Source organism: Anomaloglossus baeobatrachus, chromosome 4 (assembly GCF_048569485.1).
Source record: "Anomaloglossus baeobatrachus isolate aAnoBae1 chromosome 4, aAnoBae1.hap1, whole genome shotgun sequence".
Classification (NCBI taxonomy): domain Eukaryota; kingdom Metazoa; phylum Chordata; class Amphibia; order Anura; family Aromobatidae; genus Anomaloglossus; species Anomaloglossus baeobatrachus.
Genome location: NC_134356.1, coordinates 618,355,183 through 618,427,271, shown reverse-complemented (window position 1 = coordinate 618,427,271; position 72,089 = coordinate 618,355,183). Strand labels below are relative to the sequence as shown.

The 72,089-nt window shown below is 49.8% G+C and overlaps 1 protein-coding gene across 1 annotated transcript; it reads right to left on the bottom strand.

Annotated features, from left to right (window-relative positions):
- Positions 1-15,948: 15,948 nt before the first annotated feature.
- On the bottom strand, positions 15,949-67,660 carry YKT6 (YKT6 vesicular SNARE protein). The gene is made up of 8 exons (XM_075342960.1): positions 67,541-67,660; positions 67,348-67,462; positions 51,287-51,369; positions 50,949-51,049; positions 47,524-47,628; positions 21,644-21,709; positions 19,530-19,631; positions 15,949-17,017 (listed from the first exon to the last, which is right to left on the bottom strand). The coding sequence occupies exons 2-8, from the start codon at positions 67,449-67,451 to the stop codon at positions 16,982-16,984; spliced, it is 597 nt and encodes a 198-aa protein (XP_075199075.1). The 5' UTR covers positions 67,452-67,462; positions 67,541-67,660; the 3' UTR covers positions 15,949-16,981.
- Between the last annotated feature and the right edge of the window lie 4,429 nt (positions 67,661-72,089).

Here is a 72,089-nt window from a genome sequence, read left to right as displayed (position 1 = left end):
CAAGCCACTCGGTGGGGCAGCACTTATTTAATGATTGAGCGATTGCTTGAACTGAAACCGTTTCTTATAGATATGGTGAACCCTCAGGAAACCCTAAATGAAGGTCAATGGACACAGGTGGCTGAATTGAAGGAATTGATTAATCACCCATTTACCATGACTAAAAAAATTACAAGGTGAGGATTTAACTCCTGGCATTTTCATGAGGGAGTGGAAGAACTTGCTATTTTGCCTGTCCCAAAGAGGAGGTTTAATCGCAGATGGCATTTCTGCTTCAATGAAACAGAGCGAGACACAGCTATTGGAAAATAAAATTCTTCTGGCAGCTGTTTATGTGGACCCAAGTCATCATATTCTGCTTGATGATCAACAGCTTACTAAAGGAAAAGAAACTCGACTGAGGTAGCAGTTAGGATGAGTGACCTACAGGACTGCTAGGCGCAAGAGGATTTGGGTCCTGACAGTGCTACTGCTGTCATATCTTCATTCTCATCAGATGAGAAGTTTAACTTTGACAAGTATTTGGATGACATGGAGCAGGCAAAGCGTTGCCGCAAGGAAAAAGATTTCACTCCGTCTCCTACAGCAGCAGATTGACCAGATTTCAGCAAAATTTTTCACTTGCTCTCAAAGAAATAGAAAAATTCAACCGTTCATCAAAACTGACTGTGCATGAGGCAAATCTTTTATATCCGGGAATTGTTAGAGATGTTGCCCATGTGGTTACGGCTTTGCCTCCAACCCAAGTTACTGTAGAGAGGTTGTTCTCCAGCCTTAAAATTATTAGGTCAGATTTGAGGTCATCTGCGAAAGAGGATCTGATGGAGGCAATTCTATTTCTTACAACAAATTCATAGACTGCACAAATGTTATTTACTATGTTTTTGTTGAAAATTGTTTTTTGCCACTTACATAGTGTATTACATAGTGTGTTTATATATATATATATATATATATATATATAGATATATATATATAACACATTACATAGTGTATTGCATATTTACAATTTATTACAGTTTTGTGTTCTAAAGTTGTATTCCAATAAAAATATTTTGTTCTATCTAAATATCTTGATTATTGTAACATAAAAATGATTAAATATCTGATGTTCACATTGTACTACAATACATTTTTCACTTAAATATAAGCAATATATGTGGGAGTTGGAGCCGGTGCAAGGGAAATTGAGGAGTCGGAGTCACAGGTTTGTCTTACCGACTCCACAGCCCTGCTGCTCGCAGTAGGGCAGAGCAATGTACGCATTCGCGAGCCGGCAATTTTTCTGCACAGGAGCGAGATTTTGCCCGGCGACGTGGATGACGCACGAGCCGTCATCAATGGCAATGATCAAGAAGGACGGCGATCAGCTAGGAGAGGAGGGACAGGAGCCGCAACCAAGGACGCCCATCAGACCAGACCAAAAGATTGACATACTGGGAGCGAGATTTTCAAAAGGTATTTGTGGGGTGTACGGGGAGGGGTCAGAGGACAACATGCACCTTTATAGAATGCAGCACAGGGGCTCCTGAAGGTGCTAGTTTTGGTTTATACCTCAAAAATGTGGTGATAGGTTCCCTTTCAGTTTTACATTTTCTCTAAAAGGTGCACAGGTGTCTGTGCAGGACATAAAAAAAATATCCAGGAATACATTACTAAAAACCTAGAATTCATAGTGTAATAAATTGGGTATACAGGAACCAATAAAGAACCCGTCCTTTTACATAAACCTACAGAAAAGCATAGTCTTGCTTCCTTAAAGGAACCTGTCACAAGTTTTTTGCCACCTAATCTGCAAGCAGCAGAATGTAGGGGCAAAGATTCTGATTCCTGTGTCCATTACTAGGCTGCTTAGTGTAGTTTTGAAAAAATCATTGATTAATCAGCAGTAGATTATCATTACAGGACTACTTGGAATGCAGCAGGTAATCCTCCATATTCATGAGCTGTGTATACAGTTGTGCTTAAGTTTACATACCCCGGTAAATTTTTTGCTTTCTTGGCCTTTTTTCAGAGAATATGATTGATAGCACAAAAAGAGAATTTTGTTTACTTACCGTAAATTCTTTTTCTTATAGTTCCGACATGGGAGACCCAGACCATGGGGTGTATAGCTTCTGCCTCCGGAGGACACACAAAGTACTACACTAAAAAGTGTAGCTCCTCCCTCCTAGCATATACACCCCCTGGATAACCAAATATAGCCAGTTTAGTGCAAAAGCTGAAGGAGGACATCCACCCACAAGTAGAGATAGAGCAAAACCCGGAACAACCGGAACCTCTGTCTACAACAACAGCCGGTGAAAACACCCGGAACAAGAAAACTGCCAACAGGCAACAGGGAGGGTGCTGGGTCTCCCATGTCGGAACTATAAGAAAAAGAATTTACGGTAAGTAAACAAAATTCTCTTTTTCTTCATCGTTCCTTATGGGAGACCCAGACCATGGGACGTCTCAAAGCAGTCCATGGGTGGGAATAAACAGAAAACTGAGAAGCAGGCGAAACCTAACTTCACAAATGGGCGACAGCCGCCTGAAGGATGCGTCTGCCCAAGCTCGCATCTGCCGAAGCATGAACATGCACTTGGTAGTGCTTCAAAAAGGTATGCAGACTGGACCAAGTGGCAGCCTGACAGACCTGCTGAGCCGTAGCCTGGTGCCTGAAAGCCCAAGAGGCACCAACAGCTATGGTCGAGTGTGCCTTGATCCCCGGCGGGGGAGGCACTTGAGTACACTGGTAGGCATCGGAAATGGCCGACCTAATCCAACGAGCTAGGGTCGGCTTAGAAGCCGAGAGGCCCTTACGCCACCAGTGGTCAGCACAAAAAGAGAGGTGCACCGCCTAAGAGCAGCGGTGCGAGACACATAGATCCGGAGCGCCCGCACCAGATCCAGAGTATGCAACGCTTTTTCAAAGCGATGAACAGGAGCCGGACAAAAGGAAGGCAGGGAAATATCCTGGTTAAGGTGGAAAGGAGATACCACCTTAGGAAGAAAGTCCGGAGTCGGACGGAGAACCACCTTGTCTTGATGAAAAACCAAAAAGGTTGACTCCGAAGAGAGCGCAGCCAAATCAGAGACTCTCCTGAGGGAAGTTATGGCCACTAGAAAGACCACTTTCTGTGAAAGACGAGACAAAGAAACCTCCCTAAGTGGCTCAAAAGGGGGTTTCTGCAAGGCCGTGAGGACCAGATTAAGGTCCCAGGGATCCAGAGGCCGCCGGTAAGGCGGAATGATGTGAGATGCACCCTGCATGAAGGTGCGCACCTGAGCCTGCCGGGCGATACGCCGCTGGAACAACACTGACAGAGCCGAGACCTGTCCCTTGAGGGAATTGAGGGATAGTCCTAGCTGCAGACCAGACTGCAGGAAGGACAGAAGGGTCGGCAGGGAAAAAGGCCAAGGAGCATGGCCGGAAGAGCGACACCAGGACAGGAAAATTCTCCAGGTCCTGTGATAAATCTTGGCTGAGGAAGACTTCCGAGCCCGAGTCATAGTGGAGATGACTTCAGGAGGGATACCAGAAGTCGTCAAGATCCAGGACTCAAGAACCACGCCGTCAATCTGAGAGCCGCAGAATTCTGGCGGAAAAACGGACCTTGTGAGAGAAGGTCTGGACGGTCCGGAAGATGCCACGGCACCTCTACGGACAGATGGAGCAGGTCTGGGTACCAAACTCGCCTGGGCCAGTCTGGAGCAGTGAGGATGACCCGTCGGCCCCCCATTCTGATCTTGCGCAGGACTCTGGGCAAGAGAGCTAGAGGGGGAAACACGTAAGACAGACGAAACTGGGACCAATCTTGAACCAGCGCGTCCGCTGCAAAGGCCTGAGGATCGTGGGAGCGAGCCACGTAAACCGGAACCTTGCTGTTGTGCCGGGATGCCATTAGATCCACTTCCGGAGTGCCCCACTTGCGGCAGATTGTCCGAAACACTGCCGGATGCAGAGCCCACTCGCCGCTGTCCACGGCTTGACGGCTGAGATAATCTGCCTCCCAGTTTTCCACGCCTGGGATGTGGACTGCGGATATGGTGGACTTGGAGTCCTCCGTCCACTGAAGGATGCGTTGAACCTCCAACATTGCCAGGCGGCTGTGTGTCCCGCCCTGGTGATTGATGTAGGCAACCGCTGTCGCGTTGTCTGACTGGACTCGAATGTGCTTGCCCGCCAAAAGGTGGTGAAAGGCTACGAGAGCTAGGAGCACAGCCCTGATTTCCAGCCCATTGATCGAGAGGGCTGATTCGGACGGAGTCCAAGTGCCCTGTGCTCGGTGGTGGAGATATACTGCTCCCCAGCCGGAAAGACTGGCATCCGTGGTGAGAATCACCCAGGACGGGGCCAGGAAAGAGCGTCCATGAGACAGAGAGAGAGGCCGAAGCCACCACTGAAGGGAGCCCCTAGTCTGTTGTGACAGAGCCACCAACCTGTGCAAGGAAGAGGTCCGCTTGTCCCAACAGCGGAGAATGTCCAGCTGTAGAGGACGCAGATGGAACTGGGCAAAGGGAACCGCTTCCATTGACGCCACCATCTGACCCAGCACCTGCATTAGGTGCCTGATGGAATGACGGCGGGGTCTCAACAGAGAGCGCACCGCCAGATGGAGAGACTGCTGTTTGACTAAGGGCAACTTCACAAGTGCCGACAGAGTCTCGAACTGCATCCCCAGGTACGTGAGACTCTGGGTCGGAGTCAGAGTGGATTTGGGCAGATTGACAATCCACCCGAATTGGGCTAGAGTGGCAAGAGTGAGCGAGACACTCCGCTGACAGTCTGCACTGGATGAAGCCTTGACTAGAAGGTCGTCCAGGTAAGGAATCACTGCCAACCCCTGGAGGTGCAGAACCGCAACCACTGCTGCCATGACCTTGGTGAATACTCGAGGGGCCGTGGCTAACCCGAAGGGGAGAGCCACGAACTGGAAATGTTCCTCTCCGATTGCAAAACGTAGCCAACGCTGGTGTGACACTGCGATTGGCACATGCAGATAGGCATCTCTGATGTCGATGGATGCCAGGAAGTCTCCTTGGGTCATTGAGGCAATGACTGATCGCAGAGACTCCATGCGAAAATGCCGCACCTGAACATGCTTGTTGAGAAGCTTGAGATCCAGGATGGGCCGGAAGGAACCGCCCTTTTTGGGGACTAGGAAGAGATTTGAGTAGAAACCTCTGAACCGTTCCCGGGCGGGAACCGGTACAATTACTCCGTTGGCCTGCAAGGATGCCACGGCCTGTGAGAAGGCGGCGGCCTTGGAGCAGGGGGGAGTTGACAGAAAAAATCTGTTTGGCGGGCTGGAAGAGAATTCTATCCTGTAGCCGTGGGGGATGATATCCCGCACCCACTGATCGGAGACGTGTTGAAACCACACGTCGCCAAAGTGGGAGAGCCTGCCACCGACCAAGGACGTTTCTGGCGCGGCCAGATAGTCAAGAGGATGCTGCCTTGGTGGCAGCAGCTCCAGCGGTCTTCTGGGGACGCGGCTTCGTGCGCCAGTTGGGCTTCTGGTCCTTGGCTGAGTTAGTGGACGAGGCCGAGGGCTTAGAGGACGACCAGTTGGAGGAACGAAAGGAACGAAACCTCGACTGGTTCCTGCCCTGGACAGGTTTCCTGGCTTTAGTCTGTGGCAAGGAAGTACTCTTCCCGCCAGTAGCCTCCTTAATAATCTCGTCCAATTGTTCACCGAACAGCCTGGACCCAGCAAATGGGAGCCCAGCAAGGTACTTCTTTGAAGAAGCGTCTGCCTTCCACTCTCAAAGCCACAAGTTCCTGCGGATAGCGAGGGAATTAGCCGAAGCCACCGCAGTGCGGTGAGAAGCCTCCAGCATGGCAGACATGGCGTAGGATGAAAAGGCCGAAGCCTGAGAAGTTAAGGCAACCATTTCAGGCATGGAGTCCCTGGTGAGGGAATGCATCTCCTCCAGAGAAGCAGAGATGGCCTTGAGAGCCCACACTGCTGCAAAAGATGGGGAGAACGAGGCCCCTGCCGCCTCATATACAGATTTGGCCAAAAGGTCAACCTGGCGGTCAGTGGGATCCTTAAGTGAGGTGCCGTCGGCCACTGATACAACTGTCTGGGCTGAGATTCTAGACACCGGAGGGTCTACCTTTGGAGAGTGAGCCCACTCCTTGACCACCTCAGGTGGAAAAGGAAAACGGTCATCAGAAGCACGCTTTGGGAAGCGTTTGTCAGGACAGGCCTTGGGCTTGGCCAAAGTGGCCTGAAAATTGGAGTGGTTAAAGAACACACTCCTTGTTCTCTTAGGCAAGGTAAACTGGTGCTTTTCTGCCAGAGAGGGTTGCTCCTCTGATACTGGCGGATTGAGGTCCAGTACAGAATTAATGGACGCAATCAAATCATTAACATCTGCTTCACCCTCGGTCAGATCAATGGGGCACATGGAGGTAGCGTCCGAGCCCCCTGTAAAGGCATCGTCCTCGTCCTGCGAGTCAGCTCTGGAATCAGAGCCACGGGACGAGGAAGGCGAGGGGACCCTGCATCTCCTTTTAGGAGGACGGAGTCTGGGAGCAGGTGAAGAATCCTCTGTGAGCTCTGCAGAGCGAGCCGTAGCAGCAGAGGCACCCTGAGAAGGGGGCTGATGCATGCTCAGCAGAGTCCGGGACAACTCTCCCATGGAGTCGGCAAAAGACTGGGAGATAGACTTGGAGAAGGATTCTACCCAAGCCGGGGGATCAGCCACCGGGGCCGGAGCAGCCTGAGGGACCACTGGGGAGACTCCAGGCTGAGGCACCATCATGTTAGAGCAGGCATCACAATGTGGATATGTGCTCGGTTCAGGCAGTACGAGCATACATGCAGTGCATATGGAGTACAGCCTTGCAGTCTTGCTCCTAGTGTGAGACATGCTGCTGAGGTGGGGGCTCTGAGCCAGAATGACCCCCAGAGAGTGTATAAGAAAGGTCCACAACCGGAGGTTGTGGCTTACCAGCCCGTTTGTGTGCCCTCCGGATCCCACAGCTCGGACCCCCAGACAGATTAGCAGAGATGCTGCAGCCAGCGCCTACCAGTCTGCAGAACGCTGAGAAAATGGCGCCGGAGCGAGTATAGGGGGCGGGGCCTAGTCAAAGAGCGGGATCCGGAGGGCCAAGGAGATATACAGGGGAGGGAAACATCTTCTCAGAGAGGAGTGTCCTCCCCTATGCCGAACGGCCGGTGGGCGGAGCCGCACTGTCCCTCTGCATGACTGACATGCAGGGGCAGTGAAAACGAAAGTAGGCCGCAGGCGAAGCCGGGGCCTAAATTTTTCAATGCGGCCGGCGAGCAGGCACCCTCGGCGCGGTTCTCAGGTGAAAACCAGAGAACCGGCCGGAAATCATAGCAAAGTTAAATAACACACTCTCCCCACAATAAAAGTACAAGGGACCCCCCAATAACGTCTCAAATACTTAGCTTATGAGACGCAGGGCCAGGTCCCTGAGGGATGAGTGCTCCGTCCGGCAGGATCCTGAGAGGGCTGCGGATGGAGACCGGTCTCCTGCAAGGCAGTGAGAACCGTGTTGGCTCCCACTTCAAGCCAGAGCCCGAGGGATGGTGAAGGAGCGCGGCATGTAAGGCTCCAGCCTTGTAAATCAACCTTAACAGCACCGCCGACACAGTGGGGTGAGAAGGGACATGCCGGGGGTCCAGACTTGGACCCGCTTTTCTTCAAACTCTTTAAAATCAAAAATCAGATGAGAATGCATGTGTGGATGTGTGCCTCCTGAACACAAAGCATTGAACTGGCTATATTTGGTTATCCAGGGGGTGTATATGCTAGGAGGGAGGAGCTACACTTTTTAGTGTAGTACTTTGTGTGTCCTCCGGAGGCAGAAGCTATGCACCCCATGGTCTGGGTCACCCATAAGGAACGATGAAGAAAATCTTTTTTCCACTGATGGTTAGTGGGTGGGTGAAGCCATTTATTGTCAAACTACTGTGTTTTCTCTTTTTAAATCATAATGATGGGCGGCACGGTGGCTCAGTGGTTAGTACTGCAGCCTTGCAGCGCTGGGGTCCTGGGTTCGAATCCCACCAAGGACAACATCTGCAAGGAGTTTGTATGTTCTCCCCATGTTCGCGTGGGTTTCCTCCCACACTCCAAAGACATACAGTTAGGGACTCTAGATTGTGAGCCCCAATGGGGACAGCGTTCCTGATGTATGTAAAGCGCTGCGGAATATGTTAGCGCTATATAAAAATAAAGATTTATAATGACAACTAAAATATCCAAATGACCTGATCAAAAGTTCACATACCCCAGTTCTTAATACCATGTATTGCCCCCTCTAAAATCAATGACAGCTTCAAGTCTTTTGTAGTAGTTGTGGATGAGGCTCTTTATTTTCTCACAAGGTAAAGCTGCCCATTCTTCTTGACAAAAAGCCTCCAGTTCCTGTAAATTCCTGGGCTTTCTTGCATGAACTGCACGCTTGAGTTCTCCCCAAAGTGGCTCAATGATATTGAGGTCAGGAGACTGAGATGGCCACTCCAGAACCTTCACTTTGTTCTGCTGTAGCCATTGACAGGTCGACTTGGCCTTGTGATTTGGATCGTTGTCATGTTGGAACATCCAAATACGTCCTATGCACAGCTTCCAGGCTGATAGTATCAGCAAATACTGGAGGCAAATTTGCACCCATGCTGCATTCATCTTTCCTTCAACTTTGACCAAGTTTCCTGTGCCTTAGTAGCTCACACATCCCCACATCATCAACAAACCACCTCCGTGCTTTACAGTAGATGGTGTTCCTTTCATCATAGGCCTTGTTGACACTTCTCCAAATGTAACCTTTATGGTTGTGGCCAAAAAGTTCAATTTTGGTCTCATCACTCCAAATTACCTTGTTCCAGAGGTTTGGAGACTTGTCTCTGTGCTGTTGGTATATTGTAAGTGAGATACTTTGTGGCATTTGCATAGTAACGGCTTTCTTCTGGCAACTCGACCATGCAGCCCATTTTTCTTTAAGTGCCTTATTGTGCATCTTGAATTAGCTACACCACCAGTTTTTAGTGAGGCCTGTATTTCAGCTGATGTTATTTGTGGGTTTTTCTTTGCATCCTGAACAATATTCCTAGCCGTTGTGGCCAAATTATTTTTGGTCTATCTGACCGTGATTTGGATTTCATAGAGCCCCTGATTTTCCCTTTTTTTTTAATCACAATTTGAACACTGCTGACTGGCATTATCAATTTCTTAGATATCGTTTTGTATCCCTTTCCTGTTTTATACAATTCAACTATCTTTTCCCATTGATCCATTGACAATTCTTTTGCTTTCACCATCATTGACAATCCAGAAACGTCAGTGGCTGGATGAAAGATGCAAGAGTCTGTCTGGTTCCCAGAAACTCGCTCAGCTTTTATGCACACACAGATTACAAGTAAACAGGTCACAGGTGAGGATGTTACCTTTATTAGCCATTCAAACCCATTTGTGTCAACTTCTGTGCATGTTATCAGGCCAAAATCACCAGGGTGTGTGAACTTTTGATCTGGGTCATTATGATTTAAAAAGAGAAAACACAGTAGTTTGACAATAAATGGCTTCACCCAACCACTAACCATGAGTGGGAAGAAGGGAATTTTGTTTACTTACCGTAAATTCCTTTTCTTCTAGCTCTAATTGGGAGACCCAGACAATTGGGTGTATAGGCTATGCCTCCGGAGGCCGCACAAAGTATTACACTCAAAAGTGTTAAGCCCCTCCCCTTCTGCCTATACACCCCCCATGCTCCCACGGGCTCCTCAGTTTTGGTGCAAAAGCAAGAAGGAGGAAAAAGAATTATAAACTGGTTTAAAGTAACTTCAATCCGAAGGAATATCGGAGAACTGAAACCATTCAACATGAACAACATGTGTACACAAAAAAACAGGGGCGGGTGCTGGGTCTCCCAATCAGAGCTAGAAGAAAAGGAATTTACGGTAAGTAAACAAAATTCCCTTCTTCTTTGTCGCTCTATTGGGAGACCCAGACAATTGGGACGTCCAAAAGCAGTCCCTGGGTGGGTAAAATAATACCTCGTAAGAGAGCCGTAAAACGGCCTCTTCCTACAGGTGGGCAACCGCCGCCTGAAGGACTCGTCTACCTAGGCTAGCATCCGCCGAAGCATAGGTATGCACCTGATAGTGCTTCGTGAAAGTGTGTAGGCTCGACCAGGTAGCCGCCTGACACACCTGCTGAGCCGTAGCCTGGTGCCTCAAAGCCCAGGACGCGCCCACGGCTCTGGTAGAATGGGCCTTCAGCCCTGAGGGAACCGGAAGCCCAGCCGAACGGTAAGCTTCGATAATTGGCTCCTTGATCCACCGAGCCAGGGTTGATTTGGAAGCCTGTGACCCTTTACGCTGGCCAGCGACAAGGACAAAGAGTGCATCCAAGCGGCGCAGGGGCGCCGTACGAGAAATGTAGAGTCTGAGTGCTCTCACCAGATCTAACAAGTGCAAATCCTTTTCACATTGGTGAACTGGATGAGGACAAAAAGAAGGTAAGGAGATATCCTGATTGAGATGAAAGGGGGATACCACCTTAGGGAGAAATTCCGGAACCGGACGCAGAACCACCTTGTCCTGGTGAAACACCAGGAAAGGGGATTTGCATGACAGCGCTGCTAGCTCAGACACTCTCCGAAGTGAAGTGACTGCTACTAGAAAAACCCCTTTCTGCGAAAGGCGTGAGAGAGAAATATCCCTCATTGGCTCGAATGGTGGTTTCTGAAGAACCGTCAGCACCCTGTTCAGATCCCAGGGTTCTAACGGCCGCTTGTAAGGAGGGACGATGTGACAAACCCCCTGCAGGAACGTGCGTACCTGTGGAAGTCTGGCTAGGCGCTTCTGGAAAAACACAGAGAGCGCTGAGACTTGTCCCTTAAGGGAGCCGAGCGACAAACCCTGTTCCAGTCCAGATTGAAGGAAGGACAGAAAAGTGGGAAAGGCAAAAGGCCAGGGAGAAATACCCTGAGCAGAGCACCACGACAGGAAAATTTTCCACGTCCTGTGGTAGATCTTGGCGGACGTTGGTTTCCTAGCTTGTCTCATAGTGGCAATGACGTCTTGAGATAACCCTGAAGACGCTAGGATCCAGGACTCAATGGCCACACAGTCAGGTTGAGAGCCGCAGAATTCAGATGGAAAAACGGCCCTTGAGATAGCAAGTCTGGTCGGTCTGGTAGTGCCCACGGTTGGCCGACCGTGAGATGCCACAGATCCGGGTACCACGACCGCCTCGGCCAGTCTGGAGCGACGAGGATGACGCGGCGGCAGTCGGCCCTGATCTTGCGTAACACTCTGGGCAACAGTGCCAGCGGAGGAAACACATAAGGGAGCTGAAACTGCGACCAATCCTGAACTAAGGCGTCTGCCGCCAGAGCTCTGGGATCTTGAGACCGTGCCATGAACGCCGGTACCTTGTTGTTGTGCCGGGACGCCATGAGGTCGACGTCCGGCACCCCCCAGCGGCAACAGATCTCCTGAAACACGTCCGGGTGAAGGGACCATTCCCCTGCGTCCATGCCCTGGCGACTGAGATAATCTGCTTCCCAGTTTTCCACGCCTGGAATGTGAACTGCGGAGATGGCGGAGGCCGTGGCTTCCACCCACAGCAGAATCCGCCGGACTTCCTGGAAGGCTTGCCGACTGCGTGTGCCGCCTTGGTGGTTGATGTATGCCACCGCTGTGGAATTGTCTGACTGAATTCTGATCTGCTTGCCTTCCAGCCACTGCTGGAACGCTTTCAGGGCAAGATACACTGCCCGTATTTCCAGAACATTGATCTGAAGCGAGGACTCTTGCTGGGTCCATGTACCCTGAGCCCTGTGGTGGAGAAAAACCGCTCCCCACCCTGACAGACTCGCGTCCGTCGTGACCACCTCCCAGGATGGGGGTAGGAAGGATTTCCCTTTCGATAATGAAGTGGGAAGAAGCCACCACCGAAGGGAAGCTTTGGTCGCCTGCGAGAGGGAGACGTTCCTGTCGAGGGACGTCGGCTTCCTGTCCCATTTGCGTAGGATGTCCCATTGAAGAGGACGCAGGTGAAACTGCGCGAAAGGAACTGCCTCCATTGCTGCCACCATCTTCCCCAGGAAGTGCATGAGGCGCCTCAAGGTGTGTGACCGACCTTGAAGGAGAGATTGTACCCCTGTCTGTAGTGACCGCTGCTTGATCAGCGGAAGCTTCACTATCGCTGAGAGGGTATGAAACTCCATGCCAAGGTATGTCAGCGATTGGGCCGGTGTCAGATTTGACTTTGGAAAATTGATGATCCACCCGAAGTAGCGTCGAGGCTGTGTTGGCATGCCTCTAGAGAGGGTGCCTTGATCAACAGATCGTCCAAGTACGGGATCACCGAGTGACCCTGAGAGTGGAGAACCGCTACGACAGTAGCCATAACCTTGGTGAAAACCCGTGGGGCTGTTGCCAGGCCGAACGGCAGTGCCACGAACTGCAGGTGTTCGTTCCCTATGGCGAAGCGCAAGAAGCGCTGGTGCTCTGGAGCAATTGGTACGTGGAGATAAGCATCTTTGATATCGATCGATGCAAGGAAATCTCCCTGGGACATTGAGGCGATGACGGAGCGGAGGGATTCCATCCGGAACCGCCTGGTCTTTACGTGTTTGTTGAGAAGTTTCAGGTCCAGGACAGGTCGGAAAGACCCGTCCTTCTTTGGGACCACAAACAAGTTGGAGTAAAAACCGTGGCCCTGTTGCTGAAGAGGAACAGGGACCAACACCCCTTCTGCCTTCAGAATGCCCAGCGCCTGCAGAAGAGCCTCGGCTCGCTCGGGAGGCGGGGATGACCTGAAGAATCGAGTCGGGGGACGAGAGGTGAACTCTATCTTGTAACCGTGAGACAGAATGTCTCTCACCCAACGGTCTTTTACCCGTGGCAGCCAGGTGTCGCAAAAGCGGGAGAGCCTGCCACCGACCGAGGATGCGGAGTGAGGATGCCGACAGTCATGAGGAAGCCGCTTTGGTAGCGGCACCTCCGGTGGTCTGTTTAGGACGTGACTTAGACCGCCATGCATCAGAGTTCCTTTGATCTTTCTGAGGCCTTTTGGACGAGGAGAATTGGGACCTGCCCGCGCCCCGAAAGGACCGAAACCTCGACTGCCCCTTCCTCTGTTGGGGTATGTTCGGTTTGGGCTGGGGTAAGGATGTATCCTTTCCCTTGGATTGTTTGATGATTTCATCCAAACGCTCGCCAAACAATCGTTCGCCAGAAATTGGCAAACTGGTTAAGCGCTTTTTGGAAACAGAATCTGCCTTCCATTCCCGTAGCCACAAGGCCCTGCGGAGTACCACCGAATTGGCGGCTGCAACCGCCGTACGGCTCGCAGAGTCCAGGACAGCATTAATAGCGTAAGACGCAAATGCCGACGTCTGAGTGGTTATGGACGCCACCTGTGGCGCGGACGTGCGTGTGGCTGCGTCAATTTGCGCTTGACCTGCTGAGATAGCTTGTAGCGCCCATACGGCTGCGAATGCTGGGGCAAAAGAAGCGCCGATAGCTTCATAGATGGATTTCAACCAGAGCTCCATCTGCCTGTCAGTGGCATCTTTGAGTGAAGCCCCATCTTCCACTGCAAGTATGGATCTAGCTGCCAGTCTGGAGATTGGAGGATCCACTTTGGGACACTGAGCCCAACCCTTGACCACGTCAGGGGGAAAGGGATAACGTGTATCCTTAAGGCGCTTAGAAAAACGCTTATCTGGACAAGCATGGTGATTCTGGACTGCCTCTATGAAATCAGAGTGGTCCAGAAACATACTCGGTGTACGCTTGGGAAACCTGAAACTGAATTTCTCCTGCTGGGAAGCCGACTCCTCCGCCGGAGGAGCTGAGGGAGAAATATCCAACATACGATTGATGGACGCAATAAGGTCGTTCACTATGGCGTCCCCGTCCGGAGTATCAAGATTGAGAGCGGCCTCAGGATCAGAATCCTGATCAGCTGTCTCCGCATCATCAACCAGCGATTCCCCTCGCTGAGACCCTGAACAATATGATGATGTCGAGGGAAATTCTAAGCGAGCTCGCTTAGTCGGTCTGGGGCTGGGGTCTGTGTCAGAACCCTCAGCTTGGGATCCATGAGATACCCCGGGAGGACATTGTTGGTCCAGCTGAGGTGGGCCAGGGAACAAAGAATCAACAGAGTCCCTGTGCTGAGATACCGGTCTGGACTGCAAGGCTTCCAGTATCTTAGCCATAGTCTCAGAGAGTTTTGCAAACTCCGGCCCTGTCACCTGAACAGTGTTAGCAGGTGGCTCCCCCTGGGCCCCCCCTAGCAGAGGCTCTGGCTGAGTAAGTGCCACAGGGGCCGAACAGTGCACACAATGAGGGTCAGTGGAACCTGCCGGTAGCGGGGTCGTACATGCGGCGCAGGCAACATAATAAGCCTGTGTTTTGGCACCCCTGCCTTTCGTGGGCGCCATGCTATTATCTTCCCTGAGCAACACAATAGGGTATATAGCCAGAAATCAACTGTGCACTATACAGTGTAAAATAAACATATAATGTTACACTACTGCACAATGGGGCTAGCACCACAGGTGCTGCTTACCACCCGCTTAAAGCGGTTGTGAGGCCACCAGAGTCCCTGCCTGGGTCTCCCAGATTTTTTCCCCCTCTGCAGCGTCCGAGGAGCTGACAGGAATGCGTCCTGAGGAGAGGAGGGAGCCGTGGGCGTGACCCAGAAAGAGCGGGAACTGGTGCCTGCACTGTGCACAGTGAGGGGAGTGGAGTATGCAAAGCATGCTCCAGCCCTCAGTGCTGCTCGTTCTGTGCAGCGTCCCGCCCTTACCCTGCCTGTCAGGGCTATGGGCGGGAGGAAAGGAAACTAGGCCGCAAAAAGCCGGGGACTCTAGTAATAAACGCGGCCGCCGTAAAAGCGCGGCCGGCGTGGAAGTCCCCGGCGCACTACAAGTCCCAGCCGCGCCGCAGTGTTTCCATGGCAGCGGCGGTCAGTGCGGCAGTCCCTATACATAAACACACTCAGCAACGCTGAGTGTGTAATGGCACATATTAACCCGGTCAGCGCCGCTGTCCCCGGTGCACTAGCACACCCAGCAAAGCTGGAGTGTTGCTGTGCGCGGTCCCCACGGGGACACAGAGTACCTCCAAGTAGCAGGGCCATGTCCCTGAACGATACCCGGCTCCTATCCAGCAGGCTCCACAGGAGTTGTGGATGAAGCACGGTCTCAGTGCCTGGAGACCGATAGGATCCCACTTCCACCAGAGCCCTGAGGGGGATGGGGAAGGAAAACAGCATGTGGGCTCCAGCCTCCGTACCCGCAATGGATACCTCAACCTTACAACACCACCGACAAGAGTGGGGTGAGAAGGGAGCATGCTGGGGGCCCTATATGGGCCCACTTTTCTTCCATCCGACATGGTCAGCAGCTGCTGCTGACCAATCTGTGGAGCTGTGCGTGTGTGTCTGACCTCCTTCGCACAAAGCAAAAAACTGAGGAGCCCGTGGGAGCACGGGGGGTGTATAGGCAGAAGGGGAGGGGCTTAACACTTTTGAGTGTAATACTTTGTGCGGCCTCCGGAGGCATAGCCTATACACCCAATTGTCTGGGTCTCCCAATAGAGCGACAAAGAAAAAAAAAGTGTGTGTGTGTGTGTGTGTGTTATCATTCATATTCTCTGAAAAAGGACAAGAAAGCAAAAAAATCTGCTAGGGTATGTAAACTTTTGAGCACAACTGTATGTGATATGTCTACTGCTGGCCACATCCAGTTTAGAAGTGGATGGCATTGCTTAATGCAATGGATTGAGTGAGAAGTATGCATATCAGCACCAGAGAATCCTGACAGTACACACTGTGCGCAATTCTGTGGTCACATTGACTGTGGACTTTTGAGCCAAAACATGGACAATTCCATTAAGTATAAACCTGAATGTATTGTTAAACCAGTGCTTCATCCCGAATGAAAAAAAAACAGATGAACAGAAATGCTGTCAAACATCTACAAATGTGTTTTATCATTATTTGTATTTGGTACAGAAAGGTTCGCCAATCTTTATTAAAATACAAGTTTTATCAGAAATAAATTTGAAAAAAAAAAATTCAATCACTGGAGATCAGAAACAAAAAAAAAAAAAATCAACCCAAAATAAAACACTGAAATACGTTAATAACTTATCTATACAGCATGAGAATTGAACCGTCCACACGATGAGGGTCCTCAGGGGAACTAGATCCATCGGTTGAAGATTTCTTTTTTTTTTTGGATAAGACAAGGTGGTGAGAGCAGTAAGATCTTCGGCATCGAGGACGTGACCGAGAAGTCATTTGTGGAGTGCAGGCTTTCGGATGGATGTGCAGAATTAGTCGCCGCATTTCATAATTTCACTTCAGAACGAGTTCTCCAGAAATTAAAAAAAAAAAAAATCCATCTGGCAAATACTACAAGGTTAACCACAGTTAAGACATGTCCGGGTTAATGGATGAAGAGGGGTTAAAATAACCTTTACACTAAACGAGTGCGCGAGTGTTAAAGGGAAGAAGCGGACTGACAGGGAACCCGTGTCCTGCCAGGGAGATTACATCAGTTAGTATAGCATCACTACATTACAGGTTACCAGCGAACTCACATCACTCTGCAGCATGGTGACGGGTCAGGACACAGGACGGGCGGCGATACGCAGCATCACCCTATAGATCACAGGAATGTTTGCACTGGAACAGAGAATGGTCAGCACAATCCCCCGGAGGAAGAAGGGGTGTCACTTCATACTGGGGGCCACAGAAAACGCATGACTTGAAGTAAAAAGTGAATGCACATTAATGTGAAAAAGAAAAGAAAAAAAAAGACCCTCCCTTCCCCCAATAAATGAGGGAAAAGGGAAAAAAAAATTGACCTGAGGACAGTAACCACCTATACTGCCCCCTGCTGGGGATGGGAAGGGCTGATTTGGTGCGCCAGCCCTGATATTTAGTGTTTGTTCATTGTCTTTCATCCAGTCTCAATCACTGTCATCACCTATCACATGATCCCGCAGCATGAATTCTGCTTCCGCGCCTAAAAAAGGGAGAGGGCAGAGGTTATAAAATGTCATTAAAATAAAAAGTAATCAATTCAATCAAATGCTAGAAAAACATTTTTTTTCTAATTTCAAGGACACCAAATGTCACACCATTTCTGATGCCATGGCACAACCGAAATCCTCCTTTTTGCAAGGCTTACTAAATTGGAATACCGATGTAAGAAGTGTGCTGACATCAGTGGAGAGAATGTGGAATAAATGTAAAGTTTCATCATCCTATCTCGTTTCTTTCTGGGTAAAGCCAAAGACTTATCAGCAGCTCCTCGAAGATCTTTATTGCTAAGGCAGAAGAGACAGCAGCACTCACCGAAATAGTAAAACTATTTCTTTTGTTCCATATTTCATTTAAACTTCATGACACTGAAGGTAGCGGGGGGGCAGAGGTGTGGACATTTGCCTTTTTTATCCACCCATTACAAATTTCTCCCCAGCTACCTTCAATGTCATGAAGTTTAAAGGGAATCTGTCAGCAGGTTTTTGCCAACTCATCTGAGAGCAGCGAGATCTAGTCAGGGACCCCGAGTTCAATGATGTATCACTTAGATTAGTGGATGCAGCCGTTCTGACAGTGACATATTTTAGATTTTGCATGTAGCAGAGCTGGGGGAGCTGTCCCTGCCCACACCAGGCTTTCAGTGTACATTTACATAGATAAGAGCTGCGAATCACAGAAGGTGTGGAGTCCACTAGAGCTCAGGTGCTGCTGAGACCCACTAATGATAAAGATAAGAGGCTTAAACTAACATTACAGGCAAACAAAAATAGACTGAGATAACAGAGACAGGGCTGAAATCTCTGTTTTAACACTTGCAGCATGATGTCTTCAGGTTACATTGACGAAATCTGCTGACAGAGTTCCTTTAAATGAAAAATGGAATAAAAAAAAACAACATTTTACTAATTTGGTGAGTGACGCTTTCTCTTCTGCCTTATTAGCTATTGTTTTTTTACGCTTTGGGGGCCTTTTAAGCTGAGCATCACTCACTAATCATCCATAGAGTCAGGCTATAGTTAGTGAGTTTGTTCACCAAGTTTCTGGGATTGTGCGGTTTTATTTTTTATTTTTCCTTTTGCACAGTTTTTTACGGTTAGCCCTTCTGAACTCCGGATGTAGCAGTATGACCTACAATATGTCAGTGCAGGTGTTTGAAGTGGGCTCAGGAGTGGACCCCGCTCCATACACATGGCCAGCTGAGCTGTTGGATGTCTCTGTAAATTTCTGATCACGAACTTTAAGTTTGCTGTTATCCCAGTGGTGCCCAATATCTACCCCAGACCCATAATGTGATTGCAGGTGTCCGACGGGTTACCATGTCAGCCGCCATCTTTGTAGGCCCAAGAAGCTCAGTCTGTGGCTGATCTTCACAGGATATTGTACATTTTACTTTGTGCAGTAATACTGAAATACTACAACATATAGCGAGGAGAAAAAAGTATTGCAGATTCAAGTGCCCTTGAGGGAAATGAAAAATAAAAAGAAAACAAAACAAAAAAAAAAAAAAAAAAAGAAGAAGAACTATACAAGTTTGACATCTCCATATGAAATAACTGTCCGGTTTCCTTCCAGATTGCAGAGGAATGTACAGTGGAACCTCGCTTAACGAGAATTTCGCTTAACAAGCAAAGCTTTCTGTAAATTTGCAACTCTGTTTACGAGAAAGCTTTGCTGTAAAAGCAAAATCCTCACCGCACACACTTCCGGTACCGTACATCCACCGCGTTCTGACCCGCACTTGCAGTCCACATAAACACACACACAAGCTTGCACAACACACACACACACACACACACACACACTATGCTCACCTTACCTTCCGTTGCATCGCCGGCCTCATGGTTCTTGTAGTTCACCGGTACATCGCGACGTCCTCGCGGCGAACTACAAGACCCAGGAGGCCAGCGATGGAGCAGAAGGTAAGGTGAGCATAATGTGTGTACCTTCAGTTCCATCGCCGGCCTCCTGGATCTTGTAGTTCGCCGCGCCATTCCAGGCTGTGCATCGGCAACCAGCGACGAAGCAGGAACTTCCCCTGTCAGATGCTACTCAAAGGCAGCACGCTGGCCAATCAGAGGCAAGCGGCTCCTGCCTTTGATGTTAGCGCTCTGGCAGCGGAAGTTCCTCCCTCGTCGTTATGGTAACCCGATACACAGCCCGTCCCGGAGAACAGCAAGTCCCAGGAGACCATCGATGGAATGGAAGGTAAGGTGAGCATAATATGTGTGCGTCCTTGTGTGTGTTTGTACGTGTGTGGAATGACACAATAGGGGACCAGGATGGGACACTGAACAAGTTGTGGAACGAATTATCTGCTTTGCAATGACTTCCTATGGGAAATCTTGCTTTGCTTAACGAGTAACTTGGTTTACAAGCACAGTCCCAGAACGGATTGTTCTCGTTAACCAAGGTTCCACTGTATTTTATGATCTTTTGAGAAGGAATTGTATGGCGTGAGTGAATGCCTGGCTTCTGCTCCGTGTGGTACTCACCGTTTTATAGAAGGCCTTCGACTGTGTTCCTAGCACTTCGGATTTACTGACCAGGTCGTCCAGTTTCTCTCCGCGCTGCAGTAAGGACTCCATGGTGTTATGCTGATAATGACCAGAGAAACATATAAGCAAACGCTGAAATAGTAACATGGTAATTCCCGGTGATGTGCTGCGTTCTCCATGTAGTAGGGTTATAGGTGTATTATTATCATCTACAGGCAGCCTAAAAGCTTTATGTGAAACTGCTTATAGTAAAGTGTTAAATTAATAGTCTCTTATTTTACTTATTGTTTTATCCAAATGGTCCCTTTCCATGGAACCCATTAAGCAATACGGATATCAAGGAGGGAAACGCTGTTAGGTCAAATGGACATTCAAAAAAAGTGGGGGCCCCTGGTGTGAGCCGGCAAGGAGAGAATGGCGTAGAAACAGCAACACTCACTCTCCGGTCATGTAAGATATGCAATACTACATGTCTGCTGCAGGGTGATGGAGCAGATACAAGCACCTTCCTTGAGGGGATCAAGAAGTTATCTATAAAAACCTCTAAAAGAGGAACCACCCAAAAAATTTCTCCACTCATTTTATGGGTGAGCAGCTGAATGAGATGGCGGCAAAATGTAGTGCAAGAAGATCCCCCTCAGTGGATGAGGAGAGGTAATGACTCGCTCATCCTGAGGTCACACAGCCGGACTAACACTCGGGCAAGTCACAGCCGGAAACAATCAGACTAGTGCACGAAAGTCCTAGTATTTTCTATCACTCCTATTAGCACTAGAAGTCCCAGAAATTTCGAGCCCTCCCCTGAAGTCCCGAAAGAGGGTCAAACGACATACAACTGAATAGAACTAACTAGAAACTAAATGGCTAAACTCAATGGAAAACAACAACCTCCTGTGGTGCGACAGTAATGGTCTTAATTACAGAACAAAAGACGGTGATTATAGGATGTTAGCTAAAATCCTTCAGGTCATTCGACCCGTCTCTGGGTTCCAAAGGTAGAAATGTGAAATGACCCCTCTCTGGGACTTCTAGTGTTAGGTCAGTGTGCTGTCTGCTGAGCAAATGGATAGCACATTCACCAAATATACACCCGCCTTAAAGGGGTTGTTTGGCATAAAGTGATAAATCTGCAGTCCCTCTGTGTCACCCTATGTGACTGCAGACTTTTATATCCTCCCAGGGTACACACTGTGCGCTACGAGGATTGCCAGTTTCTGAGCCAGGAAGGGCGATTACGTGATTGCAATTGTGTAGTATGTCTGTTCCTGGCCAAAACCCGACAAATGTATTGAGCGAGGCTGCACCCACTAGTCAGGTACTGGCCGGGAACAAGCATACTGCACAACTGCAGTCACGTGATCGCCCTTCCCGGCTCAGAAACCATCAAGCCGCACACGCACAGTGTGTGCCCTGGGAGGATATAAAAGTCTGCAGTCACAGAGTGACACACAGAGAGTGACTGCAGATTTTAGACCAGACAACCCCTTTAATGGGAACCTGTCGTATTGACTATATCGGTTTTGCAGACAAAACATTACAGAGCAGGAAGTGCTCATCAGACACACTGTGGGAAAAATGTCAGTAAATCTTGTATACAATGAATTAAATACGAGTCCCGGGGTGGCCAGTGACAGGGTGGGGGGAAAGGGGGCGGCCCCTGCCAGTGACAAGGGGGTGGGGGGAAAGAGGGCGGCCCCCGCCAGTGACAAGGGGGAGGGGGGACATCCGGCCCCCGCCAGCGACAAGGGGGTGGGGGGATCCGGCCCCCGCCAGTGATAAGGGGGTGGGGGGCTCCGGCCCCCGCCAGTGACAAGGGAGAAAGGGGGGGGGGGGGCATCCGGCCCCCGCCAGTGACAAGGGGGAAAGGGGGGGGGCATCCGGCCCCCGCCAGTGACAAGGGGGGGCCCCCGCCAGTGACAGCTGTCAATCACTGACTGCACCACCCACTGGACTCATGCATATAAACACTAAGGATTTCAATGAAAAAAATACAAGTCATCCTGCCCCTTTTCCCACAAGTGTCTCCTCCTCTAGACCGTGCGGTCCAAACATCGGACTGCAGGTACAGCGTGGCAGGTTCTCTTGAAGCTCAATAATTATTATTCACTCACCAGGATGATTTTGGTTTCGTCCAGTTCAGCTTGTACTTTGCTCATTGGATCAGCATCTCGAGGGTTCTGTGAATATAAATATAGATAAAACTTTCCACCGCATCCTCCATCTATTACAATGATGCATTCAATCAGCAGTCAATGTCAGGTAAGGGGACTGTGTGGTAAACAGAGTGCAGCTGAACAAAGATGGATGTGTACATAGTAATGTACTTATGGGATGGCCGTTATTCTTTACATAATATGGAGACGAGAGGAGAGTCTGCCATGTAGATCAGGTAAGGGCGTGCAAAACTGCTAACAAGACAAGTTGAGGTGCATGTGAGCCAACAATAGGGTACAGCCCATGTGTTTAAGGTTTGTACCAATTAAAGGGAGTCCACAGACCATACTGGTTGTCTAATAAAATGTTAGTTTGATACTGACAGAACATTAAGAAAATAGTAATATTTTCTGGCACACGACGTGAATAGTCGGCCGATAGCCACCAGAAAATTTAAATAATACGCTGAACTCTTCCCAATAACACGAAAAAAACCAAAACGTAGGTGAAACCAAGGCAGCAGCTGCATCTGCCCCCCGCGCTTCCTCTCCCTCCGGAGTACACACTGAGCCGGGGGTCAACATTGTTGAGGACAAGAATTGAGTATCCAAAAATACTTAATTCAGCCATTTCATAGACTCGGGTATATAGTTCAGTAGATGTAAACTAACGCACATATTTGTGAATGTTTTTGTTTCTTACTAACATGTATATATGTATATTACATATTCAGTGTATTTTCCTTAGACACAGCATATACTAAATATATATATATATATATATATATATATATATATATATATATATATATATATATATATATATATATATATAAACTTGAAGATGGCTGCCGCTTCCTGTTTTGCACATGGGACGATGGACAAAGAAATTCCTGGAGCCTGGACTGACCAATCCAAGGAGGATGTGCAGATCTCTCTACCTCGTGAAGCCCCGTCCTATGATACTTGATTGGACTAAAACTTTTGTTTACACCCCCTTATTGCTCGGTCTAGGTTTTTTTTTCAAATAATAAAGACCACTTGGTCAGTGCCAGTCATGGAGATAGCTATTACTGACTTGCTGTCCGTTATTATTTAATCTCACGTGCACACATGACATTTTAATATGAAACAGCAGTCAGATCCTGAGCGATCCTTTGAGTCTCATCATCGTCGTCATTTTAACCTTGACAACATTACTGCACTTTGTAAAGGTGTGATATTACACATCTGTAAATCTATTAGTGCACATCATCTGGAAGGAAAAAATACAAATCTGAAACTTGGCTATATTCACCCCCCCACTGCTCCAGAGCAGTCTCCGGCCTTACACTGCTGCATGTAACTGAATAGGATAACTGAAGTGAGCACTAATATATATATTATGAGTGCAAGCCAAAAAGAAGGGAATTTTGTTTACTTACCGTAAATTCCTTTTCTTCTAGCTCCAATTGGGAGACCCAGACAATTGGGTGTATAGCTTCTGCCTCCGGAGGCCACACAAAGTATTACACTTAAAAGTGTAACCCCTCCCCTTCTGCCTATACACCCCCCCGTGCATCACGGGCTCCTCAGTTTTGGTGCCAAAGCAGGAAGGAGGAAACATATAAATTGGTCTAAGGTAAATTCAATCCGAAGGATGTTCGGAGAACTGAAAACCATGAACCAAGAACAATTCAACATGAACAACATGTGTACACAAAAGAACAACAGCCCGAAGGGAACAGGGGCGGGTGCTGGGTCTCCCAATTGGAGCTAGAAGAAAAGGAATTTACGGTAAGTAAACAAAATTCCCTTCTTCTTTGTCGCTCCATTGGGAGACCCAGACAATTGGGACGTCCAAAAGCAGTCCCTGGGTGGGTAAAAGAATACCTCGGTAATAGAGCCGTAACACGGCCCCTTCCTACAGGTGGGCAATCGCCGCCTGAAGGACTCGCCTACCTAGGCTGGCAGGAGATAAGAGATGGAAAAGAAGGGAATTTTGTTTACTTACCGTAAATTCCTTTTCTTCTAGCTCTAATTGGGAGACCCAGACAATTGGGTGTATAGGCTATGCCTCCGGAGGCCGCACAAAGTATTACACTCAAAAGTGTTAAGCCCCTCCCCTTCTGCCTATACACCCCCCGTGCTCCCACGGGCTCCTCAGTTTTGGTGCAAAAGCAAGAAGGAGGAAAAAGAATTATAAACTGGTTAAAAGTAACTTCAATCCGAAGGAATATCGGAGAACTGAAACCATTCAACATGAACAACATGTGTACACAAAAAAACAGGGGCGGGCGCTGGGTCTCCCAATTAGAGCTAGAAGAAAAGGAATTTACGGTAAGTAAACAAAATTCCCTTCTTTGTCGCTCTATTGGGAGACCCAGACAATTGGGACGTCCAAAAGCAGTCCCTGGGTGGGTAAAATAATACCTCATAATAGAGCCGTAAAACGGCCTCTTCCTACAGGTGGGCAACCGCCGCCTGAAGGACTCGTCTACCTAGGCTGGCATCCGCCGAAGCATAGGTATGCACCTGATAGTGCTTCGTGAAAGTGTGCAGGCTCGACCAGGTAGCCGCCTGACACACCTGCTGAGCCGTAGCCTGGTGCCTCAAAGCCCAGGACGCGCCCACGGCTCTGGTAGAATGGGCCTTCAGCCCTGAGGGAACCGGAAGCCCAGCAGAACGGTAGGCTTCGATAATTGGCTCCTTGATCCACCGAGCCAGGGTTGATTTGGAAGCCTGTGACCCTTTACGCTGGCCAGCGACAAGGACAAAGAGTGCATCCGAGCGGCGCAGGGGCGCCGTACGAGAAATGTAGAGTCTGAGTGCTCTCACCCAATCTAACAAGTGCCAATCCTTTTCACATTGGTGAACTGGATGAGGATAAAAAGAAGGTAAGGAGATATCCTGATTAAGATGAAAGGAGGATACCACCTTAGGGAGAAAATCCGGAACCGGACGTAGAACCACCTTGTCCTGGTGAAACACCAGGAAAGGGGCTTTGCACGACAATGCTGCTAGCTCAGACACTCTCCGAAGAGAAGTGACTGCTACTAGAAAAACCACTTTCTGCGAAAGTCGTGAGAGGGAAATATCTCTCATTGGCTCGAATGGTGGTTTCTGAAGAACCATCAGAACCCTGTTTAGATCCCAGGGTTCTAACGGCCGCTTGTAAGGAGGAACGATGTGACGAACCCCCTGCAGGAACGTGCGTACCTGTGGAAGCCTGGCTAGGCGCTTCTGGAAAAACACAGAGAGCGCTGAGACTTGTCCCTTAAGGGAGCCGAGCGACAAACCCTTTTCCAGTCCAGATTGAAGGAAGGACAGAAAAGTGGTCAAGTCAAAAGGCCAGGGAGAAAAACCCTGAGCAGAGCACCACGACAGGAAAATTTTCCACGTCCTGTGGTAGATCTTGGCGGACGTTGGTTTCCTAGCCTGTCTCATAGTGGCAATGACGTCTTGAGATAACCCTGAAGACGCTAGGGTCCAGGACTCAATAGCCACACAGTCAGGTTGAGGGCCGCAGAATTCAGATGGAAAAAACGGCCCTCGAGATAGCAAGTCTGTTCGGTCTGGTAGTGTCCACGGTTGGCCGACCGTGAGATGCCACAGATCCGGGTACCACGACCTCCTTGGCCAGCCTGGAGCGACGAGGATGGCGCGGCGGCAGTCGGTCCTGATCTTGCGTAACACTCTGGGCAACAGTGCCAGCGGAGGAAACACATAAGGGAGCTGAAACTGCGACCATCCTGAACTAAGGCGTCTGCCGCCAGAGCTCTGGGATCTTGAGACCGTGCCATGAACATTGGTACCTTGTTGTTGTGCCGGGACGCCATGAGGTCGACGTCCGGCACCCCCCAGCAGCAACGGATCTCCTGAAACACGTCCGTGTGAAGGGACCATTCCCCTGCGTCCATGCCCTGGCAACTGAGATAATCTGCTTCCCAGTTTTCCACGCCTGGGATGTGAACTGCGGATATGGTGGATGCCGTGGCTTCCACCCACATCAAAATCCGCCGGACTTCCTGGAAGGCTTGCCGGCTGCGTGTGCCGCCTTGGTGGTTGATGTATGCCACCGCTGTGGAATTGTCCGACTGAATTCGGATCTCCTTGCCCTCCAGCCACTGCTGGAACGCTTTCTGGGCAAGATACACTGCCCGTATTTCCAGAACGTTGATCTGAAGCGAGGACTCTTGCTGGGTCCACGTACCCTGAGCCCTGTGGTGGGGAAAAAACCGCTCCCCACCCTGACAGACTCGCGTCCGTCGTGACTACTTCCCAGGATGGGGGTAGGAAGGATTTCCCCTTCGATAACGAAGTGGGAAGAAGCCACCACCGAAGGGAAGCTTTGGTCGCCTGAGAGAGGGAGACGGTCCTGTCGAGGGACGTCGGCTTCCTGTCCCATTTGCGTAGGATGTCCCATTGAAGGGGACGCAGGTGAAACTGCGCGAAAGTGACTGCCTCCATTGCTGCCACCATCTTCCCCAGGAAGTGCATGAGGCGCCTCAAGGGGTGTGACTGGCCTTGAAGGAGAGATTGTACCCCTTTCTGTAGTGCCTACTGCTTGAACAGCGGAAGCTTCACTATCGCTGAGAGGGTATGAAACTCCATGCCAAGATATGTCAGCGATTGGGCCGGTGTCAGATTTGACTTTGGAAAAATTGATGATCCACCCGACACCCTGGAGAGTCTCCAGGGAAGCGTCGAGGATGCGTTGGCATGCCTCTTGAGAGGGTGCCTTGATCAGCATCCAAGTACGGGATCACCGAGTGACCCTGCGAGTGTAGGAGCGCTACTACAGTAGCCATAACCTTGGTAAAAACCCGTGGGGCTGTTGCCAGGCCGAACGGCAGTGCCACGAATTGCAGGTGTTCGTTTCCTATGTCGAAGCGCAAGAAGCGCTGGGCTCTGGAGCAATCGGTACGTGGAGATAAGCATCTTTGATATCGATCGATGCAAGGAAATCTCCTTGGTACATTGAGGCGATGACGGAGCGGAGGGATTCCATCCTGAACCGTCTGGTTTTACATGTTTGTTGAGCAGTTTCAGGTCCAGGACCGGGCGGAAAGACCCGTCCTCCTTTGGGACCACAAACAAGATGGAGTAAAAACCGTGGCTCAGTTGCTGAAGAGGAACCGGGATCACCACTCCTTCTGCCTTCAGAGTGCACAGCGCCTGCAGAAGAGCCTCGGCTCGCTAGGGAGGCGGGAATGACCTGAAGAATCGAGTCGGGGGACGAGAGGTGAACTCAATCTTGTAACCGTGAGACAGAATGTCTCTCACCCAGCGGTCTTTTATTTGTGGCAGCCAGGTGTCGCAAAAGCGGGAGAGCCTGCCACCGACCGAGGATGCTACTAGAGGAGGTCGAAGTCATGAGGAAGCCGCTTTGTTAGCGGCGCCTCCGGTGGCCTTTTAAGGACGTGACTTAGACCGCCATGCATCAGAGTTCCTTTGTTCTTTCTGAGACCTTTTGGACGAGGAGAATTGGGACCTGCCCCGCCCTGAAAGGACCGAAACCTCGACTGCCCTCTCCTCTGTTGGGGTATGTCCTGTTTGGACTGGGGTAAGGATGTATCCTTTCCCTTGGATTGTGTGATGATTTCATCCAGACGCTCGCCAAACAGCCTGTCGCCAGAAATTGGCAAACTGGTTAAGCGCTTTTTTGGAAGCAAAATCTGCCTTCCATTCCCGTAGCCACAAGGTCCTGCGGAGTACTACCGAATTGGCGGCCGCGACCGCCGTACGGCTCGCAGAGTCCAGGACAGCAATAATAGCGTAAGACGCAATTGCCGAGGTCTGGGTGGTAATGGATGCCACTTGTGGCGCGGCCATGCATGCGGCTGCTTCAATTTGCGCTTGACCTGCTGAGATAGCTTGTAGCGCCCATACGGCTGCGAATGCTGGGGCAAAAGAAGCTCCGATAGCTTCATAGATGGATTTCAACCAGAGCTCCATCTGCCTGTCAGTGGCATCCTTGAGCGAGGCCCCCTCTTCCACTGCAAGTATGGATCTAGCCGCCAGTCTGGAGATTGGAGGATCCACTTTGGGACACTGAGTCCAACCTTTAACCACGTCAGGGGGAAAAGGATAACGTGTATCCTTAAGGCGCTTAGAAAACCGCTTATCTGGACAAGCATGGTGATTCTGGACTGCCTCTCTGAAATCAGAATGGTCCAGAAACATACTCGGTGTAAGAGAAGCTGACTCCTCCGCCGGAGGAGCTGAGGGAGAAATATCCAGCATTTGATCGATGGACGCAAAAATAACGTTCACTATGGCGTCCCCGTCTGGAGTATTAAGATTGAGAGCGCCCTCAGGATCAGAATCCTGATCAGCTGTCTCCGCTTCATCCACCAGAGATTCCCCCCGCTGAGACCCTGAACAATATGATGTCGAGGGAAATTCTAAGCGAGCCCGCTTAGTCGGTCTGGGGCTGGGGTCTAAGTCAGAACCCTCAGTCTGGGATGTATGAGATACCCCGGGAGGACATTGTTGGTCCAACTGAGGGGGGCCAGGGAACAATGATTCAACAGAGTCCCTTTGCTGAGATACCGGCCTGGACTGCAAGGCTTCTAGTATCTTAGTCATAGTCTCAGAGAGTTTTGCAAACTCCGTCCCCATCACTAGGACAGTGTCAACAGGTGGCTCCCCCTGGGCCCCTCTTAGCAGAGGCCCTGGCTGAAGAAGTGTCACAGGGCCGAACATTGCACACAATGAGGGTCAATGGAACCTGCCGGCAGCTGGGTCGTACAAGCGACGCAGGCAGCATAATAAGCCTGTGCTTTGGCACCCCTGCCTTTTGTGGCGCCATGCTATTGTTTTCCCTGAGTAACACACTAGGGTATATAGCCAGAATTAACTGTGCTCATACAGTGTAAAATATATACTATAAACAAATAATGTATCAATACACTACAGCACCATGGGGCTAGCACCACAGGTGCTGCTTACCATCCGCCTAAAGCGGTTATGAGGCCACCAGAGACCGTGTCTGGGTCTCCCAGGGTTAATCCCTCTCTGCAGCGTCGGAGGAGCTGACAGGAATGGCAGCAGGGCGTCCTGACGAGAGGAGGGAGCCGTGGGCGTGGCCGAGGTGCTCACACTGTGCACAGTGAGGGGGGTGGGGTATGGAAATCATACTCCAGCCCTCAGTGCTGCTCGTTCCGTGCAGCGTCCCGCCCTTCCCCTGCCTGTCAGGGCTGAGGGCGGGAGAAAGGGAAACTAGGCCGTAAGCAAGCCGGGGACTCGAGTATACGCGTGGCCGCCGTAAAAGCGCGGCCGACGCCGAAGTCCCCGGCGAACTACAAGTCCCAGCCGCGCCGCAGTTTCCCATGGCAGCGGCGGTTAGCGCGGTAGCCCCTACATATAAACACACTCAGCGACGCTGAGTGTGTAATGGCACAGTTTAACCCGGTCAGCGCCGCGGCCCGGTGCACTAGCACACCCAGCAAAGCTGAGGTGTTGCCGTGCGCGGTCCCCACAGGGATACAGAGTACCTTCACGTAGCAGGGCCATGTCCCTGAACTGTACCCGGCTCCTATCCAGCAGGCTCCACAGGAGTTGTGGATGAAGCACGGTCTCAGTGCCTGGAGACCGATAGGATCCCACTTCACCCAGAGCCCTGAGGGGGATGGGGAAGGAAAGCAGTATGTGGGCTCCAGCCTCCGTACCCGCAATGGATACCTCAACCTTAACAACACCGCCGACAAGAGTGGGGTGAGAAGGGAGCATGCTGGGGGCCCTATATGGGCCCACTTTTCTTCCAACCGACATAGTCAGCAGCTGCTGCTGACTAATCTGTGGAGCTGTGCTGTGCGTGTCTGACCTCCTTCGCACAAAGCAAAAAACTGAGGAGCCCGTGGGAGCACGGGGGGTGTATAGGCAGAAGGGGAGGGGCTTAACACTTGAGTGTAATACTTTGTGCGGCCTCCGGAGGCATAGCCTATACACCCAATTGTCTGGGTCTCCCAATAGAGCGACAAAGAAAACAATATTTTTCCATATGCTTGAGGCATTATACTATTATCTAAGTTTGATGTGCAGCCTTATCCTTGTATAGTATGTATTTTTTTGGCTTGCACTCATAATATATATATATATATATATATATATATATATATATATATATATATATATATATATATATATATATATATATATATATATATATATATATATATATATATATATATATATTAGTGCTCACTTCAGTTATCCTATTCAGTTATATGCAGTTTTTTTCTGAATGTGAACACAGCTCCGCCCCTTTCGGCCATGTTTTTTCCATCTCCTATATAAGAAAGTCCTTAGTTACCCCTCTCCACCCACAGCAGTTTTTAATTGCAATGAGATGACACACAGTTAGGGTCACAGAGCTAGGGACCCCAATATAGAGATATACCTTGACGAGGTTTTGGGGCTCAGTTACATTGATCAATGCGATTGCTAAATATCTCCTTTTTCCTAATATTCATGGCAGGTATGCAATTCATTATTCACATGTTCAAATTAGCAAGTGGCATTTTTCATTGTATTTTCCAATATTTTTCCATATGCTTGAGGCATTATACTATTATCTAAGTTTGATGTGCAGCCTTATCCTTATATATTACATTGCTGCATGCACTTGACCACTGCAGGTAATCATTAAGCCCTGTGGACGGGCCCCGACAACATCAGCATCAATTCCAAGCCCGGTGACTGGCCACAGACGTCATGTGCTGTAGTCGCAATGTCACTGCTGCAGCCGTCCTGAAAAAATGGTAGCAATGGTGGAGAGACAGCGCCACACCTGGGGAGGGTTAGGGGTTGTTTTTTGTTTTTACAGCTACAAGTCTATAAAAAAAAATAAATCTTTTTTTCTTTCAAAACCCTTTTAAAAAGGTTTTAGTTTAGATTACTCAAATACCCTACTGATATTGAATTATTGGGGGATCGGATGCCCACTCTTGTTTTCCAAAATTTTCTCCCCCATCAGCCAGGCCGGCCAGTCAATGGACGCAAAAGAGTGTCCATAGCATACTTTAATATATTTCACTTATATTTCTTCAAGGGTTGTAATCTAATCTTTCCACTTATAGTGGGTTAAAGCGAATCTAAATCACCAGGTTTTTCCCCTATAAGCTGCAGCCATCCCCAGTGAGCTCTTATATATAGTATTCTAGAATGCAGTATATAAGAGCTCAGGCCATGCTGTGTGTTGCGTAAAAAACACCATTTCTTCTACTCATCTGGGAAGCTGTCGGGTCCAATGGGCATCATTGATCTCGGGTCAGGGGCTTTCTCTATCCTGTGCAGTCACCATCCTCTTTCCCAGCTCCGTGTGAATGATGCATCCTACGTCATCCGCACAGTGTCCTCCATTGCTACTCCTACACATGCGCACTTATCTCTGCCCTACTGAGAGCATATCTAAGTACTGTAGTGCACATGTGCGGACGGTCTTTGACTTTTCCCCGTGTCTGTGCATTACAGTACTTTGCTCTGTCCTCAACGGGACAGAAAGATGTGCGTGTGTGCAGCAGCACAACGCCGGCCTGTGAGGAGGACGTAAGACGCGTCATCCACGCAAAGCAGGGAAGGAGGACGGCGATAGCATGAAGAGAGGAGGCACCGGACTGAGACCAGCAAAACCCATTGGACCCGACCGCACCACGAGTATAATAAAAGGTCTCTGGGCTCTTATATACAGTATTTTGGAATGCAGTATATAAGGGATCACTGGTGGGGGCTGCAGCTTACAGGGGACAAATCTGGTTACAGGTTCCCTTTGACCCACTACAAGTGGGAAGATTAGATTACAACCCTTGAAGTAAATGTATGTGAAATATATCGAAGTATATAACGGAAACACTCTTGGTTCCCTTGACTGGCCAGCCTGACTCACAGGGAGAACGTTTTGGAAGACAAAAGTGGGTTTCCTATCCCCCAATAATTCAATATCATTAGGGTATTTGCGTTTCAGTAATATATATGAAGCAGGGAAAGAGGATGGTGATCGCAAGCAGAGAAGAGGCAAAGGATCAAGACCAGCGACGCCCATCGGACCGGACCGCCCCGCAAGGGAGAATAATAAAAGGTGTTTACGTTATACAGCACAGCCTGGACTCATATACAGTATTCTGGAATACTGTATATAAGAGCTCACTAATGGTGGCCACAGCTTATAGGGGACAAATCTGGTGACAGGTTCCCTTTAAGGACTAAAAATGCAAGTCAATAAGGGGTTACAAGTCAGAAATGTGAAGATAATCGCTCTCACACTGCCCCTTATGAAGAGTGGAGAAGCGATTACACTAAACATTCCTCAGGCATCACGTGTCCGAGATCTCCCGCTCTGAGCTGACAGATTCATGTACGCCGGGTCTGCTGATCTTAGCTCGGACTGTGTGAAGCCAGCCTTAATGTGAATGTTCGATTACATAGTGCCGAAATGCATATGACACAAATGAGATTTGGGTGTGTAGAGAGCAAGTGAGAAAAAACAAGGATATAAAAGCATTCACCAAGATTTCCATTACATTTTAGTAATAGACTCCGCGTGATGTGACCCTGTGCAGCCGCAGCGCACTGCAAGCCTCAGTCTGTACGAGACAGAACGCAAAAATCCTCACCCGGATAGAATATAAGCTAATTAAATTGCTACAGAATATACATTTTCTTTTTTTTCTACTTTTTTTTTTTCCTTTTCGATTGCAGACATTTCATTTCCTGTGAATTATTTTGCAGGCCGCCATCTTGCCCGAGCTGCTGATAAAAGTATTCAGAGATACGATTTAGAGCCAAACATGGGAAGATTGAGGATGTTCCTTTGACCTCTGCACAGGTCACACTGCAATAGAGGTTTAGTGCAGAGAGGGGGCGGAGGGGATCTGTGACTTCACCTATTGTGAATGGTCAACCCTGGGCTGTCTACTGTATACAGAGGCATTATCTGCCATTGCAATCATTTGTGATGATGGTCCCAAGTGATTATGCCAGAAGGGAAGCACTTTGAAAAATCACACATTTTTTGTACAATGTTGATTTGTGCAAAAATATTGCAACTTCTGGTGTCTACATGCCCAAAGAAGGGAATTTTGTTTACTTACCGTAAATTCCTTTTCTTCTAGCTCCAATTGGGAGACCCAGACAGTGGGTGTATAGCTACTGCCTCTGGAGGCCGCACAAAGAACTACACTTAAAAGTGTAAGGCCCCTCCCCTTCTGGCTATACACCCTCCCGTAGGAGTACAGATTCCTCAGTTTTAGTACCAAAGCAAGAAGGAGGAAAGCCAATAACAGTTTCAAAAACAAATTCAATCCGATAACAAGATCGGAGAACTTAAGAAACAACATGAACAACATGTGCACCCGAAAAACGAAACCCTAAGAACAAATAGGGCGGGTGCTGGGTCTCCCAATTGGAGCTAGAAGAAAAGGAATTTACGGTAAGTAAACAAAATTCCCTTCTTTTTCGCTCCTAATTGGGAGACCCAGACAGTGGGACGTCCAAAAGCAGTCCCTGGGTGGGTAAAAAGATACCACATGAACGGGCTGTCAGACAGCCTCTTCCTACAGGTGGGCCACCGCCGCCTGAAGGACCTGTCTACCTAGGCTGGCATCTGCCGAAGCGTAGGTATGCACTTGATAGTGTTTGGTAAACGTGTGCAGACTCGACCAGGTAGCCGCCTGGCACACTTGCTGAGCCGTAGCCTGATGCCGCAATGCCCAGGACGCACCCACGGCTCTGGTAGAATGGGCCTTCAGTCCAGATGGAATCGGAAGCCCAGCAGAACGGTATGTGTGAAGAATTGGTTCCTTGATCCACCGCGCCAGGGTGGATTTGGAAGCTTGCGATCCCTTATGCTGACCAGCGACTAGGACAAAGAGCGCATCAGAACGGCGTAGAGCCGCCGTGCGAGAAATGTAAATCCTGAGTGCTCTCACCAGGTCCAACAGATGTAAACCCTTTTCAAATTGGTGAACTGGATGCGGACACAAAGATGGCAAAGTGATATCCTGATTGAGATGAAAGGAAGAAACCACCTTGGGAGAAAACTCTGGAATTGGACGCAGTACTACCTTGTCTTGGTGAAACACCAGGAAGGGAGATTTGCAAGATAACGCCGCTAGCTCGGACACTCTTCGAAGAGACGTGACCGCCACAAGAAAAACTACCTTTTGTGAAAGCCGAGAAAGGGGAACCTCTTTCAAAGGCTCGAAAGGCGGCTTCTGGAGAGCAATGAGAACCTTGTTCAGATCCCAGGGTTCCAATGGCCTTCTGTAAGGAGGAACGATATGACAAACTCCTTGGAGAAACGTGCGTACTTTAGAAAGCCGTGCCAAGCGCTTCTGAAAGAATACGGATAGCGCGGAGACTTGACCCTTAAGAGAGCTAAGCGACAAACCTTTTTCCAACCCAGACTGCAGGAAGGAAAGAAAAATTGGCAATGCAAATGGCCAGGGAGAAAACCCTTGAGCCAAGCACCACGCTAAGAATATCTTCCACGTTCTGTGATAGATCTTAGCTGAGGATGGTTTTCTAGCCTGTCTCATTGTGGCAACAACTTCATGAGATAAACCTGAGGCCGCTAGGATCCAGGACTCAATGGCCACACAGTCAGGTTCAGGGCCGCAGAATTCAGATGGAAAAACGGCCCTTGAGACAGCAAATCTGGACGGTCTGGTAGTGTCCACGGTTGGCCTACCGTGAGATGCCACAGATCCGGGTACCACGACCTTCTTGGCCAATCTGGAGCTACGAGTATGGCTCGATGGCAGTCGGACTTGATTTTCCGGAGAACTCTGGGTAACAATGCTAGAGGTGGGAACACATAGGGGAGTCGGAATTGCGACCAATCCTGAACCAAGGCGTCTGCCGCCAGTGCTCGGTGATCGTGAGACCGTGCCATGAAAACTGGGACCTTGTTGTTGTGCCGTGACGCCATCAGATCGACGTCCGGCGTCCCCCAGCGGCAACAGATCTGCTGAAACACGTCCGGGTGAAGGGACCATTCTCCTGCGTCCATGCCCTGGCGACTGAGAAAGTCTGCTTCCCAGTTTTCCACGCCTGGGATGTGAACTGCGGATATGGTGGACGCTCTGCTTTCCACCCACGTCAAAATCCGTTGGACTTCTTGAAAAGCTTGGCGACTGCGTGTTCCCCCTTGGTGGTTGATGTACGCCACCGCCGTGGAATTGTCCGACTGAATCCGAATCTGCTTGCCTTCCAGCCATTGTTGGAAGGCTCGCAGGGCAAGATAGATTGCTCTGATTTCCAGAACATTGATCTGCAGGGTGGACTCTTCCAGAGTCCACATCCCCTGAGCCCTGTGGTGGAGATACACCGCTCCCCACCCTGATAGGCTCGCATCCGTCGTGACCACTGCCCAGGACGGGGGAAGGAACGACTTTCCCTGTGACAATGAGGTGGGGAGAAGCCACCAACGCAGAGAGTCCTTGGCAGTCTGAGAGAGGGAGACAGTCCTGTCGAGGGACGTCGATTTCCCGTCCCATTGGCGTAGAATGTCCCATTGTAGAGGGCGCAGATGAAACTGCGCGAACGGGACTGCCTCCATTGCTGCTACCATCTTTCCTAGGAAATGCATGAGGCGCCTCAGTGAGTGCGACTGGCTCTGAAGGAGAGATTGCACTCCAGTCCGTAGCGAGCACTGCTTGTCCAGTGGAAGCTTCACTATCGCTGAGAGAGTATGAAACTCCATGCCAAGATAAGTCAGAGATTGGGTCGGGGTTAGATGAGACTTTGGAAAGTTGATAATCCACCCGAAACTCTGGAGAGTGTCTAGTGCCACCTTCAGACTGTGTTGGCATGCCTCTTGAGAGGGTGCCTTTATAAGCAGGTCGTCTAGATACGGGATGACCGAGTGACCCTGCGAGTGCAGAACAGCTACTACTGCTGCCATGACTTTGGTGAAGACCCGGGGGGCTGTTGCCAGACCGAAAGGTAACGCTACGAACTGCAGGTGTTCGTCGTGTATGACGAAGCGTAGGAAACGCTGATGCTCTGGTGCGATCGGCACGTGGAGATACGCATCTTTGATATCTATTGATGCTAGAAAATCTCCTTGAGACATTGAGGCTATGACGGAGCGTAGGGATTCCATCCGGAACCTCCTGACTTTTACGTGTCTGTTGAGCAACTTTAGATCCAGGACGGGCCGATACGATCCGTCCTTTTTTGGGACCACAAACAGATTGGAGTAAAAACCGTGACCTTGTTCCTGAAGAGGGACGGAGGTCACCACTCCTTCCGCCTTTAGAGCGGCCACCGCCTGCAACAGAGCATCGGCTCGGTCTGGTGGTGGAGAAGTTCTGAAGAAACGAGTTGGCGGACGAGAACTGAACTCTATCCTGTACCCGTGAGACAGAATATCCCTCACCCAACGGTCTTTGACGTGTGACAGCCAGATGTCGCCAAAGTGGGAAAGCCTCCCACCGACCGCGGGTGTGGGAATCGGAGACCGCAAGTCAGGAGGACGCCGTCTTGGCAACGGTTCCTCCGGCTGTCCTTTTTGGGCGTGACTGAGACCTCCAAGAATCTGAGCGTCTCTGGTCTTTTTGAGTCTTTTTTGACGAGGCGAATTGGGACTTGCCCGGTCCTCGAAAGGACCGATAACCAGACTGACCCTTCCTCTGTTGGGGTCTGTTTTGTCTGTGTTGCGGTAAGGATGAGTCCTTACCCTTGGAGTGTTTGATGATTTCATCCAAACGCTCTCCAAACAATCGGTCACGAGAAAAAGGCAAATTGGTTAAGCACTTCTTGGAATGAGAATCTGCTTTCCAATGTCTCAACCACAGGGCCCTACGCAAAACAACGGAGTTGGCTGACGCCACTGCCGTGCGGCTTGTAGCGTCAAGAACAGCATTAATCGCGTACGACGCGAATGCCGCCATTTGCGAGGTCAATGGTGCTACCTGCGGGGCAAATGCACGTGTGACGGAGTCAACTCGCGCAAGCCCGGCTGAGATAGCTTGGAGTGCCCATACGGCTGCAAAAGAAGGCGCTAATGACGCTCCAATCGCTTCATAGATGGATTTCAGCCAGAGCTCCATCTGCCTGTCAGTGGCATCTTTAAGTGCCGCTCCATCTTCAACTGCAACCAAGGATCTAGCTGCAAGCCTGGAAATTGGAGGATCCACTTTTGGACACTGGGTCCAACCCTTGACCACCTCAGGGGGAAAAGGATAGCGTGTATCTTTAAGCCGTTTAGGAAAACGCCTTTCAGGATAAGCGTGGGGTTTCTGGATTGCGTCTCTAAAGTCAGCGTGGTCCAGAAAAGTGCTTAAAGTACGCTTAGGGTATCTGAAATGGATTCTCTCGTGCTGCGAAGCTGACTCCTCCACAAGAGGAGCTGGTGGGGAAATATTTAACATCTTATTGATGTTAAATATAAGATCATTAACTATGGCGTCACCATCTGGTGTATCTAGATTGAGAGCGGTCCCAGGATCAGAATCCTGATCAGTTACGTCCGCCTCATCACCCATAGAGTCATCTCGCTGGGATCCTGACCATTGAGATGAATGTGAAGGCCCGTCATAGCGAGCCCGCTTAGGCTGCCCGGGGCCATCGTCCGAGTCAGAGTCTTCACCCTGAGGTGTATATGCCCGTCCCGGAGCTTGGAGCTGAGGGGGACCAGGGGGCAATGATTGCACAGTGTCCGTGGCCTGAAGTACAGGCCTAGCTCGCAATGTGTCAAGAATTTGTGACATAGTGAGAGACATTCTGTCAGCAAAAGCTGCAAACTCAGTTCCTGTCACCTGGACAGCATTCACAGGTGGTACACCCTGGGTCACGTCCAGCAGAGGTCCCGACTGTGCAAGCGCCGCAGGGGCCGAGCACTGCACACAATGGGGGTCCGTGGAGCCTGCCGGTAGAAAAGTCCCACATGCGGTGCAGGAAGCATATAATGTCTGTGCCTTGGCACCCTTGCGTTTTACGGACGACATGCTGCTGGCTCTCTGCAATGTGAGAGAGTCTATAGCCAAAGGGCGACCAGCGCTATGTAATACCAAGTATTTGTAGAAACAAAATACTAAGAATACTACTGGCACAAGAGGGGGTGAGCCCTGAGGGCTGCTTACCGCCCGCTGAATAGCGGGTAAGAGGCTGCAGAATTCCTTGTCTGGGTCTCCCCGGCTCCCCTCTGCAGCTCAGCGTGTCAGCAGGAATGGCTGCCGGCGTCTGTGGAGAGGGGCGGTCCGTGGGAGTTCCCAAACAAAGTGCGGGAAACAGTGTCCCCTCTGTGCCGATTGTGAGGGCTGGAGTATGTAAAAACGACTCCAGCCCTCGGCGCTGATGCACTGGCCAGCGTCCCGCCCCTCTCCTGACTGGCAGGTCTGGGGGCGGGAACGAACGGAAGCAGGCCGCAAAAGCCGGGGACTCGAGTTATCAGCGCGGCCGCCGTAAAAGCGCGGGCCGCGCTGAAGTCCCCGGCGCACCACAAGTGCCAGCCGCGCCGCAGTCCCAGCGGCCGGCGTGACCGATTCGCAGACGTGGCCAGCGTCCCGCCCCTCTCCTGACTGGCAGGTCCGGGGGCGGGAACGAACGGAAGCAGGCCGCAAAAGCCGGGGACTCGAGTTATCAGCGCGGCCGCCGTAAAAGCGCGGGCCGCGCTGAAGTCCCCGGCGCACCACAAGTGCCAGCCGCGCCGCAGTCCCCGCGGCCGGCGCGACCGATTCCCAGAAGTGTGCCTGCTTCAGCGAAGCTGAATGAGGCCATGGCACAAGCGCCGTAGCGCTGATGTCCCCCGGCGCACTACAACACCCAGCATGCTGCGGTGTGAGCGCCAAATGCACGGGGACACAGAGTACCTTGAGGAAGCAGGGCCATGTCCCTGATGTACTCCGCTCCATCCAGCATCTTCTCCAGGGGCTGTAGATGGAGCACGGTCTCAGTGCCTGGAGACCAGTAAATCCCACTTCACCCAGAGCCCTGTAAAAAGGGATGGGGAAGGAATCAGCATGTGGGCTCCTGCCGCCGTACCCGCAATGGGTACCTCAACCTTACAAACACCTCCGACATACAGTGGGGTGAGAAGGGAGCATGCTGGGAGCCCTGTATGGGCCCTCTTTTCTTCCATCCGACATAGTCAGCAGCTGCTGCTGACTAAAAACAATGGAGCTATGCGTGCGTGTCTGACCTCCTTGCGCACAAAGCTAAAACTGAGGAATCTGTACTCCTACGGGAGGGTGTATAGCCAGAAGGGGAGGGGCCTTACACTTTTAAGTGTAGTTCTTTGTGCGGCCTCCAGAGGCAGTAGCTATACACCCACTGTCTGGGTCTCCCAATTAGGAGCGAAAAAGAAAGAAGATGGTCTTGGGGGAAAAAGCCGGGACAGGACAACAAGGGGCTACACACGCCTGTCAAATTCAACAATAGTGAAATTATATATTAGATATATATATATATATATATATATCTAATATATAAAGCTGAATGTGTGTGGGTGTGTGTGTGTGTGTGTGTATGTGTGTGTGTATGTGTGTATGTGTGTATGTCCGGGATTGGCATCCGCACCGTCACAGCTACAGCCACAAAATTTTGCACACTCACACTTCTGGACCCCGAGAGCGTCATAGGCTATGTTTCAAGGGGAAATGTTAACCCCGCTCTTTACAGTTATTTGCCAAAAAACCTGCCTCCATTAAAGCGAATGGAGCTGGGAGCCACAGTGCAGCCAGAACTTCAGAAGAATGCGCAGCCACGCCCTTATATGGAATGTTGGCATGTCACAATGCAGCCAGGGTAAGAAACAGACAGACAGGGTAAGAGACAGACACAAAGAGACAGACTGACAGGGAAAGAGAGGGAAAGTGACAGACAGGGAAAGAGATAGACAGGGAAAAAGATTGAGACAGACGGAGAAAGAGATAGAGCGAGAGACAGAGAGATATATACAGAGGGGGAGACAGAGAGAATAGGAGAGAAACAGAGAGACAGTTACTATCCCGGGCAGCGCCGGGTGCTATGTTGTGAGGCGAAATTTTAACCCCGCGCGTTCCAATTTACCAATCAGTTTTTCCCCTATCTACATAATGGGGAAAAAGTGAAATGAAAAGTGTTGGGGGCAAATTGACAGCTGCCAGATGTGAACAAGGGGGACTAAAAGAATGAGAGCGATAGCGACAGAGTTTATACAGTACAGTTGCTAAGGTGGGGCCCCGACATTGGATACTCACCACACTCGGGGATATGAACACACACACACAATGCGCTACACACTACCACGTGCTTGAACACATACACCACCCTCAGCACACATCTCACCACACATACACCAACCTCGCCACATAATTGCCCTAAACACACACAAGTCTGGTATTATATCCTTCAAAAATAAAAATCTGATTAATAAGCAGCCAAACTACAAGAACAACAAATGTACCATATAGGAAATACGGCAGCTGTCAGTCACATGACCTGTCTATATGTGTATGTGTGAGCTAATATATACTGTCAGGGGGGAGGGCTTTCTGTTGCCTGGAGATTTATCAGGCTGCCAATAGCAACCAATCACAGCATAGCTTCTATTTTGCTACAGTTAATTAATCTGAGCTCTGATTGGTAAATATAGGCAACAAAGGACATTGTCAGTATGTGTGAGGTCATAGGATGTTAAATCTGTGTGTAATATCTGTGGTGTTGAAATATATGTTGTGAAATGCTTCTATTAGCTTAGTTTTTGCCTTTTAATAATTACATTTCTAATTGTTTTTTCTGTGCAGAATACATTTTTGTTATTATATTCTATTTTGTTAACAGCGGTTATTAACCCGGGCGAAGCCGGGTAGTACAGCGCTATTATATATATATATATATATATATATATATATATATATATATATATATATATATATATATATATATATATATATTACACAGTTAGGTCCAGAAATATTTGGACAGTGACACAAGTTTTGTTATTTTAGCTGTTTACAAAAACATGTTCAGAAATACAATTATATATATAATATGGGCTGAAAGTGCACACTCCCAGCTGCAATATGAGAGTTTTCACATCCAAATCGGAGAAAGGGTTTAGGAATCATAGCTCTGTAATGCATAGCCTCCTCTTTTTCAAGGGACCAAAAGTAATTGGACAAGGGACTCTAAGGGCTGCAATTAACTCTGAAGGCGTCTCCCCTCATTAACCTGTAATCAATGAAGTAGTTAAAAGGCCTGGGGTTGATTACAGGTGTGTGGTTTTGCATTTGGAAGCTGTTGCTGTGACCAGACAACATGCGGTTTAAGGAACTCTCAATTGAGGTGAAGCAGAACATCCTGAGGCTGAAAAAGAGACAAAATCCATCAGAGAGATAGACATGCTTGGAGTAGCAAAATCAACAGTCGGGTACATTCTGAGAAAAAAGGAATTGACTGGTGAGCTTGGGTACTCAAAAAGGCCTGGGCGTCCACGGATGACAACAGTGGTGGATGATCGCCGCATACTTTCTTTGGTGAAGAAGAACCCGTTCACAACATCAACTGAAGTCCAGAACACTCAGTGAAGTAGGTGTATCTGTCTCTAAGTCAACAGTAAAGAGAAGACTCCATGAAAGTAAATACAAAGGGTTCACATCTAGATACAAACCATTCATCAATTCCAAAAATAGACAGGCCAGAGTTAAATTTGCTGAAAAACACCTCATGAAGCCAGCTCAGTTCTGGAAAAGTATTCTATGGACAGATGAGACCAAGATCAACCTGTACCAGAATGATGGGAAGAAAAAAGTTTGGAGAAGAAAGGGAACGGCACATGATCCAAGGCACACCACATCCTCTGTAAAACATGGTGGAGGCAACGTGATGGCATGGGCATGCATGGCTTTCAATGGCACTGGGTCACTTGTGTTTATTGATGACATAACAGCAGACAAGAGTAGCCGGATGAATTCTGAAGTGTACCGGGATATACTTTCAGCCCAGATTCAGCCAAATGCCGCAAAGTTGATCGGACGGCGCTTCATAGTACAGATGGACAATGACCCCAAGCATACAGCCAAAGCTACCCAGGAGTTCATGAGTGCAAAAAAGTGGAACATTCTGCAATGGCCAAGTCAATCACCAGATCTTAACCCAATTGAGCATGCATTTCACTTGCTCAAATCCAGACTTAAGACGGAAAGACCCACAAACAAGCAAGACCTGAAGGCTGTGGCTGTAAAGGCCTGGCAAAGCATTAAGAAGGAGGAAACCCAGCGTTTGGTGATGTCCATGGGTTCCAGACTTAAGGCAGTGATTGCCTCCAAAGGATTCGCAACAAAATATTGAAAATAAAAATATTTTGTTTGGGTTTGGTTTATTTGTCCAAATACTTTTGACCTCCTAAAATGTGGAGTGTTTGTAAAGAAATGTGTACAATTCCTACAATTTCTATCAGATATTTTTGTTCAAACCTTCAAATTAAACGTTACAATCTGCACTTGAATTCTGTTGTAGAGATTTCATTTCAAATCCAATGTGGTGGCATGCAGAGCCCAACTCGCGAAATTTGTGTCACTGTCCAAATATTTCTGGACCTAACTGTGTGTGTGTGTATATATATATATATATATATAGTTTGGACACACCTTCTCATTCAAAGAGTTTTCTTTATTTTCAGGACTCTGAAAATTGTAGATTGACATTGAAGGCAACAAAACACATGTGGAATGAAATACTTAAAAAAGTGTGAAACAACTGAAAATATGTCTTATATTCTAGATTCTTCAAAGTAGCCACCTTTTGCTTTCATTACTACTTTGCACCCTCTTGGCATTCACTTGATGAGCTTCCAGAGGTAGTCACCGGAAATGGTTTTCCAACAGTCTTGAAGGAGTTCCCAAATATGCTTAGCACTTGTTGGCCCTTTTGCCTTCACTCTGTGGTCCAGCTCACCCCAAACCATCTCGATTGGGTTCAGGTCTGGTGACGTGGAGGCCAGGTCATCTGGCGTAGCACCCCATCACTCTCCTCCTTAGTCAAATAGCCCTTACACAGCCTGGAGGTGTGTTTGGGGTCATTGTCCTGTTGAAAAATAAAATGATGGTCCAACTAAACGCAAACCGGATGGAATAGCATGCCGCTGCAAGATGCTGTGGTAGGCATGCTGGTTTAGTATGCCTTCAATCTTGAATAAATCCCCAACAGTGTCACCAGCAAAGCCCCCCCACACCATCACACCTCCTCCATGCTTCACGGTGGGAACCAGCCATGTAGAGTCCATCCGTTCACCTTTTCTACAAAGACACGGTGGTTGGATCCGAAGATCTCAAATTTGGACTCATTAGACCAAAGCACAGATTTCCACTGGTCTGATGTCCATTCCTTGTATTCATTAGCCCAAACAAGTTTCTTCTGCTTGTTGTCTGTCCTTAGCAGTGGTTTTCTAGCAGCTATTTTACCATGAAGGCCTGCTGCACAAAGTCTCCTCTTAACAGTTGTTCTAGAGATGAGAAGGTGTATCCAAACTTTTGAGATATACATATATATATATATATATATATATATATATATATATATATATATATATATATATATATATATATATATATATATATATATATATAGATAGCGCCCCTGTGGTTAGGCACTACAGGGGAATACAGCACCTTAACATCAAGGTGCAGTGCCCTTTGGTCACAGGTGAAAGAGAGAAGAAATGCAGAGTCTTATATTAGATTGAGTAACATTGACTCAGCAGCCCCTACCTTCATATTCCTGGGACTGTTTATATAGTAGGTCCATAGGGGGGTGGAGCCTAGCTGAGCGTGAGACGTGGTTGCCAGGACGACTGAGTGACAGTTAGTCAGTTAACAGTCAGTCAGTAAGGAGTGACAAGAAGAGACGAGAGTAAATTGATGACTGAAAGAAGGGCTAGAAATAACATAGGCCCGACGTCCTGAGCGAGGGTACCCCGAAAGTAAAGAAAGACACTGGAAAAGGGGTAACCTAGACGGAAAGGGGACACTTTAGGTCTGGCGAGAGCCGGCTGAAGAGTTCAAGTCGACACCGGTATAACGGGACCGAGGAGGTTTGTCAGGTTTATCCCCAAACCATTGACAGTTAACCTGGGATCTTAAATAAGAGGAGTCCCGGTACCCATCAAGAGTCTGACTACTAACCCCAAGCCGAGTTCACGACGCTGTTGCGGGATAGATAAAGAAACCGTGCAGCATCAGACCCCTGGGAAAACCAGTGACGAGACTGACGAGTGGGTTAAAGAGGGAGTCACAGAGCCCTCAGAGCAGAGACCGAGAAAGAGACAAAGAAAGGTTACCTTAGAGAAAAAAAAACTGTCATTAAATCTCCTCCGAAACTTGTGACCATTGGCCTTCTGGTAACCGAACTGTTTCTGCTGTGTACTGTGCGAAACAAACCAGATGCCAGTAAAAAGGACTTGTTTAAGCTGATGTGGACTCGGTGTGTCGTCTCTCCGTCATTCGACAGGACCCTGCGACGTCAGAGAAGAAGGCAGCCATCACCGCTCGGTCACTTCCCTCCTGGTCAGCGACCCGCCGCCCTGAGGTGAAATAGCTCCCACTGTGGGGAGCTGAGAGATCTTAAGCTGCCGTCACAATCGCCTCAGAGGTCGGCCGCGGGCAGCACTGGTATACCGCTTACCAAACACCACAGGTGGCGTCACGTATATCCCCAAAATCATCCCTGTACCCCATTCCACAGCCGCAGAGTGACCGCCCAGGGCACAAAGCCGGGACCGACCACCTGTGATAACCCCATCGAGAGTAAAGTAGCCGTAGTCCCGGCGCCAGAGTACCCCTACCGAAAACCCTGATAGTCGACTCTATAATATACTATATATAAGTAGTATAACGAGTAACCCAGTTAGCCAGTATTTCGCTATACGAGCAAAGCTTGCTGTAAATTTGTAACTCTGTTTACGAGCAAGCTTTGCTACACGAGCAAAATCCTCACCGCACACACTTCCGGTTCCGTACATCCACCGCGCTCTAACCCGCTCTAGCAGTCCACACAAACACACGCAAAACAGGCACAAAAACACAGAAACACGCACAAACACGCACGCACACACACACACATTATGTTCACCTTACCTTCCGTTCCATCGCCGGCCTCCTGGGTCCTGTATTCCGCCGGTACAGGATGTGTATCCGCAACTATCGCGACGAGGAAGGAACTTCCGCTGTCAGACGCTATTGATAGGCAGCGCTGACCAATCAGAGGCAAGCGGCTCCTGCCTTTGACGTCAGTGTTCTGGCAGCGGAAGTTCCAGCATTGGTCGCGATGGTTACCCGATACACATCTTGTACCAGCGAACTACGAGAACCAGGAGGCCGGCGATGGAACGGAAGGTAAGGTGAGCATTGTGATAGAGGTGTGTGTGTGTGTGTGTGTGTGTGTGTGTGTGTGTGGAATGGCACAATAGGGGACTAGGGTAGGACATTTAACAAGTTGTGGAACGAACTGTCTGCATTGCAATGATTTCCTATGGGAGATCTTGCTTTGCTAGACGAGTAACTTGGTTAACAAGCACACTCCCATATTGTTCTCGTTAACCAAGGTTCCATTGATCTGGATCCGCGGTGGTTCGAGGGATCTCCGGACCCGGGGATCGGGGTTGCGCGGCCACTCGGATAAAAGGGGAAGTATTTACATGGGATGGTATGGTTACATTTCGTGACGCCACCCGTGGAGCATGGTAAGATGGAGTACCACCGCTGCGATTGGGAGTACCCGGTGGCTATGGTGTGGGAAGCTAGGTGTTTAAACCCTCCACGGGTATGGGGATGCCTCAGGACTCGGTGATGGTGACAGGGATGTGCCGTTGGGACGGTAAGGGTCACTTGTGTACTCACTCAGTCCAATAACTGCGACACCGACAACTGTGGCAAACCAGAGTTCTGGACACTGCTGCCGCTGAGGGAGCACGCCTGGATGCCGTGCCCGTTGGTGTTGCCTGTTAGTCTGTGACCTTTGCCTTGGCACCTAGTCTTCTGGTTGGTCCCGTTAGTGTAAAACTAAATCGGCTCCCGCTCATCAGTATGGCTAACTGGGTGAGCTTTCTCTCAGGGTTCACGCTTGGGATTTTCTGGACCGTGTAGTGGGAAAGTCCTATCCCCCTCGTTGGGCTAGTACCCCGATTTTGAAGCGGGTGGAGAACGGATCTTGAAGGCTCCGTCCTCGTCAGGTAAATTGTCAGGACGCCTGAAGCTCATACCTGACCTAGGGTCCACGTACCCTGTCATGCCCTGGCCCCTGCCCGGTGATGGCACAAGGCCGCCGGCTGTCGTCCTCAACAGTCCATGTCCCTTGTCACGATCCCCTGCGACCGGGGTCCAGCTCCTACCAGGCCCAGACCAACGTCTGCCACCTAGTAATAACAAGGAGCCCAGCCCCTGACCTCTCCTCTCACTTTGAGAGCTACTTCTGTTCTGCCCTTGACACTCCTGACCTCCCCTTAACCAACCCCCCAAGTGGGCGGCCCTATTCCACTCAGGTCGTCCACTGGTGTGTCTGGTGGGTGTGGTTCAGAGTATTCCTAGGATTTTGATTAGCTTGTTCTTGGCAACACCAAAGGTCAGGGACCCATAACCAAGGAGGAGATGGATATCATGCAGAAGGGCAGATTGCACAATACCCTGTGATGACCTGATAGGCTAGGGCATCACATATATATAATAAAACATTACATAGTAGTTAGGATAGCTGGTGTACCTTTTATGCCATGTTTAATCTGAGGGGGGGGGGGGGGATCTAATTGCTAGGACCTTTACTGATCAAATCGGATGAGGAATGTAATCTCTTTTTTCGCCATCAACCCCTTTCTACTTATTATGTGGACCCCGCAGCTCCATCACATCAAGGATATGTGCACACAATGACTTAACCAAGATGAACCCATACTTCTAGCAAACGACGCTTCACGGAGCTGTGGTGGGTTTTGTTTTTTTCTGAAGCGTCTTTGCATTATTTTTTTCAATATCTTCCTGAGCATTTTTCTGGTGATTGCGGCCACTGGCGTGGCGTTTTTTGGAAGGCTTTTTTCATGTCTTTTTTTATTGTTTTATTACACCTATCTTGAATAAGAGACTGTTACTGCTTTTATAATAAAAAAAAAAAAACTGGCATAATGCTCTTGAAGACGTCTGGGTATCTTTTAATGTTTCCCATTGACTTTTATTGTTGTATTGTAAAACACAGAGTATCTTACGGAAAAAAAAAAAGCCACAGAATGGACGTGTCACTACTTTTAATCACTAAAGCAGTTAAAGGGAATCTGTCACCAGGTTTTTGCCACCTAATCTGAAAGCAGCATGATGAAGGAAAAAAGGTCCTGATTCCAGCGATGTGTCACTTACTGGGCTGGTTAGTGTAGCTTTTATGAAATCACTGTATAATCAGCAGTAGATTATCATTACAGCACTACTTTGCGTGCTGCAGGTAGTCCAGCATATTCATGAGCTCTGTATAACTGCTAGATCTGCAGCAGAGAAAACATTGCTTTTATTAAAATGACAGCAAACAGCTTAGTAAGTAACATCACTGGAATCAGGGTCTCTCTCTACATTATGCTGCTCTCAGATGGGGGAGCAAAAACCTGCTGACAGATTCCCTTTAAAGGACTTTTAAAACCCTGAATGTATAAACAGCGAGTCGTGTTTTCATAGGACTACAAGTGTTCATTCTCTTGAGCGTTTTACAGGTTTCCACAGCAGAATTCTCCTGAAAAAAGACATTGTGTGAACGTATCCTAGCATCTAGATCACTGCTTTCTACAAGATCAGAGCCATGTCCTGCTGCTGCCAGCGCTGCAATGTCACAATACCAGAAGCAGCCAATGGCAGGAGATGAATTCACAGCACAATTTATATGAGAAGACGAATTCAACTTACTTGGTACTTGGCAAGGTAAGAGTCCAACGCGTTGTACTGGATAGTGGCGGGAGAGCCAGACGGCCAGTCTATTCTATCCACCTGGCAGGCAAACTCCTCGAGAACCTGAAGAAAAGCAGATGGGAAAAAAAAAAAAAAAAAAAAAAATAATTCCAGCTTTGTTTTATGGTTTTCGCTTTTTACAGCATTTGTTGTACAGTGACAACCTGGGAAACGAATCTTCAGGTCAATACAATTATGATGATACAGTGGAACCTTGGTTAACGAGAACAATCCGTTCTGGCAGTGTGCTTGTAAACCAAGTTACTCGTTCAGCAAAGCAAGATTTCCCATAGGAAGTCATTGCAATGCAGACAATTCCTTCCACAACTTGTTAAATGTCCCATCCTGGTCCCCTATTGTGTCATTCCACACACATACAAACACACAAACACACACATGCACGCACATATTAAGCTCACCTTACCTTCCGTTCCATTGCCGGTCTCCTGGGACTTGCTGTTCACCAGCACGGGCTGTGTAATGGGTAACCATGACAACGAGGGAGGAAATTCCACACCCAGAGTGCTGATGTCAAAGGCAGGAGCCTCTGATTGGTCAGCGCGCTGCCTTTGAGTAGCGTCTGACAGCGGAAGTTCCTGCCTCGTCGCCGATGGTTACAGATACACAACGTGGAGCGGCGAACTACAGGACCCAGGAGGCCGGCGATGGAACGGAAGGTACACATATTATGCTCACCTTACCTTCCATTCCATTCCATCGCCAGCCTCCTGGGTCTTGTAGTTCGCCGCGAGGATTCCTCCCTCGTCGTGATGCACCGGCGAACTACAGGACCCAGGAGGCCGGCGATGGAACGGAAGGTAAGGTGAGCATAATACTGGTTGTGTGTGCGTGCGTGTTTGTGTGTGTTTTGTGAGTACATGTGTGTGTTTGTGTGGACTGCAAGAGCGGGTTGAGCGCGGTGGATGTATGGAACCGGAAGTGTGTGCGGTGAGGATTTTGCTCGTACAGCAAAGCTTTCTCGTAAACAGAGTTACAAATTTACAGAAAGCTTTGCTTGATAAGCGAAATTCTCGTTAAGTGGGTTACTCGTTAAGCGAGGTTCCACTGTTCCAAAGATTTCAAAGAGGTTGTCCTCTACTTTTGCATTGATGTCCTATCCTTAGGGTGGGTCATCAATGTCTGATCGGCTGGGGTCTAACATCCGGCACCCCCGCCAATCAGCTGTACTTGGTGAATACGGCTGATCGGTGGGGGTGCGGGGTGTAGGACCCTGGCCGATCAGACAATGATGACCCACCCTAAGGTTAGGACATCAATGTAAAAGTAGTGAACAACCTCTTAAGATTTTTAAAAGCATTTTTTTTCTGTATTTTACTGTATTTTTAGTTTTTCTAGGAATCTTGACCTACAATCATCATTCGATCACTTCAAAATATTGCAATACAACACTATTGCAATAAATAGAAAAAAATTACGGTGGCTTGGATAAATAAAAATACAAATATGGAGGCAGCAGGAACCTGCGAAACCCCATCATCTCCGCATGATGAGGAAAAGGAATAATGGGCGTAAAACGGCAAGGATTGTCTCACTTAAACTCCATGGTCATATTTTCCCTGTGGCATTTAAGTGGCTAAAAAGCAGTGATAAGAGGAATATCCGGCTGTTGCTGTTAGTGGCAGGTGCTGGCTGTATAACACAGCAGACATCCCCATGTATGAAGCCGACTGAGCTCAATAGCTTACTCCATACACTTGCACAAGAGGATAAACACAATGTGTGCTAATATACCGTATTTTTCAGATTATAAGACGTACTTTTCCTCCCAAAAATTTGGAAGGAAAATGAGGGGTGTATCTTAATATCCGAATATAGCTTACCGGAGGGGGGCTGGGCTGTCTGTGCGGCTCTGTGTGCGAGTGACCGGGTGCGTGCGGGAGGCTGGGTGCCTGCGGCTGACTGCCTCTCTGTGCGGGTGGGTGGCTGTGCGGATTGCGGTGGCTGTGCGGATTGCGGTGGCTGTGCTGCGGGTGTCCCAGTCTGTCCGTGGTCCTGGCTTCAAATGATGGAGACGGGAGTCAGTGCATGCGCAGATGGAGCTCTTGGATGAGAGCGCCATCTGTGCACACGCTGCTCCGGGTGCCATCATTTGAAGCCGGGACCGCGGACAGACTGGAACACTCGCCCCACCGGCCTGCTCCACCACTGAGCCGCTGCTGCCACCACTGACCCGCCACCGCCACCACAGCCTCTGCCTCCTGTGACCTCTCTCCACCACCGCTGCCGCCCCCCTCCGGTAAGATAACACCAGAGTATAAGACGGACCCCATTTTTTTTCTCTCTCTAAAATTGGGTTGCGTCTTATAATCCAGTGTGTCTTATAAAACGAAAAATACGGTATAAAATGATTACATAAGCTAAATTCACACATAAAAAAAAAAAATCTATATAAAGAAGATCCGTGGGAGGATCTGTATGAAGTAATACTTGAAGAAATTATACATTTTTTCTAGGAAGTGAGCTAGGAATGAATGAATGACAATGGGCTGTTAGTGTTCTTTTGTGATTGAACAGCGTCTGTGTGTAGACACGTGCCAATCAGTGCTAATGATCAGACGGTGTAGGGAAACATTTCACTGAAGGATGGGCATGATCATCATCCATATTCCCAGGAGGAATAACAGATGAATGGCCAGTAGTCTTTCAGGACAAGGTGCCCCAGCACTGATATTTCTGGAGCTGAAAAACTATCCTCAAAAAAGGAGATAAAATAAAAATGAATGCCCCTCTTCAAACACTCTTGCTATCCTAAACTCTGCGGCCCTCTTAACCCACCTCTCCCCTCGCTATTCTCCAGCCTCGCCACTCTGCCAATCCCTTCACTGGCTTCCCATCACCCAACGACTCCAGTTCAAAACATTAACCATGACGTATAAAGCCATCCACAACCTGTCTCCTCCTACATCTGTGACCTAGTCTCCCGGTACCTACCTGCACGCAACCTCAGATCCTCACAAGATCTCCTTCTCTACTCCTCTCTTATCTCTTCTTCCCACAAACGCGTACAAGATTTCTCCCGTGCCTCCCCCATACTCTGGAACGCTCTACCTCAGCATATCAGACTCTCCACTACCGTGGAAAGCTTCAAGAGGAACCTCAAGACCCACCTCTTCCACCAAGCCTACAACCTACAATAGCCCTCAGTCCAGTAGACCACTGCGCAACCAGCTCTGTCCTCACCTATTGTACCATCACCCATTCCCTGTAGACTGTGAGCCCTCGCGGGCAGGGTCCTCTCTCCTCCTATACCAGTCTGTTTTGTACTGTTAATGATTGTTGTACATATACCCTCTTTCACTTGTAAAGCGCCATGGAATAAATGGAGCTATAATATTAAATGATATTGTACAGCCCCTTCTTACCTTTTCCAGAAGAGTAAAGCAGACTCTCTGCGGGTACTCTGCATCAGCAATCACCACCCCGGCCAGGGAGTCATTCCGCACATACACGTGACACAGGTACTCTGTATGAAGACAGTAGATAATAAAGCATCTTCTAACATAGTGTCGGAGTCTTCCTTTAACACGTAATATGTGTAAACTAAACCACCCCGGCTAACTCCAATTAGGGCTTGGATTTTTATGTGGACTACTGAGACATGCTGCAAAGCTATGGCCAATCACAGGCAATATTTCGGGGCGTCACAGCACCCCAAGGTGAGAACTCCCCCAGCTGAGCCGAGGACTCCTCATCCCCTCACCTTGCTCCTTCACTGACGAGCGGCTCCCCTTGTCTGATCGCTCCACAATCAGCTGGCTGGTGAATGTCATAAATTCTTGTACACTGCAAGGTGGAGAAATTATTATCACAATGCACCATGGCCCCTGGTAAACAATATAATACACATATCTTAATAAAGCGAGGGAGGGAATGGCACAAGGCGCACGTGTGCCAGAGAAGGGCGCACAAGGAGACATTATTAATGAGGGCACTATGTCTAGTGGACACTAAAAATGAAGAAAACATCTATAGACGGCTGATATTACAGATATATTAGCACAATGTTCCTGTTCGGTTTTCCCTATGGTGCACTGATGTCTTAAAAACCTTACGTAGATGCAAAGCACCAAATAAACCAAAATCTGCAGCCACCTGTCCTGCATGTGGCAATGACATGTGTATTGTGAGGTGTTTGCCTATTTTCTGCCTCAGGCTTTTGGCTTTTAATGTCAAGTAATTATCCTAGCACCACTCTCCACTGGTTGATTGAAGGGTCCTTGGCTTCAATACATGTCAGGGAATACAGCGTGAGGCTGAGGAACTGTAACACCATCATCATGATGTCAAGGAATACAGCGTGAGGCTGAGGAGCTGTCACACAATCATCATGATGTCAAGGAATACAGCGTGAGGCTGAGGAGCTGTAACAGCATCATCATGATGTCAAGGAATACAGCGTGAGGCTGAGGAGCTGTAACAGCATCATCATGATGTCAAGGAATACAGCGTGAGGCTGAGGAGTTGTAACATCATCATCATGATATCAAGGAATACAGCGTGAGGCTGAGGAGCTGTAAGAGCATCATCATATCAAGGAATACAGCGTGAGGCTGAGGAGCTGTAAGAGCATCATCATATCAAGGAATACAGCGTGAGGCTGAGGAGCTGTAACAGCATCATCATGATGTCAAGGAATACAGCGTGAGGCTGAGGAGTTGTAACATCATCATCATAATATCAAGGAATACAGCGTGAGGCTCAGGAGTTGTAACATCATCATCATAATATCAAGGAATACAGCGTGAGGCTGAGGAGCTGTAAGAGCATCATCATGATGTGAGGGAATACAGCGTGAGGCTGAGGAGCTGTAAGAGCATCATCATGATGTGAGGGAATACAGCGTGAGGCTGAGGAGCTGTAAGAGCATCATCATGATGTGAGGGAATACAGCGTGAGGCTGAGGAGCGGTAAGAGCATCATCATGATGTCAAGGAATACAGCATGAGGCTGAGGAGCGGTAAGAGCATCATCATGATGTAAGGGAATACAGCGTGAGGCTGAGGAGCTGTAACATCATCATGATGTAAGGGAATACAGCGTGAGGCTGAGTAGCTGTAACATCATCATGATGTAAGGGAATACAGCGTGAGGCTGAGGAGCTGTAACATCATCATGATGTCAGGGAATACAGCGTGAGGCTGAGGAGCTGTAACATCATCATGATGTCAGGGAATACAGCGTGAGGCTGAGGAGCTGTAAAAGCATCATCATGTTCCGACGCATCCAGACACAAATATAGAACTTCAAATTGTGATTTCTCCTGCTGGAGCATTGCTTTTGGGTCATAAATGGTTCAATTTGCTTATCTTTTAAATGGCTACACAGTCGGTTTGAGGGTGTAAGAGTTTCTGAGCAGATCCTTTAGAAATTACATAGAAATTCACAATAAGATGGCGTGTGAATACAGCCTTCTTCAGACACCAATGGTTGACATACGTGTGTTCTAACAGTGTTTTTCATGGCTTCAACAAAGAAGGGAATTTTGTTTACTTACCGTAAATTCCTTTTCTTCTAGCTCTAATTGGGAGACCCAGACAATTGGGTGTATAGGCTATGCCTCCGGAGGCCGCACAAAGTATTACACTCAAAAGTGTTAAGCCCCTCCCCTTCTGCCTATACACCCCCCGTGCTCCCACGGGCTCCTCAGTTTTGGTGCAAAAGCAAGAAGGAGGAAAAAGAATTATAAACTGGTTAAAAGTAACTTCAATCCGAAGGAATATCGGAGAACTGAAACCATTCAACATGAACAACATGTGTACACAAAAAAACAGGGGCGGGCGCTGGGTCTCCCAATTAGAGCTAGAAGAAAAGGAATTTACGGTAAGTAAACAAAATTCCCTTCTTCTTTGTCGCTCTATTGGGAGACCCAGACAATTGGGACGTCCAAAAGCAGTCCCTGGGTGGGTAAAATAATACCTCATAATAGAGCCGTAAAACGGCCTCTTCCTACAGGTGGGCAACCGCCGCCTGAAGGACTCGTCTACCTAGGCTGGCATCCGCCGAAGCATAGGTATGCACCTGATAGTGCTTCGTGAAAGTGTGCAGGCTCGACCAGGTAGCCGCCTGACACACCTGCTGAGCCGTAGCCTGGTGCCTCAAAGCCCAGGACGCGCCCACGGCTCTGGTAGAATGGGCCTTCAGCCCTGAGGGAACCGGAAGCCCAGCAGAACGGTAGGCTTCGATAATTGGCTCCTTGATCCACCGAGCCAGGGTTGATTTGGAAGCCTGTGACCCTTTACGCTGGCCAGCGACAAGGACAAAGAGTGCATCCGAGCGGCGCTGGGGCGCCGTACGAGAAATGTAGAGTCTGAGTGCTCTCACCCAATCTAACAAGTGCCAATCCTTTTCACATTGGTGAACTGGATGAGGATAAAAAGAAGGTAAGGAGATATCCTGATTAAGATGAAAGGAGGATACCACCTTAGGGAGAAAATCCGGAACCGGACGTAGAACCACCTTGTCCTGGTGAAACACCAGGAAAGGGGCTTTGCACGACAATGCTGCTAGCTCAGACACTCTCCGAAGAGAAGTGACTGCTACTAGAAAAACCACTTTCTGCGAAAGTCGTGAGAGGGAAATATCTCTCATTGGCTCGAATGGTGGTTTCTGAAGAACCATCAGAACCCTGTTTAGATCCCAGGGTTCTAACGGCCGCTTGTAAGGAGGAACGATGTGACGAACCCCCTGCAGGAACGTGCGTACCTGTGGAAGCCTGGCTAGGCGCTTCTGGAAAAACACAGAGAGCGCTGAGACTTGTCCCTTAAGGGAGCCGAGCGACAAACCCTTTTCCAGTCCAGATTGAAGGAAGGACAGAAAAGTGGTCAAGTCAAAAGGCCAGGGAGAAAAACCCTGAGCAGAGCACCACGACAGGAAAATTTTCCACGTCCTGTGGTAGATCTTGGCGGACGTTGGTTTCCTAGCCTGTCTCATAGTGGCAATGACGTCTTGAGATAACCCTGAAGACGCTAGGGTCCTGGACTCAATAGCCACACAGTCAGGTTGAGGGCCGCAGAATTCAGATGGAAAAAACGGCCCTCGAGATAGCAAGTCTGTTCGGTCTGGTAGTGTCCACGGTTGGCCGACCGTGAGATGCCACAGATCCGGGTACCACGACCTCCTTGGCCAGCCTGGAGCGACGAGGATGGCGCGGCGGCAGTCGGTCCTGATCTTGCGTAACACTCTGGGCAACAGTGCCAGCGGAGGAAACACATAAGGGAGCTGAAACTGCGACCATCCTGAACTAAGGCGTCTGCCGCCCGAGCTCTGGGATCTTGAGACCGTGCCATGAACATTGGTACCTTGTTGTTGTGCCGGGACGCCATGAGGTCGACGTCCGGCACCCCCCAGCAGCAACGGATCTCCTGAAACACGTCCGTGTGAAGGGACCATTCCCCTGCGTCCATGCCCTGGCAACTGAGATAATCTGCTTCCCAGTTTTCCACGCCTGGGATGTGAACTGCGGATATGGTGGATGCCGTGGCTTCCACCCACATCAAAATCCGCCGGACTTCCTGGAAGGCTTGCCGGCTGCGTGTGCCGCCTTGGTGGTTGATGTATGCCACCGCTGTGGAAATTGTCCGACTGAATTCGGATCTGCTTGCCCTCCAGCCACTGCTGGAACGCTTTCTGGGCAAGATACACTGCCCGTATTTCCAGAACGTTGATCTGAAGCGAGGACTCTTCCTGGGTCCACGTACCCTGAGCCCTGTGGTGGGGAAAAAACCGCTCCCCACCCTGACAGACTCGCGTCCGTCGTGACTACTTCCCAGGATGGGGGTAGGAAGGATTTCCCCTTCGATAACGAAGTGGGAAGAAGCCACCACCGAAGGGAAGCTTTGGTCGCCTGAGAGAGGGAGACGGTCCTGTCGAGGGACGTCGGCTTCCTGTCCCATTTGCGTAGGATGTCCCATTGAAGGGGACGCAGGTGAAACTGCGAGAAAGGGACTGCCTCCATTGCTGCCACCATCTTCCCCAGGAAGTGCATGAGGCGCCTCAAGGGGTGTGACTGGCCTTGAAGGAGAGATTGTACCCCTTTCTGTAGTGCCTACTGCTTGAACAGCGGAAGCTTCACTATCGCTGAGAGGGTATGAAACTCCATGCCAAGATATGTCAGCGATTGGGCCGGTGTCATATTTGACTTTGGAAAGAAGGGAATTTTGTTTACTTACCGTAAATTCCTTTTCTTCTAGCTCCAATTGGGAGACCCAGACAGTGGGTGTATAGCTACTGCCCTCTGGAGGCCGCACAAAGAACTACACTTAAAAGTGTAAGGCCCCTCCCCTTCTGGCTATACACCCTCCCGTAGGAGTACAGATTCCTCAGTTTTAGTACCAAAGCAAGAAGGAGGAAAGCCAATAACAGTTTCAAAAACAAATTCAATCCGATAACACGATCGGAGAACTTAAGAAACAACATGAACAACATGTGCACCCGAAAAACGAAACCCTAAGAACAAATAGGGCGGGTGCTGGGTCTCCCAATTGGAGCTAGAAGAAAAGGAATTTACAGTAAGTAAACAAAATTCCCTTCTTCTTTTTCGCTCCTAATTGGGAGACCCAGACAGTGGGACGTCCAAAAGCAGTCCCTGGGTGGGTAAAAAGATACCACATGAACGGGCTGTCAGACAGCCTCTTCCTACAGGTGGGCCACCGCCGCCTGAAGGACCTGTCTACCTAGGCTGGCATCTGCCGAAGCGTAGGTATGCACTTGATAGTGTTTGGTAAACGTGTGCAGACTCGACCAGGTAGCCGCTTGGCACACTTGCTGAGCCGTAGCCTGATGCCGCAATGCCCAGGACGCACCCACGGCTCTGGTAGAATGGGCCTTCAGTCCAGATGGAATCGGAAGCCCAGCAGAACGGTATGTGTGAAGAATTGGTTCCTTGATCCACCGCGCCAGGGTGGATTTGGAAGCTTGCGATCCCTTATGCTGACCAGCGACTAGGACAAAGAGCGCATCAGAACGGCGTAGAGCCGCCGTGCGAGAAATGTAAATCCTGAGTGCTCTCACCAGGTCCAACAGATGTAAACCCTTTTCAAATTGGTGAACTGGATGCGGACACAAAGATGGTAAAGTGATATCCTGATTGAGATGAAAGGAAGAAACCACCTTGGGAGAAAACTCTGGAATTGGACGCAGTACTACCTTGTCTTGGTGAAACACCAGGAAGGGAGATTTGCAAGATAACGCCGCTAGCTCGGACACTCTTCGAAGAGACGTGACCGCCACAAGAAAAACTACCTTTTGTGAAAGCCGAGAAAGGGGAACCTCTTTCAAAGGCTCGAAAGGCGGCTTCTGGAGAGCAATGAGAACCTTGTTCAGATCCCAGGGTTCCAATGGCCGTCTGTAAGGAGGAACGATATGACAAACTCCTTGGAGAAACGTGCGTACTTTAGAAAGCTGTGCCAAGCGCTTCTGAAAGAATACGGATAGCGCGGAGACTTGACCCTTAAGAGAGCTAAGCGACAAACCTTTTTCCAACCCAGACTGCAGGAAGGAAAGAAAAATTGGCAATGCAAATGGCCAGGGAGAAAACCCTTGAGCCAAGCACCACGCTAAGAATATCTTCCACGTTCTGTGATAGATCTTAGCTGAGGATGGTTTTCTAGCCTGTCTCATTGTGGCAACAACTTCATGAGATAAACCTGAGGCCGCTAGGATCCAGGACTCAATGGCCACACAGTCAGGTTCAGGGCCGCAGAATTCAGATGGAAAAACGGCCCTTGAGACAGCAAATCTGGACGGTCTGGTAGTGTCCACGGTTGGCCTACCGTGAGATGCCACAGATCCGGGTACCACGACCTTCTTGGCCAATCTGGAGCGACGAGTATGGCTCGATGGCAGTCGGACCTGATTTTCCGGAGAACTCTGGGTAACAATGCTAGAGGTGGGAACACATAGGGGAGTCGGAATTGCGACCAATCCTGAACCAAGGCGTCTGCCGCCAGTGCTCGGTGATCGTGAGACCGTGCCATGAAAACTGGGACCTTGTTGTTGTGCCGTGACGCCATCAGATCGACGTCCGGCGTCCCCCAGCGGCAACAGATCTGCTGAAACACGTCCGGGTGAAGGGACCATTCTCCTGCGTCCATGCCCTGGCGACTGAGAAAGTCTGCTTCCCAGTTTTCCACGCCTGGGATGTGAACTGCGGATATGGTGGACGCTCTGCTTTCCACCCACGTCAAAATCCGTTGGACTTCTTGAAAAGCTTGGCGACTGCGTGTTCCCCCTTGGTGGTTGATGTACGCCACCGCCGTGGAATTGTCCGACTGAATCCGAATCTGCTTGCCTTCCAGCCATTGTTGGAAGGCTCGCAGGGCAAGATAGATTGCTCTGATTTCCAGAACATTGATCTGCAGGGTGGACTCTTCCAGAGTCCACATCCCCTGAGCCCTGTGGTGGAGATACACCGCTCCCCACCCTGATAGGCTCGCATCCGTCGTGACCACTGCCCAGGACGGGGGAAGGAACGACTTTCCCTGTGACAATGAGGTGGGGAGAAGCCACCAACGCAGAGAGTCCTTGGCAGTCTGAGAGAGGGAGACAGTCCTGTCGAGGGACGTCGATTTCCCGTCCCATTGGCGTAGAATGTCCCATTGTAGAGGGCGCAGATGAAACTGCGCGAACGGGACTGCCTCCATTGCTGCTACCATCTTTCCTAGGAAATGCATGAGGCGCCTCAGTGAGTGCGACTGGCTCTGAAGGAGAGATTGCACTCCAGTCCGTAGCGAGCACTGCTTGTCCAGTGGAAGCTTCACTATCGCTGAGAGAGTATGAAACTCCATGCCAAGATAAGTCAGAGATTGGGTCGGGGTTAGATGAGACTTTGGAAAGTTGATAATCCACCCGAAACTCTGGAGAGTGTCTAGTGCCACCTTCAGACTGTGTTGGCATGCCTCTTGAGAGGGTGCCTTTATAAGCAGGTCGTCTAGATACTGGATGACCGAGTGACCCTGCGAGTGCAGAACAGCTACTACTGCTGCCATGACTTTGGTGAAGACCCGGGGGGCTGTTGCCAGACCGAAAGGTAACGCTACGAACTGCAGGTGTTCGTCGTGTATGACGAAGCGTAGGAAACGCTGATGCTCTGGTGCGATCGGCACGTGGAGATACGCATCTTTGATATCTATTGATGCTAGAAAATCTCCTTGAGACATTGAGGCTATGACGGAGCGTAGGGATTCCATCCGGAACCTCCTGACTTTTACGTGTCTGTTGAGCAACTTTAGATCCAGGACGGGCCGATACGATCCGTCCTTTTTTGGGACCACAAACAGATTGGAGTAAAAACCGTGACCTTGTTCCTGAAGAGGGACGGAGGTCACCACTCCTTCCGCCTTTAGAGCGGCCACCGCCTGCAACAGAGCATCGGCTCGGTCTGGTGGTGGAGAAGTTCTGAAGAAACGAGTTGGCGGACGAGAACTGAACTCTATCCTGTACCCGTGAGACAGAATATCCCTCACCCAACGGTCTTTGACGTGTGACAGCCAGATGTCGCCAAAGTGGGAAAGCCTCCCACCGACCGCGGGTGTGGGAATCGGAGACCGCAAGTCAGGAGGACGCCGTCTTGGCAACGGTTCCTCCGGCTGTCCTTTTTGGGCGTGACTGAGACCTCCAAGAATCTGAGCGTCTCTGGTCTTTTTGAGTCTTTTTTGACGAGGCGAATTGGGACCTGCCCGGTCCTCGAAAGGACCGATAACCAGACTGACCCTTCCTCTGTTGGGGTCTGTTTTGTCTGTGTTGCGGTAAGGATGAGTCCTTACCCTTGGAGTGTTTGATGATTTCATCCAAACGCTCTCCAAACAATCGGTCACGAGAAAAAGGCAAATTGGTTAAGCACTTCTTGGAATGAGAATCTGCTTTCCAATGTCTCAACCACAGGGCCCTACGCAAAACAACGGAGTTGGCTGACGCCACTGCCGTGCGGCTTGTAGCGTCAAGAACAGCATTAATCGCGTACGACGCGAATGCCGCCATTTGCGAGGTCAATGGTGCTACCTGCGGGGCAAATGCACGTGTGACGGAGTCAACTCGCGCAAGCCCGGCTGAGATAGCTTGGAGTGCCCATACGGCTGCAAAAGAAGGCGCTAATGACGCTCCAATCGCTTCATAGATGGATTTCAGCCAGAGCTCCATCTGCCTGTCAGTGGCATCTTTAAGTGCCGCTCCATCTTCAACTGCAACCAAGGATCTAGCTGCAAGCCTGGAAATTGGAGGATCCACTTTTGGACACTGGGTCCAACCCTTGACCACCTCAGGGGGAAAAGGATAGCGTGTATCTTTAAGCCGTTTAGGAAAACGCCTTTCAGGATAAGCGTGGGGTTTCTGGATTGCGTCTCTAAAGTCAGCGTGGTCCAGAAAAGTGCTTAAAGTACGCTTAGGGTATCTGAAATGGATTCTCTCGTGCTGCGAAGCTGACTCCTCCACAAGAGGAGCTGGTGGGGAAATATTTAACATCTTATTGATGTTAAATATAAGATCATTAACTATGGCGTCACCATCTGGTGTATCTAGATCGAGAGCGGTCCCAGGATCAGAATCCTGATCAGTTACGTCCGCCTCATCACCCATAGATTCATCTCGCTGGGATCCTGACCATTGAGATGAATGTGAAGGCCCGTCATAGCGAGCCCGCTTAGGCTGCCCGGGGCCATCGTCCGAGTCAGAGTCTTCACCCTGAGGTGTATATGCCCGTCCCGGAGCTTGGAGCTGAGGGGGACCAGGGGGCAATGATTGCACAGTGTCCGTGGCCTGAAGTACAGGCCTAGCTCGCAATGTGTCAAGAATTTGTGACATAGTGAGAGACATTCTGTCAGCAAAAGCTGCAAACTCAGTTCCTGTCACCTGGACAGCATTCACAGGTGGTACACCCTGGGTCACGTCCAGCAGAGGTCCCGACTGTGCAAGCGCCGCAGGGGCCGAGCACTGCACACAATGGGGGTCCGTGGAGCCTGCCGGTAGAAAAGTCCCACATGCGGTGCAGGAAGCATATAATGTCTGTGCCTTGGCACCCTTGCGTTTTACGGACGACATGCTGCTGGCTCTCTGCAATGTGAGAGAGTCTATAGCCAAAGGGCGACCAGCGCTATGCAATACAAAGTATTTGTAGAAACAAAATACTAAGAATACTACTGGCACAAGAGGGGGTGAGCCCTGAGGGCTGCTTACCGCCCGCTGAATAGCGGGTAAGAGGCTGCAGAATTCCTTGTCTGGGTCTCCCCGGCTCCCCTCTGCAGCTCAGCGTGTCAGCAGGAATGGCTGCCGGCGTCTGTGGAGAGGGGCGGTCCGTGGGAGTTCCCAAACAAAAGTGCGGGAAACAGTGTCCCCTCTGTGCCGATTGTGAGGGCTGGAGTATGTAAAAACGACTCCAGCCCTCAGCGCTGATGCACTGGCCAGCGTCCCGCCCCTCTCCTGACTGGCAGGTCTGGGGGCGGGAACGAACGGAAGCAGGCCGCAAAAGCCGGGGACTCGAGTTATCAGCGCGGCCGCCGTAAAAGCGCGGGCCGCGCTGAAGTCCCCGGCGCACCACAAGTGCCAGCCGCGCCGCAGTCCCAGCGGCCGGCATGACCGATTCCTAGACGTGGCCAGCGTCCCGCCCCTCTCCTGACTGGCAGGTCCGGGGGCGGGAACGAACGGAAGCAGGCCGCAAAAGCCGGGGACTCGAGTTATCAGCGCGGCCGCCGTAAAAGCGCGGGCCGCGCTGAAGTCCCCGGCGCACCACAAGTGCCAGCCGCGCCGCAGTCCCAGCGGCCGGCGCGACCGATTCCTAGAAGTGTGCCTGCTTCAGCGAAGCTGAATGAGGCCATGGCACAAGCGCCGTAGCGCTGATGTCCCCCGGCGCACTACAACACCCAGCATGCTGCGGTGTGAGCGCCAAATGCACGGGGACACAGAGTACCTTGAGGAAGCAGGGCCATGTCCCTGATGTACTCCGCTCCATCCAGCATCTTCTCCAGGGGCTGTAGATGGAGCACGGTCTCAGTGCCTGGAGACCAGTAAATCCCACTTCACCCAGAGCCCTGTAAAAAGGGATGGGGAAGGAATCAGCATGTGGGCTCCTGCCGCCGTACCCGCAATGGGTACCTCAACCTTACAAACACCTCCGACATACAGTGGGGTGAGAAGGGAGCATGCTGGGAGCCCTGTATGGGCCCTCTTTTCTTCCATCCGACATAGTCAGCAGCTGCTGCTGACTAAAAACAATGGAGCTATGCGTGCGTGTCTGACCTCCTTGCGCACAAAGCTAAAACTGAGGAATCTGTACTCCTACGGGAGGGTGTATAGCCAGAAGGGGAGGGGCCTTACACTTTTAAGTGTAGTTCTTTGTGCGGCCTCCAGAGGGCAGTAGCTATACACCCACTGTCTGGGTCTCCCAATTAGGAGCGAAAAAGAAATTGATGATCCACCCGACACCCTGGAGAGTCTCCAGGGAAGCGTCGAGGATGCGTTGGCATGCCTCTTGAGAGGGTGCCTTGATCAGCATCCAAGTACGGGATCACCGAGTGACCCTGCGAGTGTAGGAGCGCTACTACAGTAGCCATAACCTTGGTAAAAACCCGTGGGGCTGTTGCCAGGCCGAACGGCAGTGCCACGAATTGCAGGTGTTCGTTTCCTATGGCGAAGCGCAAGAAGCGCTGGGCTCTGGAGCAATCGGTACGTGGAGATAAGCATCTTTGATATCGATCGATGCAAGGAAATCTCCTTGGGACATTGAGGCGATGACGGAGCGGAGGGATTCCATCCTGAACCGTTTGGTTTTACATGTTTGTTGAGCAGTTTCAGGTCCAGGACCGGGCGGAAAGACCCGTCCTCCTTTGGGACCACAAACAAGATGGAGTAAAAACCGTGGCTCAGTTGCTGAAGAGGAACCGGGATCACCACTCCTTCTGCCTTCAGAGTTCACAGCGCCTGCAGAAGAGCCTCGGCTCGCTAGGGAGGCGGGAATGACCTGAAGAATCGAGTCGGGGGACGAGAGGTGAACTCAATCTTGTAACCGTGAGACAGAATGTCTCTCACCCAGCGGTCTTTTATTTGTGGCAGCCAGGTGTCGCAAAAGCGGGAGAGCCTGCCACCGACCGAGGATGCTACTAGAGGAGGTCGAAGTCATGAGGAAGCCGCTTTGTTAGCGGCGCCTCCGGTGGCCTTTTAAGGACGTGACTTAGACCGCCATGCATGAGAGTTCCTTTATTCTTTCTGAGACCTTTTGGACGAGGAGAATTGGGACCTGCCCCGCCCTGAAAGGACCGAAACCTCGACTGCCCTCTCCTCTGTTGGGGTATGTCCTGTTTGGACTGGGGTAAGGATGTATCCTTTCCCTTGGATTGTGTGATGATTTCATCCAGACGCTCGCCAAACAGCCTGTCGCCAGAAATTGGCAAACTGGTTAAGCGCTTTTTTGGAAGCAGAATCTGCCTTCCATTCCCGTAGCCACAAGGCCCTGCGGAGTACCACCGAATTGGCGGCCGCGACCGCCGTACGGCTCGCAGAGTCCAGGACAGCAATAATAGCGTAAGACGCAATTGCCGAGGTCTGGGTGGTAATGGGTGCCACTTGTGGCGCGGCCGTGCATGTGGCTGCTTCAATTTGCGCTTGACCTGCTGAGATAGCTTGTAGCGCCCATACGGCTGCGAATGCTGGGACAAAAGAAGCTCCGATAGCTTCATAGATGGATTTCAACCAGAGCTCCATCTGCCTGTCAGTGGCATCCTTGAGCGAGGCCCCCTCTTCCACTGCAAGTATGGATCTAGCCGCCAGTCTGGAGATTGGAGGATCCACTTTGGGACACTGAGTCCAACCTTTAACCACGTCAGGGGGAAAAGGATAACGTGTATCCTTAAGGCGCTTAGAAAACCGCTTATCTGGACAAGCATGATGAATCTGGACTGCCTCTCTGAAATCAGAGTGGTCCAGAAACATACTCGGTGTAAGAGAAGCTGACTCCTCCGCCGGAGGAGCTGAGGGAGAAATATCCAGCATTTGATCGATGGACGCAATAAGAACGTTCACTATGGCGTCCCCGTCTGGAGTATTAAGATTGAGAGCGCCCTCAGGATCAGAATCCTGATCAGCTGTCTCCGCATCATCAGATATTCCCCCCCGCTGAGACCCTGAACAATATGATGTCGAGGGAAATTCTAAGCGAGCCCGCTTAGTCGGTCTGGGGCTGGGGTCTAAGTCAGAACCCTCAGCCTGGGATGTATGAGATACCCCGGGAGGACATTGTTGGTCCAGCTGAGGTGGGCCAGGGAACAATGATTCAACAGAGTCCCTTTGCTGAGATACCGGCCTGGACTGTAAGGCTTCTAGTATCTTAGTCATAGTCTCAGAGAGTTTTGCAAACTCCGTCCCCATCACTAGGACAGTGTCAACAGGTGGCTCCCCCTGGGCCCCTCTTAGCAGAGGCTCTGGCTGAAGAAGTGTCACAGGGGCCGAACATTGCACACAATGAGGGTCAATGGAACCTGCCGGCAGCTGGGTCGTACAAGCGACGCAGGCAGCATAATAAGCCTGTGCTTTGGCACCCCTGCCTTTTGTGGGCGCCATGCTATTGTTTTCCCTGAGTAACACACTAGGGTATATAGCCAGAATGAACTGTGCTCATACAGTGTAAAATATATACTATAAACAAATAATGTATCAATACACTACAGCACCATGGGGCTAGCACCACAGGTGCTGCTTACCATCCGCCTAAAGCGGTTATGAGGCCACCAGAGACCGTGTCTGGGTCTCCCAGGGTTAATCCCTCTCTGCAGCGTCGGAGGAGCTGACAGGAATGGCTGCGGCGTCCTGACGAGAGGAGGGAGCCGTGGACGTGGCCGAGAAAGTGCGGGAACTGGTGCTCACACTGTGCACAGTGAGGGGGGTGGAGTATGGAAATCATACTCCAGCCCTCAGTGCTGCTCGTTCCGTGCAGCGTCCCGCCCTTCCCCTGCCTGTCAGGGCTGAGGGCGGGAGAAAGGGAAACTAGGCCGCAAGCAAGCCGGGGACTCCAGTATACGCGTGGCCGCCGTAAAAGCGCGGCCGACGCCGAAGTCCCCGGCGAACTACAAGTCCCAGCCGCGCCGCAGTTTCCCATGGCAGTGGCGGTTAGCGCGGTAGCCCCTACATATAAACACACTCAGCGACGCTGAGTGTGTAATGGCACAGTTTAACCCGGTCAGCGCCGCGGTCCCCGGTGCACTAGCACACCCAGCAAAGCTGAGGTGTTGCCGTGCGCGGTCCCCACAGGGATACAGAGTACCTTCACGTAGCAGGGCCATGTCCCTGAACTGTACCCGTCGCACAAAGCAAAAAACTGAGGAGCCCGTGGGAGCACGGGGGGTGTATAGGCAGAAGGGGAGGGGCTTAACACTTTTGAGTGTAATACTTTGTGCGGCCTCCGGAGGCATAGCCTATACACCCAATTGTCTGGGTCTCCCAATAGAGCGACAAAGAAAAGATTTTAAACCTATGGGGCTGTTCACATGTCTAAAAAAAAAAAAAAAAAAAAAAAGACAAAGCACAGAAGAGGGCACGGTTCAGGCGAGCTCAGCCACTGGCCCAAACTGCCAATCATCAGGAGCGCACCATCCCCAGGAAAGCAGCAAGGGAAGTGATGTGCTCCTGAACAAAGAGAATGGAGAAGAACCCAATAAAAAGGACCTTTTCTTATTTTCATGCTCCCTTTTAATATTCTGGGCTTTTTTTCTCTTCATTTTTTTAAATCCACCATATATGGGCCCTTTTCTTTGATGCCAATTTTTAAAGCAGTATTCTCATCTCCAAGATCCTATCTGAATATGTAGGCATAATAATAATAATAATAATAATATTAGCAAATACCTCCAATTACAAAAGTAGTATAGTTCTCCTGATTAGCTGTGTCTCTTACCTCATGTGCAGGGTATTGCAGTTTAGGTATCCATGGTTACATCCACACATATAGTGACAGTTAGTTGCTTGTGGTCGTAAGTCATAACCATGGATACCTAATCTGCAATGTCCTGCACATGAGGTAAGTATTATAGCTAATCAGGAGAATTATACTACATTTCTAATTGGAGTTATTTGCTAACATTATTATTACACCCATTACATATTGGGATAGGATCTTGGAGATGGGAAGAACCTGTTAAGTTCTTTACCAAGGGGGAATGGCTCACAGTGTAATAATGCAAGCAGCCTAGAGAATCCTGTGAGCCACATCTTTTTGGTAAAGACCATAAAAACCAACTCAATTTTTTTTTACAAAAAAGCCCGTATTTCTGGGGAACTAAGGCAGATGTTTAAAAAAAAGGCCAGACATCTTAAAGGGAGCAACGTGAATGAACTAAGGAGTACTTCTCACATAGCGAGATCGCTGCGGAGTCACAGGTTTTGTGACGTACCAGTGACCTCATTAGCGATCTCGCTGTGTGTGACACTAAGCAGCGACCTGGCCCCTGCTGTGAAATCGCTGATCGTTACGCACTGTTCTGGTTTATTTTTTGCTCGTTGGTCTTCGCTGTGCAGCACACATCGGCGTGTTTGACAGCGGGAGACCAACGAGCACTGACTTTGTGTAAGCAGCGTACGTTGGTAACCAGGGTAAATAGCGGGTAACTAAGCAAAGCGCTTTGCTTGGCTACCCGCTATTTACCCTGGTTACCAGCGTACACCGCTTAGCGCTGGCTCCGTGCACACGTAGCCAGGGTAAATATCGGGTAACCAAGCAAAGCGCTTTGCTTAGTAACCCGATGTGTACCCTGGCTACGTGTGCACGGAGCCCACGCTAAGCAAAGCGGTTACCAGATATTTACCCTGGTTACCAGTGTACACTGCTTACAGGCTGCCAGCGCTGGCTCCCTGCACACGTAGCCATGGAAAATATCAGGTAACTAAGCAAAGAGCTTTGCTTCGTAAACCGATGTGTACCCTAGCTACGTATACAGGGAGCCAGCGGTGGCAGCCTGTAAGCGGTGTACGCTGGTAACCAGGGTAAATAGTGGGTAGCCAAGCAAAGCGCTTTGCTTATTTACCCAATATTTACCCTGGTTACCAAGCGCAGAGATGCTGCTGGCTGGTCGCTGGTGAGATCTGCCTGATTCACAGCTCACCAGCGATCCTGACCAGGTCATATCGTGGTCTAAATCGCTGGTACGTCGTTTAGTGAGACGGTACCCTAAGAGTAAACTCTGTCCTTTTATGATCGGAGGTCAAAGGGGATTCCAGTTATTCCCCCATGTGCCGGCTCGGTGATCAGTCCTCATTCGACAAGCTCCCCCCCCCCCCCATTCACCTTTTGCGCCTCCCCTATCTCCTCTTAGACTGTAAGCTTACGAGCAGGGCCCTCACTCCTCCTGGTATCTTAATTTTGTATTGTCTCATATTGTCTGTACATGTTCCCTCTGAATTGTAAAGCGCTGGAATATGTTGGCGCTATAGAAATAAAACGTATTATTATTATTCGCTGGGATGGACGGCTGATCTCCGGGATGACGGACTCACATCCGCTGCTTGCTTGGAGCGGCGGTCCTGCCTGATGACCACTGCTGGTCCACTCTATTGGACAGCCAGATCCAGCACACAGCTTTCCCAGACTAACACAGGAAGCCATGCGCATCAGAAAACACCTCCCTCTGGGGGTCACTGGGTCCTGCACAGATTTCTCTGCTCTGTGCACAGCAAGCAATGCATTATGGGAATTGTAACGGAGACTGATAACTAGACATGTCTGCACACAGGCCTCAGGGGCCGCCATGGCTGGGGTCCGCTCCCCTGTGTCAGACACTCCTGCATTACCTGGACCTCTGGAAGAAGCTGAAGGAGGACACGTCGTAGGCACTTTTCAGCAGGTGGACCTTGTAGTCTCCCTTATACAGCACACTCAGACTGTAGAGCTTCATGTTTCCTGCTCCTGTAGGGGGCACAATAGCGGGTTACACACACAGCCCTGTACACAGACATGTCCCCCGTGGCCCCGCAGCCTCCTCACCTGCTCTCCTCCCCGCTCCCTCCGGCTCTCCTGCCCGCCTCTCAACTACGTTCTGACTTGCGGTTTCACTCCCGGCCACGGAAGCGGCCCTTCCCGTTACACGTCACAAACCGGAAATGCGTCCGCTGCTAAATTGTTTCCGAGCGGAAGCGACGCTGTCCAGTTAGTGCCGCGGGAGGAGGGTTCCTAGGTGAGAAGAGAGTGCTCTCACGTTAGCAGGCGGATCTGTGCTGGCCTGGTAGACCCTGGAGACACAGAGCTGCCGCGACCACCCTCAGCTGCACCCCCACAATGAACCCCCCCAGTCCTCCGTGGCTGTCGCCCTGTCATTGTGCCCTCCACACAGGCCTGGTGATGACAAATATGAGTATTCTTATCTGTAGCAGCTAAGGAAAAGTATAAAGTGTACTGCTTTTTATAAAGGTAATCATATTGCTGGTATTCTGCCTTTACCATGATCAACCGCGCCCCCATAAATAATGATGCACCCCATGTCACGCGCTGTCTGGGTCCGGCACATGCAGATCGTTGGACTCTGTTCACATTGCAGAGTCCGTCAGGCAGCTTGGTCTCTGAAAAACGGATCCGTCGCATCACTTTTTTCCCATCTATTTCTTCCATTTTTCGACGGATCCATTGTGACAGTGAGCATGCTCAGTTTAAAAAAACGCAATCCGTCGCTGCATTGCGGTTTTTGCCGTATTACGATGGATCCGGCGCCCATAGGCCACCATTGTAAAAAAACGGACATCGCCAGATCCTTCCCAATCCCTTTTTTTTGACGGTCACAAAAAACGTTCCTTCCGGCGGCCGCAGAGACACATTTTGCCGGATCCGTCGCTTGCCTGATCAAAACGCAAGGCCATGCAACACAATCCGGCTCAAAAACAACACTATGAGAGAAAAACGAATCCGGCGCCGGATTGCGCATGATGGAAAAAAGTGATGTGTGAAAGAGGCCGTACATGGTGCGTCCTGTCCGTCGGCCACACAGACAACTTTTGCCAGATCCGGCACACGCCAGATAAAACGCAACACCATTCGGCGCCAATACAAGAGTATGGGGGAAAAACGGATTGGCGCCGGATCCGTTTTATCCGTTTTTCACTGGATTGTGCCTGATGCCAAAAAAATGATGTGTGAAAGCAGCACAGCTTTGCTGGACGTCGGCTGAGTTGTTTCTCTGCTCCCAGCCCTGCAGGTGTTAATCATTTTTGGTGCAGTGTGCAACTCTTCTGAGAGTCGGGTTGCTAATTACCATCCACAGCTGGTCTATTTAAGGCTGGGGAGTGTAGTAGGAGATCGCCAAAGAAAGCTTCAGTGGTTATTCTGTCCATGGTGAACTACAGTTGCTATTCTGCGTGGTGTGAATGTTCTCTTGTTGTGAGTTTATTCCCCCGTACACATATTGTTTACCCTTTGTGTTTGAGTGTAGTGTGTACGAGGTTTTATTCTCCCTTCTCCATGCCTTCTCCGTGGGATTTTATTACTGGGCTTCTGGCCCGCTCCCAGGGGGAGGGGAGTAAGATCAGGGCTCTGACAGGAGTCGGGGTCATGCTGGGGGCTCGGACCTGGTTACCATCAAGCTTACCTCCGAGATAAGGGACAGCTCACGGTTAGTGTTGAGCAAGTACCTGAATATTTGTACTCACTATGCTGTTAGTGAGTATTGTCCGCTACTCACATATTCGTTACGAATAGCGGGCGCAATGTAAGTCAATGGGAAATACTCGCTAAATAGCGAATAACCCGAAAGCCATACTATTCGCTACTCACACGAATAGTACAGCTTTCGGGTTACTCGCTACTTAGCGAGTATTTCCCATTGACTTAAATTGTGCCCGCTATTCATAACGAATATGTGAGTAGCGGACCATACTCGCTAACAGCATAGCGAGTACAAATACTTAACTTCTCGTTCAACACTATTCAGGGTCTTTCCTTACACACACACACATAGTATAATGATCCCACCAAATATGATGGCCCCACAGCTCTCCCCACATGTGATCTCACAATCATCCATACAGCATGATATCCTCACAACCACCCATACAGTGTGATATACTCACAGCGACCCATACAGCGTGATGTCCCCACAGCCACGCATACACAGCGTGGTGTCCCCACAGGCACGCATACACAGCGTGGTGTCCCCACAGGCACGCATACACAGCGTGGTGTCCCCACAGGCACGCATACACAGCGTGGTGTCCCCACAGGCACGCATACACAGCGTGATGTCCCCACAGCCACCCATACACAGCGTGATGTCCCCACAGCCACCCATACACAGCGTGATGTCCCCACAGCCACCCATACACAGCGTGATGTCCCCACAGCCACCCATACACAGCGTGATGTCCCCACAGCCACCCATACACAGCGTGATGTCCCCACAGCAACCCATACACAGCGTGATGTCCCCACAGCCACCCATACACAGCAGGATGTCTCCACAGCCACCTATACACAGTGGGATTTCTCCACAGGCACCCACACATCATTATGAGCAGTTAATTCCAACGTATATGCAGTAGGATCTTGTCACTGGGAAATATGCTACTCGGTGCACAGTGAAAGCGTGCTTCTTCTCCAGCTCTAGCTAGAAGTGACGAGTCGGCAAAAGAGTACACTGTCGGTGTGCATTTTAAGGAAAATACTTGACAAGCAGGAAACAGCATTGCCCCCTGAAAGTGATGTCACTATTGGGGGGCTGGGATTGTTTCTGTTCACTCTTTCTTTCCTTTCAATGAACACTGACCGTGCACTCACTTGCCAGCTCTTCCCTTCTGTCGACAAGAGAGGGCGCTGTCACTGTGCACTGAGAAGAATATTGCACGACAAGATCCTACAGTGCAATGGACATCACTGATGACACTTAATTTTATGGTGGGGACAGAGTCCAGGCATTTAATGCAGCTTCAGCCCCCTGATGATGTAATTTAGGATGGAAATCATTATTAGTTTTTGGACCATTTCATTATTGTGGTCTCTACACTGTGGCTGAGTTTCTGCAGTTCCTTCCACTTCTCAATAATATCACAGGTAATGGGGTGAGATTTAGAAGGGAGGAAGTGACATTAACTGACTTGTTACACCAGTGAATCCTATTACAGGACTGTTCTGGTATCAGCAGGGGAGAGTGATGACCGTGGTCACAGAGATCGCGACTGACTGACCGGGCCCAGCAGGGTTAGGGGCCCGGTGCCCACCGTGCAGAGAAGCAGCCAGCTCCTGTCTCTGAGAGAAGAGCTGCACTGTTCAGTAGCAGACCACGCGGCCGCTATGGGGCCCGTGAGTTAGGGGGGCCCGTTGTCGCACACAGCAATGATGAAGGATGGATTGGAGCTATCGCTCCATCCTTCCTCATTCTCCCCCTGTGCCTGCACTTGACGTCTCTGCCGATGGGTCCCCTAACCAGTAAGAGGCTCATGCTATGCTTTGCTGCAGCTCTCAGCTCTGCAGGACACTCTGCCCTTCCCCTGGCTAAGAGCACGGGGGAGAAGGGCACTAACCACTAAGGAGAGGATCTAGGCCACAGCCAAAGAGGAGCTGATGTTGTCCTACTCCAAGCTGTATAGGCTTCAGAGCCAACTACTAAATAAGTAAATAAGGTGATGTGCATCTCTGTAATGAGGAGGGGTGTGGTGTAATGACATCAACACCCTATATAAGGTGTGCTTAATTATTAGGCAACTTCCTTTCCTTTGGCAAAATGGGTCAGAAGAGAGATTTGACAGGCTCTGAAAAGGCCAAAATTGTGAGTTGTCTTGCAGAGGGATGCAGCAGTCTTGAAATTGCCAAACGTTTGAAGCGTGATCACCGAACAATCAAGCGTTTCATGGCAAATAGCCAAAAGGGTTGAAAGAAGCGTGTTGGGCAAAAAAGGCACAAAATAACTGCCCATGAATTAAGGAAAATCAAGCGTGAAGCTGCCAAGATGCCATTTGCCACCAGTTTGGCCATATTTCAGAGCTGCAATGTTACTGGATCAAAAAGCACAAGGTGTGCCATACTCGGGGACATGGCCAAGGTAAGGAAGGCTGAAAAACGACCACCTTTAAACATAAGGTAAAATGTCAAGACTGGGCCAAGAAATATCTTAAGACTGATTTTTCAAAGGTTTTATGGACTGATGAAATGAGAGTGACTCTTGATGGGCCAGAAGCTGGATCAGTAAAGGGCAGAGAGCTCCACTCCGACTCAGACGCCAGCAAGGTGGAGGTGGGGTACTGGTATGGGCTGGTATCATCAAAGATGAACTTGTGGGACCTTTTCGGGTTGAGGATGGAGAGAAGCTCAATTCCCAGACTTACTGCCAGTGTCTGGAAGACAACTTTTTCAAGCAGTGGTACAGGAAGAAGTCTGTATCGGTCAAGAAAAACATGATTTTCAGGCAGGACAATGCTCCATCACATGCATGCAACTACTCTACAGCGTGGCTGGCCAGTAAAAGTCTAAAAGATGAAAAAATGACATGGCCCCCTTGTTCACCTGATCTGAACCCCATAGAGAACCTGTGGTCCCTCATAAAATGCGAGCTCTA

Coding starts and splice junctions, on each gene's coding strand:
- YKT6 (XM_075342960.1), bottom strand. CDS start 67,451: ATGAAGCTCTACAGTCTGAGTGTGCTGTATAAGGGAGACTACAAGGTC. Junction 51,370..67,347: donor AGCTTCTTCCAGAGGTCCAG/GTAATGCAGGAG, acceptor TCCACCTTGCAG/TGTACAAGAATTTATGACAT. Junction 47,629..50,948: donor GCTTTACTCTTCTGGAAAAG/GTAAGAAGGGGC, acceptor GCTTTTCTTCAG/GTTCTCGAGGAGTTTGCCTG.